A 72089-nucleotide genomic window follows, 5' to 3' on the forward strand; every position below is an offset into this window, starting at 1 on the left:
ACAAAAATCAGGTAGACTTGAAGCTTAAGTGGGCCCCACTACTTGATTTGGGTTCTAGTTGTGGGCTCCTATCAATCCAATGGTCAGATCATCTTTAGATCTGACCCTTATTGTTCCTAAGGGTTCCTAGCCTAGTCTAGGTGAAAATTATCGGTATAATTAGTGATTCGATGGTTTAATCATGATGTTTAAGTGTTGTATCGTCTGATGGAGTTTCAATAGGTAGATGAATGATGGATCTGTTGATCTGGGCCCTTAGAACGTAGGGTAGATGGTTCGATTGGCTTACCCTAAGGACGGAGGCAACTCCTTATGTGTGGATTAGTTGGTTGAACGGTTGGTTATGATGGACAAGTGAGAATACTTGGGTATATAGTGATTGTATCTCAAAATCAGCGGTCAAGTGGTTTGATCTATGGATGGAGACTTTTCTCAACAGTCACATTCGCGTTGGGGAATATATGTAAGGTTAGGATAGCTAGGTTGGTATCATACACATATACATAATATGTTAAATTTTATGCTAACAATCGAGAACCTTCAATACTCGGGTATTGAAAAGTTCGGGGGTGTTAGAATCTACCACCGTTACACAAAGGTCTAAGTTTTTCATCCGTCGATGGCCTACGCAAGGTCTTACGAAGTCTATACAAGGACGACGACGTACTCTCTCGTCAAAGGCCTACACAAGGTCTTGTCAAGTTTGGTATTTTAAACTCTGAAACCCAATCCTACACAAGAAATGGTTTACAGACACAATGGACTAAAAAATACTTTCTTATCCAAAAGTGGATGAGCTCTATTAAAGCACTTGTGATGAAAATATTCTCAAATCATGAAGCATCTTTAACTTCCTTGTATTGCAACTGTATTGATGATGTGCCATTAAAGATACTGAGGTTTTGGATCAAGGGTTTGGTAAATCCTAAATTGAAACAGATAAGTCTTTATGTGCTAGTTAAGGATTTCCATGACTGAGCATTCAATGCAATTTAACATACAGGATTTACTAATAAGTGTGGTTGTTAAAGCATTAATGAATGCTGAAGTTTATTCTTCAATCTAGGCTTTAAATGCTCAATGAATGTCTTTAAGACATGGATTGAATGATGAACTCTATGAGGAAAGAGAGCTTAGGAAGTAGAGTATCTTGTAGTCTTCATATAAGGCTCACTTGACACTAGGACTCAATATTCACGTACATTGACAAATAAGAGCACTTTCAACATGTATATGAGCTCATAAGATTTGTGGTAAAGAAATCTCAAAACCCTAATTTTACAAGTGTGGCTCAACACTTACCTCCAATCGTTGTTGAGAAAACTCCGATGAAGGATTTAGTTGCAATTAGATCGCTGATCGAAGAGGTGAAGAACAAGTTCTTCCGATCAATCCCTCTCTCTCTTTCCCTTCTCCTTTCGCCTCTTTCTCTCTTTTTCTTCCAAAGCTAGGGCATGAATTCGTATGGGGAGAAGGGGTGTGAAATAAGATGGCTTTTATAGTGCCAAAATGTGAATAAATGGCCCTAATGGCCCTTTATTCACTATACTGACACTAGTGAGGTTATTTCCAACCAATGGGACCCACCGAGAGGTGTACGTGCCAATCTAAGCTATGTGATAAGTGTCCCACTAAGAGATTTATGTTCAGATATAACCCTTTGATGATTAGACGTGTCGATCAACCAGGAACGCCCTAATTCAGATCAACGATCATTGAGCGTCAATCGGTGTCCTAAATTTGGTCATCATCCAATAGTCCGAAAGCTACAACTTCGACAAAGAGAAGAAGGTGCTAATTTAACTTAAGTTCAGGTTATCACCTAAGGCACTCACACAATTATTGCACTTGGTTTACGACCCAGAGTTGAATGATCCTAGGCACTATATCGACTCAATATCCATGATGGATGTCAAGCCCGGCAAGCCACATGTTATTCTATAGTTTCGAGTCTAGTGGATCACCAACATGCCTAAAACCTAATTCAGGTAACTGGGGCATTTCCGAAATAAGTTAACCCTCAAAATTTCTCGGGAGCCCCAATTAGTGTCAGGACTACCTAATTTCGCGACGCTGATCATTAACTATTAGCGAAAACGTCGTTCGACTCTAATTATCCTAAATTCATCAATTTCAACCTAATTAGGGCATTTAATTAGACTAATACAAATTCTTAATGATCTTGCCATGGACGTCACATTATTTCAATATAGAATTTTATAGGATGCTACAACCTAATTGGACAAGCAGAACTTCATTAGGGCACTTTAGATAACTAGGTTCGATTTCACGAAGTTGTTCATAGGTGACTGCTGGATGGAAAGCATGATACAACGTCAAAACTGCAATGTCTGGTTTAGTTGGAATATTGAAGTGGAGATCATCAATCACTTTAAATGATAAGACATTTAAGTCTTTAATGAAGCATTCTAAGTGGAAAACTGGAGCAAAAGAAAAGGAAAATGCAACCATAGTCAGGATTGAGGAGAGGAAATTGGAAAGTGTTTGTGTAAAAGAGAGAAAGAATGAGAAGAGAGCAGCATCGACTTAAGAATTGCTTATGTATCGGCCACGACATGTGTGCATTAACGAAGGAGAAATCATGACTTGTACGATACGCTATTATATGACATGTCGCATGGACAACCTAGAAGCGTGAGACAAACATTATCTCTTGACCTGGCATCGGTCGAGTATAATCAATGAGGGAAACAATGCGTGGATTAACAGACTATATTACATTTATGATATCGAGCAACAGAACAGCATTGCTGTCACCTTTTTACTAAAGGTGAAGTGATGTGGGGGCAATGTTGTACCCTATTTCTAACAATTCTAGGAAAGCCAATAGGAGAGTGACATGTGGCATTGTATGAGGAATAAGAAGTGGATAAAAAGATCTTTAAAGATTTTGAATGCTTTTTGTGAGCTTACAACTGACTTAAGTTTATTTTTGCATGTTAGTGGATGGTCAACGAAGTGTTGTAGTTGATATATAAGAAGTGTGGTTGAGCTATTTAAGATATAAAAGGTGACTGAAGGCAACCAAGACAAAGCCTTGGCCAACATAAGTAAAGCGGGCGAGAGACATTCAGAAGTGAAAAACCGTCGTAAAGAGAAACATACTAAAAGAAGGATATAGAAAAGAGAAGAATTTAGAAAAGGCTTTTAGACTCCGATAACCGTTACATTAATGGAAGAATGATATTGAGAAATAAGCTACAACATGAATATATAAATAGTAAATGAATGTGCTAGAGAAAACATATAAAAAAAAAAAAACCAAAACAACATAACAATCAATCAAATCGAATCCAGCAATTTATCTTTTTCTTAGCTTATCTTAGAAGTAGTGATAATCCAATAACAGTAATTTTTAGCTATAATTTTTAGTTGTAATCTAAGTTTACACTCATATGTTTGTTTCATTCTGTATCTAATATTAAACTATTCTTTCAAGTATTCTTGCCGTTGTTGCTAGTAATTGATTGTTAGTTTTTATTTTTTATTTTTTATTTGCATTGTATTTTGAAAGCACAGAGTAACTGATGTAGAGCAGGTCGTGGACACTTTCATGTGCAAGATGGACTAGAGAAGGCCTGATTGGAGGCGGAGGTGATTTGGACCGTCAGAACCTTACAATAGGCGTATCTCACAAATTGGAATGAGTTCCTTGACGTACCATATATGATTTCGGGGTAGGAGAAGCTACTTTAGCCAACTAACCGGATTATGCCGGTTGCCCACCCCGAATTTGCGAGATTCTATCAGATCGACGGTTGAAAATTCATTTTATTTTTGTTTTTACTATTTATAATCAGTTTTAGTTCGATTATAACTTTTCATCTTTTGAGCCTTAGGAGTTGTGTCCAACATGAAAAGTGTTTAGAAAAATTAGGAGAATAACGTGGTTAAGCCAAATAGGACACTTTATTATTTATAGTAAGTTACAAATTTTAGGGAGTTTGAGTTGGAGTCTGATTCTGAAACTTCTTCCAAGGTTTGATATCACTATTTAAAAGATTGTAATTTCATTTTTATCATCTACCAATGAAATTTTGAATTTTTTAGAATTTATTGTTATCTTCGTATTTTCCCTTGTGGATTCGAGGTTTCTCTATGAGGAGTCTAGAGAAGCTCCATGGATTCGGAATCCCCCTGAGGAAGACGGTGATCGACCTCATCACGCCTATCCTTGTGCCAATTGGTATCAGTGCGAGGACTCGCCTCATACCGATGTCAAATAACGAAGGTATGGACCAAAATCCTATGGATGATGATTCATGGAAGCGTTATCTTTGGGAAAGAATGAAAGCTTTCCATCGGGAGAGTCAATTGACCATGCAAGGGCTGTACGCAACCCTTGACTGTATTGCAGATGTGTTAATTCCACCCTAAGCCTAAGGCGATGCTCAATCGCTCATGGTTGCTGTACGACACAGTCTCGATTTTCGCAGAGCACTACCCGATGATGGTGAATCACAAGCCACCACTTTGATCGCAAAGAAGCCGTTGTACATGCCAAATGTAGAGGTAGATTTATAGCGGCACAATATCTTTTGAACAAGGTGCACTGTAAACCAAAAAGTCTGTAATATGATCATCGATGTTAGGAGCAGTGAGAAACTCATGTCGAAAACAATGGTGGAAAAACCACAACTGAAAAGAGAAAGACACCAATCTTCTATACACAATTTGATGGATCAAGGAGGTCAACAAACCAGAGGTAACCGAACAATGCACTGTCTCGTTTTCAATTAGTAAAATCTATAAAGATCAAGTACTTTGTGATGTAGTCGACATGGAAGCTTGTCACATGTTATTTGGTCGACCTTGGCAAAATAATATTGATGCTATGCATAGAGGTTAGAAAGATTATCCTCATCTATATGGGAACGGAGAACCAACCAAAGACTTTTAAAGTGGAGGGACATTCTCTCATAAGTAAATATGATTTTGTTAAACAATTAAGGAGACATGAGATGTAAATGCATTAGTTGAAAATGAAAAAAATATGGAGCCTGTGAACATCTCAAAGGATTTAAAACTAGAGTTGTAGGAGTTCAAGGTGATTTTGTGCTCGATGAACTCCCTAAGGAATTGTCTCCCATACGAGATATACAAAACCATATTGATCTTGTCTCATAGGAGAGATTGCCATATTCCTCACATTATTAGAAAGAATGTGAGATCTTGCAAGCAAAGGTGATGTAACTGATCCATACTAGTTAGGTCAATGAGAGCATGAGTACATGAATTGTGTTAGCTCAAGAGCCTAATGCAAAGCACAAGGAAAAGACTAATAAACATTGGCGCCAGAAATTATTTGAAAATCATGAGCGAAGTCTCTTGAGTAACTCGAGGACGAGTTTTTTCGAAGTGGAGGGGTTTGATGTAGGACGTGGCATCGATACATTCCTAATATGGTTAGACCAAAAGAAGGCGAACCGTAAATTGGCCATATCGTTACAAGGCGCATAACCTATCAAGGACAAAAAGTGTTCGAGATAGGCGACCAAGTTATGGTCCATTATACAATGAGAGATTTCTGAGCAGGACTTACAACAAGTTGAAGAACAAAAAGATTGGATTGGTAACAATCCTCCGAAAGATCAATGACAACGCTTACATTGTTGATCTTTTGGATGATATGAAGATCACGCGTACTTTCAACGTCGTGTACTCGACTAAGTATCATGAACTAAATAAGACGAGAACTTGAGGATGAGTTCTTTTGAAGTGGAGAGGACTGATGTAGAGCGGGTCGCGGACACTTTCATGTCCAAGATGGACTAGAGAACACTCGACGGAGGCGGAGGTGATCCGGACCATTAGAACCTTACAACAGCCTTATCTCGCAAATCGAAATGAGTTACTCGACATATCATATATAATTTTAGGGTAGGAGAAGCTACTTGCCCACGCCGAATTTGCGAGATTCTATTAGATCGACGGTCGAAAATCCATTTTATTTCCATTTTTACTATTTATAGTAAGTTTTAGTTTGATAATAACTATTCATCCTTTGAGCTTTAGGAGTTGTGTCCAACATGAAAAGTGCTTAGAAAAATTAGGAGAATAATGTAGTTAAGCTAGATATGACACTTACAATAAATAGTAAATTTACTATTCATAGGAAGTTACGAATTTTAGGGAGTTTGAGTTGGAGTTTGATTATGAAACTTGTTCTAAGGTTTGGTGTCATTATTTAAAGGATTGTAAATTCATTTTTCTAATCTATCAATGAAATTTCAAATTTTATAGAATTTATTTATATATTCTTATTTTTCTTCGTGAATTCAAAGTATTTTTCTGAAGAGTTTAGGGTCTATTTGATTTTCCGGCTTAAGTGTAATTACCATGTAAATGAGTAATAATTATTTACCAAGGTAATTACCACATCTTTTCCAATGCAGATGTGACAACTTACCTTTTCAACACTTAAACCGAGATATTTACAACATTAATGTGGGGCTTATCGTGATGTATGCTACTTATCCACACCGCTCATTTGTTATGCCAACCAAATTTATGGAATGAGCAAAAAAATGATGCAGATCCAAAGGTCAAGTGGACCACACCACAGGAACACAACGGGAATCGAACGCATATCATTAAAAACTTCTTAGGGCCCTTAAAAGTTTTGGATCAAACTGATATTTGTGTATTCCTCTTATCCATGCTTGTGTGATCCTATAAACGGGTTAGATGATGAAAAAAATGTCAATTTGGGCCTAGTGAAGAAAATAACTTTCAATGGTGGACGAATTAAGGCCATTGTTTCCTTTCGTGTGGGCCCTTTGAGTGTTGGATCTGCCTCATTTTTTGGTTAATGCTCCAAAATGTTCTAATAAAATAGATGGACGGTGTGGATATATCATGTACATTATGGTGGGGTCCACATATTTAAGTTAATACTTTTTTTTTCAAATTTTGAGGTGAACTTACTCTTGTATTTTAAAACAATATGAAAAAGTAATAATTATGTGTTTACCTTGATTTACATATATCATGGAAAGTCAAACAGGCCCTAAGAGTAGTTATCCCCTTGAGGAAGACAATATTCAACCTCATCTGGCCCATCCCTACCTTAGTAATCTAATTTTAAAGGAATAACTCCACCATTTGATTATCTCCATACCATTATCAAAATTTGTAAATGATCATAAATGATCAAGGGATTGATCTTTTTAGAATATGTTTATATATATATATATATATATATATATATATATATATATATATCTATATATATATATATATATATATATATATATATATATATATATATATATATATAGAGGCATGCTCACCTACGCACCTATGCACGTGCACACCTTTGCACATGTGTCATTGATGTCGAATCCGAACGGTTCATAAGATGCGGAATCCCATGAAACCTTAATGGGGTGAATTTTCACCCTGATCTAAGATTCTGGTAGGCCATAGCAAAGAGAAATTCAAATCAAGGGAAGAAATTGTTTTCATTTTTCATGGACCACTAAAGTTTCGTATCAAAGTAAAAATCCATACCAAGGGGTTTCATGAGGTTTTGCTTCATGTGGACCGTTCAGATTTGCGAGATTCATCAGATATGATGAGTTCTCAGAAAAACACTACGTACGAACTGGTTCGCAGGTAAGCGTTCCCGCGCTCGCGTGTGTGTATATATTGACATTGAATGTATCTTGTTATTTCAACACTGCCTCAAAGTTTATCGGTATGGATTAGGACTAGTTGCATCGATTTTGGCACACGGGTATAATTAAAAACAAACCAAGCAGCCACTAGTGGTCACTAGTCATGGCTGGTTTGTTTTCTTCAGCGTGTATAATCGAGGCTGGAGGCTGATGTACGGAGTGGATTTGACATATACAGCACGTGGGCTCCACAAATCTTGGGTGTTTTACGCGCTGTGTAAAATACGTGTTGCCGAAGATTCCGGTCCTATGCCGGATCCCACAGCTTCGATTACTAACCACAGCTTCGGGTTCCGAAGATAAGCCTCGGTTCCGAACCATGCTTGCCCTTTCTTTCTCAGCTCTCGTTGAAATGAAATTCCCTACTAAATCTCTCTCTCTCTCTCTCTCTCTCTCTCTCTCTCTCTGTTAGCTGCTGCTGCTGCTCTCTCAGAACTCCCTCCCTCCCTCCCTACCTTGCCGTCTGTTAGCTGCTGCTCTCAGGACTCTGAAAAAGATGAAAGAAGCGTTTCCCTCTTCTCTTTCCAAGACGTTGTCTCTACCCTAGCTAGAGGGGCAAAACCGTAAATCTGACACAATCACCATTCTCGATTCAAGGAAAGGACCTCACTCCGTCCCAAGTATCTCTCTCTCTCTCTCTCTCTCTAGAAGGATCTTCCCTGTTTTTTTTTTTTCGTCCGTCTTTGAGAATCAAACACGTTCCAAATCAGCGTTGTTTTCTTGCCCTAATCTTGAATTTCCATTTGACGGCCGGAATTCATCGCCTTTACGGTCGATCTCGTAGGAATTGAGTCAGAACAGAAGTGTTGGTTTCTGCTCTCAGTGGTTCTTTTGTTTTTCCCTTTTTAGGTCGGAGTGTTTGGAATTTCATGATATCTATGGCATCTGTACTTGATTGCATTCTTTTTGTAGAAATCATCAATTTCGAGAGCCAAGATTTGAAATTCATGGTTTCATTAGTACAAGTTACAATCACAAGTTCATGTTTTTTAATTCTCCATTTATGAAATTCCATTTTCCTGCAAAAAAGAAGAAAAGAAAAGAAAATCTAGGTGTGTGTTTGGATATGTCTCCAATTGAAATCGATGATGAGTCTGATATGGTGGGACTAGTCAGATTGGGGTTTTCCTTAGCGGTCTTGTTGAGGTTATGAGCTCTGAATTGCAATAGAATTTTCCAAGTTGGACTTGACAAGGACTCAACTGCAGTATCAGCACTAACTCCACCGATATGATTGCTAGGAAACAAAACATCATTGCTTTCTGTGGTTTCTTTTTGGTTAAGGTGATTGTTCTCAGTTCAATTCAACTTGTGCATCCAAATGTGGCCTATGGGTGCGTTTGGATGCACTGTCAAATTGAATAGCAACTATCGGTCAGAAAGTGCCCGTGAAAAAAAAAGTTTTCTTCCTTGAGCTTTTCCTAGCACACACACTTGTGCAATAAAGGTCATGTATGTGCCAGCATGGCACGTAGTTGCGAGATCCAATCCATCCATCAGGTTGGTCTGACATTTTACATGTTTTCCCAAAATTAAATCTGGTCCTCTCAGCACATGGGACCTAATATTAGAAACAAATGGATTAGAAAACTTCAGCCAAGTTTTTGAGAGCCATACATTTGTTTTGCAAACTGTGGCCCACCTGACCAGTGGATCAACTTGATTCTTTGAAAGTTTATCTGAATTGGCTACTTCCTCACTATGAATACAAGTAGCATCATTAATTTTCATTTCTTCTTGATTAAACTGATTGTTTGTAATTCAGTTGACTTCTGCTACCAAACACAGCGTAAAGGTTAAAGATTGTTTCGAATGAGCACCACTCTCAAGACAAGAATGGGTTTTCGAAAGGGATGAATGCTAATCCTACTTCCTGATTTCTTTTTACCATGTTGATCCTAACCTGCCAAGTATTGAATGTGAACCTTCAGTCAGCTGTTTTTAGCCATTCATATTTCTTGTCAAATCAAGCAGTTAGGATCGTCTGTGTTGTCTCTCCTTGGGCTGCTCCATGGTGGAACTTCCTGGTCCCATGCTGTGATTTCTTTTGTTTGAACTGTCCAAAATCCAAGTAATCCTCTTATGTTCAAGCATTTTCTTCCGTTCATAACCCCATAGAAAAATATATTATGGTTTTAGTTCTTTTCTCTATCTTTATATTGCTTAGGCAACCATATCTATTATCCACAAGGTATTCAAAATCGGTTACGTAACGGTAACGGTCATAATCGTTATTGATGCAGGACATGAAATTCAAATATGATGTGCAAGATTTTCAAGCTTTAGATTACACTGGTTCAGAGACAATCACAGAAAATTCCACATCCCACATAACGTCAAGCACTCAACAATGAGAATCTATGAGGGTCCAGGCCTACACATGCTAGGGTTGGATGAAGTAAAATTATAGACCAAACAATGCTCAAAGGAGAGTAAATTCATCCACACGCACAAAAATATTTCCCCAATCCAACTGATTCACAGGTTCAATTCGGGGAACCCTAGGGTTGAAGAAAAGGGCATAAAAATTGAGATTTAAGACAATCTAGAGTTAGGGTTAGGGAAATCAGGTGAGAGAAGAGTGAAAGAGAGGAGAGAGAGAACCTGTAAACAGCCCGCGTGTGTGGACAACAGGTTGGGTCTGACGCACATGCGCCGATGGCTGGCCGCACGTGCGTGGGGCCCATGAACCCAAAAAATGCTTTCTTGGGTCTGGTCGGTCAGGGTTGAGCCACACTCTCCAAGTTTCAGCCTGATCCAAGGTCCGGTCTGCATGTGGTGCTCTGCTGAAGTTTCAGCCCTCCTACAGGGCCAGATTCTGGAATCCTGTTGAAGAGAGGAAAATTGATGCAATAAAGGACAGATTTGTAGCGCAGATGATTGTGGGAGATGAGAAGGGTGGATGATAGAAGATGGGAGTGAATCGGGATAGATATGGCTTTGCACCATGGTAGTTAGCTCTTCAAAGAAGGGAGGGCTTCGCATTCAATTAGGTTTTCATAACTCGGAAAGGAGCAGGAAAACACAACAATTTTTATTCATCTTCATTAAGAAAAAAAGCCTACAAGGGGTGCTTATTTATAAGAAAACCCTATATTCCAAAAACTCGCGCCATGTGCGCAACCTATTGCTTGCCGATGAAGTAAACACAAATAATAACTAATCAAAGTAATCTAAACCATCTATGATACTCTAAATAACATTAATAAGCAAAACCTAAAATATGAGATTAATTAGACTAGTGGGCCACGATCATGAGATCCCATGATGGACTTTATTTGACTATCGGGCTCATTCCAATGAACCAAAACTCCGTCTTCTAGCTAGGAGGCCCTCCCTGGACGTCGTCATCAATCCAGATCGACTGTGGGGCCTTCATACTCCTTGCGTACGTGTGTAAGGGGGGGCGGCGTGCGTGAGTGTGCACGCGTGATGTCCCCATCGGTTACGCATTATGCGGTCGAAACGGCCATTGTAGAAAAAACAGGCTGTAGAGGCCCTGTAACGGTCTCGTAACGGCCCTGTAATGGTCCCGTAATGTTCTTGTAACAGTTTTTTCAAAAAATATAAAAAGGGCCGTAATGGCCCATATCATAACAGTAACAGTGGTGGCCGTTACGGCCACTATTATCGTTTTGGAACACCTTGATTATCCATCCACAATTGTTAGTCACTATTTTCACAAATGTTTGTGACCAATTCTTGATAACTTCACCTTCTCTAACTTGGTTATGATCTGAGTGCTAGCTTTTGCAATTAGAAGATGGAATGGTGTAAAGAATTTTAAAAACCAACACTTGTGCCATTTGCTGATTTTTCGTTTCCCCTGAAAACCATTCATATTTGGATTTTAAAGCATTTAAGAAATTTCAACCAATCACTGTTGATTTGAAAGGCCTGACGCTGCAGCTTGTTAATTTACTCTGTTACGAGTTAAGATTTCTTGGTTTCTGGTTTTTCCTTACTTTCGCTAACAAACTGATCTTCCATGCAGGCGAAGTGTGGCATTTAGAGGAAACATGCACACACCATCCTCAAAGTTGATTTTCCCCTTTTATCCCTTTCAGAGCTGTACATTTTCTGGGATAGGTTAGTAATATACATACATACATAGACATATCTTTACACCTTTCATTTTTCGTTTTTCAAATAACAACAGTGACTATAATTCTTAATTTTCTTTTTGATCCTTTTTATTCTTTATTGGTTAATGGTTCATGTAAATCTTTTTTGGTACTCAGTAAGCAAGTGCTTCTTAACAACATGAAATAATTTATAAAACATAAATATAAGGGCTGTCAATGGGTAGACCTGCCTCTGGATGTGACCTGATTTTAACGGGTCTGGATCCACATTTGATTTTTGGACCTGTTAAGAAACTGGTCAGGTTGGGATGGCATCTTTTTGAACCCATTTAAAAATTGGGTCTTATTGGGCTTGTGGGTCAGGTTGGACCTGGTTAACGACAGGTCAGGACAGGGCCAGACATCCAGTTAAATTTTTTTTTTGAAGACACAGGGTGTCCCCACCTCTTTTTTAGTGTACCTAATATTATTTTACTAGAAGCCTTGAAAAGATGAACTAATTTTTTTATTGCAAATAGAAACATGCAACAAATCATTGAAAACATTAGACATCCCGTTAATTTTAGTAGTACTATAATATGTATGTATGTGTGTTTGTATGTATCAGTGTTTTAAATAACGAATAGTGTATAGCGTAAGCTACATAGTGTGAGGCATAAGCTACATAGTGTGTAGTGTAAGCTACACGCAATTTGTAGGTTTTTAATCAAAGGCTGCGCTTGGTTACACCAATTCATGATATCCTACACGAAATTAGACTGATTAATAATGAAATTTAACAGAATTTTATGTTATTTGGTGCAATCAAATGCAACCTCAAGTAATAAGAAATGGCAATGATTAAGTATAAAGGTGGAGAAAGAACTACGAAACTGATTTAATATTGTTAGTGTTACTTATATTATTTTACTAGAAGCCTTGAAAAGATGAACTAATTTTTTATTGCAAATAGAAACATGCAACAAATCATTGAAAACATTAATTGATTAATGTTGTAGTGAAATAACTTGCAATGTTAGGTACGTACAATGTTGTCAAATAGCATATGTGATCCTGTGCGATTGCATATGCGTGTGCGCATATGTGATCGCACAATCGCATATGCGGTCGCATATACTTTTTTTTTTTTCGCATTTTTTCAAAAAATTAAAAAAAAATCAGAAAAATCAGAAAAAATTCACAAAAAATCAGAAAAATCAAAATAAATTATTATATGTCATTGGGACATGAAATACATTTAATTTAAGTAAAAAAAAAAATAAAACCAACCAATTACATACATATGATAATGATACATCATACATTTACAATTTACAAATTACAATATAGTTAACTTCTTAAATCTTAACAATTAACATTTTAGACTTTTAGTTACATTTAACAATAACAAATATGAAATATGATATATCAAGTATCCATATTCAACATTCAACACTACATGTACATGATAGTTGATACAATACATAATATATCAAGTTATCAATATCAAGTTATCAACAATCAACAACATCAACACACTTAGACTTATGAGACAAGCATTAAACAAAATTAAGAAGTTATGTAATTATTATTTATTTAATCAATAATCATTAATCATATACATTGATCTAGCATCCATTGTGTCACATCACCACCAGGTCCACCACCACCACCACCACCATCATCATCATCATTCGAGTCATCTCCTTCTTCCACATACACTTCTTTCGTTTCTTCATCATCTGTATGTACTAATACTTCATCAACATCCAATGGTGGATGATCTTCAATTTGATCATCATTATCACCTTCTCTTTCTTTAATCTCTTCAATTTCATCAACGGGTTGATGGCTACTACTCGCCCCCCGGCTCCCCCCGTCCTTCGCCTTCGAGTGGTACTACTACCTTCACCACGTGTTGATCCATATGCGGCATCTTCAACTTGTGCCCATGTCAGATCCTCTCCAGCAAATACTGGGTCCTCCGTCTCTACGAGCCACTCATTATCTTCATCCAACTCATCTAAGCAGATAGGGTCAAAGAAGCCAGGCTTTTCTTTCTTTGGAATCGTTCTCGCAATTTTTAATTGTATTGAACGAAAACTAAGTTGTTGAGCTTTTTTTACTCAAGGTGATTCCTTTTCTTGGTATGAATCTGCAAGAAAGAAAGCGTATTTGGCATTAGCTATTTAGGTAATTAATTTAGCTTAGGCCACTAAAAAAATTAAAGTTTACAAAAAAACAAAACAATTACTAAACAATCTAAACTTACCCCCTCGAATGTGCTCCAATTGCGCTCGCAACCACTGACCGAACACGTGAGTCCAAGAATCTTCATAGCCAGCTTCTTTAGAGCTGGATCCTTCCTGTTCGGGTCTACTCCATAGGCCCTCCACCAGTCAGCTGAGAAAAACAGTTTAAGTATAGGTTAGTGACTTAGTCTCTTAGAGACACTTTGTAGAAAAACTTTTTGTAAGAGTTCATTACATAGTTGACAATACACTAACATTCATTCATAGAAGTACTTGCTGGGTAATTTCATTGTCCGATGTCTTATTACGATATCCCTTGAGAATGTCCCTTCACTTTTTTTGTAGAAGTCCAGCAAAGTTGAGATCTTGTCCTGTTCTCCTCTATCTGGAATCATTTTTTCCAAGACATCAATAAATCCAACCATATGCATAGTCAGTGCTTCTGTTAGATCAGCAGAAACAAATAAACAGGCTAGGTTAAGGATGTAAGCAGCCGAATACAATGGGGATGACATTTGACTGCCTCATCTTTTATCTATAATATCTAAAATTGGCCTGTAATCATGGTCTCTATAGTTAAAATGGTCCATGATCTCATTTTTCGCCATCTCCATCGCATCATATATGTAGCCCATTGCGAGCTTCTCATCCTCGTCCACCAATCGCAACACAGTGACTAAGGGCTCAGATGATTTTAGCGCCTTTACCACTTGAGTCCAAAAACTTTGAGAAAGAATTGTTTGTTGAACCCGTTTCCCTTCAACCTTCTTTAACCAAAGCCCACTTGTAAAATCGGCTAACACTACAAAGCTTCTAAGTTCTGATTTCTTTGCATGTAGCCTTTGTAGTGTTAAAAAGGCTGTAGCGAAACAGGTGACTGCTGGACGTAGCAAGTTACCCCCAATTTGTTTTCTCATTTGACTGAGAAGAAAGGCGTGTTTGTACATAAAGACCGTAATTCTTCTAGCCTTTGCAATCACATTTATAAATAATCTACATATATCTTTTAACATAAGATCAATACAATGGGTTGCACAGGGGGTCCAAAATAAACGTCGCCTCTTCTCCATAAGAAGACGACCGACCATTACATACGAGGCTGCGTTATCTGTAATTACTTGTACAACGTAGTCCTTACTTATTTCTTCAACTACACTATCTAGTAAGTTAAAAAAATATTCTCATGTGTGTGAATGGCCTGACGCATCCACTGACTTCAAGAACATTGTCCCAGCTGGACAATTTACTAAAAAGTACCGACCGGATCTATCAGTCCATCCATCGGCTATTAGTGAACAAATATATATTTTCCATGATTCCCTATATTCAGCTATGAAGAATTGTGTATATTCAACTTCAGTTTTTAGGCATGTCTCCCTCATTTCATGATATGAAGGAGGTTTAAGCCTAGGTCCAAATCGACCTATAACCTAAATCATTACTTTGAAGCTTTTCGATTTAACGGCGTTGAGAGCAACGTCGGTTTGGTAAAACCACTTAGCAATATATTGAATTGTGGTTTTCCTATCTTTTTGTTTATACCGGTTCTCTAAAGTTGATTTAGCCGTCCCTGGTTGACCACATCCTCGGGATGTGGTCTACACCATCTATCTATGGGCCCATGCCCTCGAGCTCTTTTCGATGGTTGTACTTGTGGTCTAGACCAGCCTGTCGAAGTAGGGGGAGTGAGACTAGTTTCATCTATATTAACTACATTTATATCTTCATCTGCATCTTGTTCCATATATTCCTTCTGACGTAGGGCACCATCGCATTTCTTTCTTGATTGTTTTTCCATATACTCCACGATCTCCCTTCAGATTTCTAGAGTAATTTTGTCGCATGCTTTTGCATTTGACCCCGGTAAATGTGCAAGGTGTTGCTTGTGCCTTGCAATGCCACCGGAACTCATAAATCTACATAACTCACATATTATGTGTCTTTTCGGTAGCACTATGGTAGTGCCCATACTTCCAACTCGGGTCATTCGACTTGGGCTTCAAAGAGGAAGATTGGGAAGAAGACATTATGATGGTGGATGGTGGTGTGTATTAGCACTAAAAAGTAACTAGCTAGCTACTAACTAGAAACTAGAAAGTAAACTACAAATAAAAAGAAAACTAAAGTAAAGTAAGAGACTAAGAAGAAGAACTAAGAAGTAAGAAAGAAGTAGATCTAAGAGAGTAAGTAAGAGTAAGAGTAAAGAGTAAAGAGCCTAGAGAGAGAGAGAGAGAGAGAGAGAGAGAGAGAGAGAGAGAGAGAGAGAGATTTACACTTACACATACACGAGAGAGAGAGAGATTTACACTTACACATACACGCACTTACACACTTACACTTGTAGAAAGGGAGAAGAAGAGGGAAAAGAAAATGAGAAAAAGAGAGAGAGTTGAGTTACACTTGTAGAGAGAGAGAGAGAGAGATTTACACATAAATAAAAGTAAAATTACAAATGTAACAAATCTAAAAGAGGTTCCTAACTTCCAACTTTCAACTTCCAAATTCGACTCTAAGTTGTCTACTCGTCTTCTCTTCACCTTTGCCCCTTCACTTGAGTATTGATCTTGAAATCTTGTTGTAACTTGTACTTCTAACTTGTAAGATGTAACTTGTAACTTCAAACTTGTAAGTTGTAAGTTGTAACAACTAACAACTAACAATTAACAAAGTAACAAATCAATTAACAAACAAAATATTTTAAAAAAAAAATGATAGAAAGAAGTTGTTAGAAACTTAGAAGTTAGAAGTTAGAACTTAGAAAACTTAGTGGATGGAGATTGGAGAGGACTAGAGGAGTGAGGAGTCTCTTGACTCTTGAATCTTGATTCTTGAATATGGATGGTAATGGTATGATGTATGATGCATCATGTATCTTGGATTCTTGATTCTTGATTCTTGTACCCTTCCTTGATTCTTGATTCTTGAAAGTTGAAAGAAAAGAAAAGAAATATGGAAATGGAATATGGATGGAGAAGAGTGGATGTAGAATGTTGATTGTAAAGTGCTTAGAAGTTAGAATTAGAAATATGTAAGAGAGCATGTAGTAAGAGAAATAGAGAATAGAGAGAGTTTGAGCTTTTTTTACATGTAGGAATGCTTAGAATGCATATTTATAGAGTAAAAATTCGGATTAAAAAAAAAAGGGTAAAAAAACGGTCAGAAATCTGACTGTTGGCCATTATGCGATCGCATATGTGCAGGGATCGCATATGCCACTGCCGCATATGCGATTGGCCCACATATATGCGATCGCATATTCGCATATGCGACCGCACATGACATAATGTGTAGCATATTTCATCTAGCGTGTAGCATATGCCAATTATCATGTAGCGTAGGCTACACGCAACTTAAGCTATTTTCATGAGCTGAGAGAGAGAGCCCTTACGTGTACGCAATCTGATCCGTCCACTGGTTGAGTAACCTCAACCTCTAGGGCCCAGAAATTAGCCTGATCCAAAAATCAGGTGGGCCCCCAACAAAGTTTGAGGGGATGCCCACCCTTGATTTTCATTGGGCCCACTTGAGTTGCATAATATTGTGATTTTTACTCGACTCTTCATCCAAGCCAGGTGAAGGGTCCGTATGGCCCAGGTTGCATATACACATCATGTGAGATGAGTTCTCAAAGGGTTCTCATGGGACAGGTTCCTAGGAGAAATTTTCTGTGTATATAGACATAGATATATAGATCCGTAAATGCACTTTGGTGGCCAGCTTGTGCTGATACAATGTTGTACTTATAAGATGTAGCTGATATTCATGCTTTCTTTGTTAAGTATTGTTCCTACATTTTTATCTTGGATTATTGGCCTGATGGTCTTCAGGATGGAATTCAAGCTGGGGAGCAGAGGGGAGCATTGCCTTTATAGGAGTTCTGATACTTATAGAAAAAGTGTAAGCTGCAGCATTTTGGAGTGGGAGAGTTGTAAGTTGGAGCATCACTTTTTGGCTCTTCAGATGTAGCAAGTGCCATCCAGGTGAATTTGTTGTCCATAAAAAGGATCTGTTCTATGTTATCAGGAACGTAATAGAGGATCTTCTGTAGACATTTTGCACACAGGCTTATCTATGCCTGGCAATGAAGTTCCCAACAACCTCCACATTTTCTTCCTGCAAGAAAACCTGTCACAGAACCAGCAGCAATCTCAGGCTCAGGCTCAGGGTGAAAACTGGCCAATCTTGAATAGCAATCCATGGTTTTGCAATCGGAGACAGAATGAAGCAATCCCAAATTCCAACCTGAAGGAACACAGCATAGAGTCAGGTATATATGAGTTGGCTGCTTTATTAGGCTTCTCTTTTACTTCATCTGACATATTTGCCATGTTATTCAGCTTTCTATCCATGTAATGGGTGGGTTTGCTAGTCACGGTGCATATAGTGGGTTTAAGGATTATGCAATTTTCCCAAAACCTTACAGTGTTGTTTTTATTTTTTTATTTTTTAGGTTTTATCATTTCTGTGAGTTTTCTGGTAGACGAAAGTTAAATGTTAGTTTCAAACTATTTAATTAGCTAATTGAATTTCAAGTCTCCTGCATGTTAGATGAGCTGGTAGAGAGAGTGTAGTGTGTGTGAGTGATCCGGGGTTCAATCCCTGGTTTAATTAGCTAGTTGAATTTCAAGTCTCCCGCATGTTAGATGAGCTGGTAGAGAGTGTAGTCTGTGTGAGTGATCCAGGGTTCAATCCCTTGTAGTGTTACATGATGCAGGACACATGATTTAATGCTAGCATGCAACGTGGAGATTATGAAAGAGTCCATTAAGTAATTTAATTAACAAAAGATGCTAATCCACCAAGTAATTAAGAGTAAATAATAGGAAATAAAATCTGATTTAACCTGAATCACATGCCTGTATGTTAAGAAATCACATAAATCAATTAAGACTAGGCTCGATGGAAGGATAAAACTTCCAATTTAGCATAGGCACGTTCCACACTCAAAGGAATGACTAGTGAGTTTTATGATTAGGGTTAGGAAGGGGAAAATCTGAAATTTGAAAAATTAGGATTCATGGGAATTGAGGATTTTGAAATCAGGGTTTTTAGAAATTGGGGAAAATAGGAAATTGAAGATCTAGGATTTAAAAGATTGTAATGGGAAGGAAAAGAGGAAGACATGAGAATAAAAAGAATACATTTCGAAGATGAGGAACATGAATGATGTACCTTGGGGAATCCACCACGAAACAAGTTTGTACCCTTCCACAATTTAATTGGAAGGGAGGTTTTTTTTTATTATTTTTTTTTATTTTTATTTTTAATTTTTAAAATTTTAAACCTTAGAAAATAATGAGAAAAATTCATTTACACAAGAGAGCTTCTCTCTTCTTTTTTTCTTCTCAAATCTCCACTAGGGTTAAAACTCTACTCACCCTGTGCTTTTATAATTAAAAAAATTCAGAATTAAAATTCAGCATAATTACAACTATGCCACTCACTTAAGTAAAGTGGCCCATCATCCAAAATAAGAAAACTAAAACATTTATTATTAATCCCAACCATTAAATAAATCCTAAAAATAAGAAAAAATATAAAGAAAGCAAGATCAGAGTCTAAGGGGCTCAGATTAGAAAGATTTGGTGGCCCGATGGCCTGATCGACAAGATCCAACGGTCGGATCGACACGAAATAGAAATCTTATGACTAAAATAGTCTCCTAAACAACCCACATGCATCATCTCAAAATGGGGTCTTCCTGATGCACGTCCAATGCATGTGGGGTCTTCAAAATGGCTCGGCAGGCCTCATCTGGAACTCGTCTCCCATACATAAAGAAAGCTGTGCTGAAATGGGTGATTGTCTCCGTCTTTGGTACATCTGAGTAGGGGTGTACACGAACTGAGTTAGCTCGGTTAGCTCGCTCGACTCGACTCGACTCGAAAAACTCGAATCGACTCGGTTCGGAGCTGAGTTTGAGCCGAGTCGAGCTGATTTTTTTGAGCTCGAAAAGATTTTGAACCGAGTTCGAGCTTGCCTGAGCTCGACTCGACTCAGATCGAACCCCAACTCGAATCGAACTCAGATCGAACTAGTTCGGTGACTCGGTTACTTTGATATTGATGTTGCTCACCAAGTGTTTGATGAAATGACTCAACGAAGTGTCGGCTAGTGGCAAGGAAGGTATGTACATGAAGCAAATATCATTTTTTTCTTGATTTTGATGTTGCCTAGAAGGTGTTTGATGAAAATACTTGCAAACAGCTGTTGCTGTTTTACACACAGTGAGAAATTGAAAGTGCACAACATGTGTTTGTGAAAATGCTGCAGAGGCTTGATTTTGGCTCAAACTCGGCTCGAACTGGCTCGAGCTGCTGACCGAACCAAACCGAGCTGGCTAGACAGTCTCGAAGACCGAGCTGAGCCGAGTTCGAGCTGGGATCAGCTAGTGGCCGAGCCGAGTCAAGCTGAGGCCAGCTTGACTCGGTGTACACCCCTACACCTGAGTAGGTCCTCTAATGTCCCCATCATTAGCCCACCCCCCCTCACACACACAAAATCAATTATTGATAAACAATTTCAAGCTCATTTGTACCTTGTGTTCACAGATTTTATTTATCGAGTTGTTTATTTATTTTGTGCATTTTGCTTTGGTGTCGACAGATTATGTGAGAGGAAATGTCTGGCAGTCTTCTAGAATAACAATTGGCACAGATATTGCGCAACTAAATTTGAGACCAGAGTTCGTGAAAACCCAACCTAGAAACCAGCAGCTGAGTTCAAATGCATTTATGTACAGTCAAGGTGTCCAGACGAGGCCCAATCAGGTAGAGTTTCTTGGGGAAGATTCAGTATCCGTCAGGCAGAAATTAATGTCTAGAAGCTTACCTATCCTTGAAACACAGCTAGGGAATGCCCTGAGCACAGTCCAGGCCTCGTAAGAAATTCAGAAAGATTGGATACGATTTTCTTGGGGTCCAACAGCAGCTTATGAGGAACCAAGAACCAGGTGCACCTCAACCTTGGCTGAGGCAGCAGATGGGTTTAAACGATATGCAACTGTGGCAACAGCAAGTCATGCACAAGCAACTACAGGAGCTCCAGAGACAGCAGCAACTTCAGCAACTTGATCAGCAGGCAAGGCAGCAACATTCTTTGAGTCAACTCTCTGGAGTTGCAAAGCAGTCTAGTGATCAATTACCTGCCTTGGGCAATGGTGCACCTATGCATGATGCAACTAACTACATGTGGTCACGGGAACATGATGGAGGCGACTCTAAGATACCGAGCACCTCTCAAATGTATATGGTTGGCAACATGAACTGGATACAGCGTAGTGGGCCAACTTCTGCTCAAGCATTTCCTAATGGGCTTATGCTTCCACATGACCAGGGTCAGGCATTATGTTCAATGGGGTTTGCTCCTCAACAGTTCGATCAGTCCTTATATGGCGCTCCTGTTGGTGGCGCAAGGGGCAACTTGAGTCGTTATTCTCATGTCCAAGGAATATCTCATGACAGTGCTGATATCTCAACTAAGTTTGGTGGGAATCAAGTAGAGAAGCAAGTAATTCAGCCAATTGCCATTAATTCTTTTCAGGTTGCTCAGTCTCCTGTATTTCCTGATCAGCTCTGCACTCAGGATGGTTCTCCTGTTTCCAAGCAAGGTTTTCAAGAGAAAAATTTGTTTGGGCATGATCCCATACAAACTCTACCCAATGGCTCTGTATTGGGAAATTTTCAGCAAGTGAATCAATTCCCAAGGAATGTTCAGGTGCAGGAATTTCTTGGGAGGCAGGAGGGTGATGGTTGGGTGGGGAACTTACAGGAAAAAGCAGTGTCAGAGGTTGTCCCTTCTCAGGGATCGGTTAGCCTAGATCCCACTGAAGAGAAAATCTTGTTCAATTCAGATGATGGTATCTGGGGTGCTTCTTTTGGCAGGACTTGTGGCATGAGTGAAGGAGGCGATCAGTTGGAAGGTACCGATCATTTGAATGCACTTGCATCTGTTCAGAGTGGGAGCTGGAGTGCTCTTATGCAGTCAGCTGTAGCAGAAGCTTCTGGTGATACAGGGCTACGAGATGAGTGGAGTGGCTTGAGCCTTCAGAAATCAGAGCTGTCAACTGGGAATCATCCTACGTCGTTGGGTGGCAGTGGGAAGCAACCAACGGCATGGGTTGATAACAACTTGCAGACTGCTTCTTCTTTAGCTTCAAGACCCTTTCCTCTGTTTGACGACGCAAATATGAGTCCAGGTCGTCATAGAGTGTCTGATTTTCAGCAATCTAATGTAAAATATACATTTGGAGAGATTCAGAGAGTAATGACAAATGCGTCCCATGAATCCTTTCAGAGATTGCCTAAGGAAGTAAGTAAGCCACTCATCGAGGGTAGTCATCAAGTTCAGATGCCTATTCCTTTTGAAAAAACTTCTGAAGGTGCTTGGGGAAGACAGATTCACGAGCAGTCACACAGGTCAGCAGATTCTGCGGATATGGAGTTAAATGTTTTGAACATCCAGGGTTCTTTGGTTCACCCGCAGAGCATGTCATCCTACAATACTAGTAGCCAGTCGTTTCATAAAACAAATAGTTGGAACATTAACGAGTCACTCTCACCAAATGGGGATGGTACAGTGGGAACCAGTGATATTGAAAACCGTGCTCAGAGCAGCGACAATAAGAGAGCCATGCCCATGGAAAGGGATCATGATGGGGGTATGTGGAAGGTTGATTTTAATCTTTCCTTCCCAAATTCATCTGGTAGGTTGGAGCAAGTAAAATCTGGAACAGGTAGTCCACAGGTTCATAATGAAACTGCTCTGCGAGATTCAAGCACTTCGAAGATCAATCAAGAAATGAACCATCATGTCCTACATAGTGATCACATTAATTATGGGAAGCATACAATTGTTGGTTCTTCTGAAAAATATGATGGAAATGAGAATGTGGGAATATATCAATATCCACCGAGCAAGGGCCCACAGGCTCAGGAATCATCCCTGAATAACTCTTATAGGGGATCAAGTGAAACTGAGATGCATGATAAAAAACAGGAGAGTTGCAACCAGAAGGAGATATCTGACAGCTATAGCTCTGGTCATTCTCATCCCGGTCAGCATACTGTTACTGGAGGTGGCACGAAAGAGAATGCCTGGTTAAGTGGAAGTGATTCTCGTCATGTGGTCAGCAGCGACCAGAAGTCTCCTGGTCAGGTTGGTCGAAAATCTTCTGGGTCCCACAAATTTCAGCATCACCCAGTGGGAAATTTGGGAGTTGATATGGAACCTGCTGACTCGCCAAAACATGCTACACATTCTCAGGGCGTACCTCAGCCAATTGCCCAAGGATTGAAAGGTAAAGAGCAAGGATATTATGGGCAATCAAGGTTTGTGGGTCATGTTGTCCCAAACTGGGCCACAGATATTGCAAAGGTGAATGATGCACTTCTTTCTGCTAGTAGAGATTAGGACTGATGATTTTTGATGTTTCTCGAAGCCTATCTAGTACCTGAAGATATTTATTTTTGTTTTCCCTTCTACAGGATCACTTACCTGATTTGCTTAGAAATGCAAAAGGAGCAGAGGAAGTGCCTTCTAGAATCACAAATTTTGGTGGCCATGACTCTACTATGTCTGCTTCCTTTCATGGATCGGGCTCCTTTTATGGTTCAAACAGGACTGTTCATCCAAGGTAGCTGATAATTGTACCTTCAAACTTGCTATTGATGTCTGTGCATATTGATTCAGACCTAATTATTGGCTATGAATAAACCATCATTTGTTTCATTATTTTGGATTAAAAGTGAAAAATTGACCTTTGCAGTCAAAACATGCTTGAGCTTCTTCACAAGGTGGACCAATCTAGGGAGGGCAACACTGCAATCCACTTGGGCTCTCCCGACCATAAATCATCAGATATGCCTGAACCAGTGATACGTTCGGCTTCTTTTGCTCAACAGCAGGGTCAATCTTCTGCATTGCAAGGCTTTGGATTGCAATTGGCCCCTCCATCTCAATGTCTGTCAAATACGAACCATGCTTTGTCCTTGCAGATTTCTCCACAAATAGTTGATGATGTCAATTCTGGGCATCTCGGTTCAGAGGTCAGAGAAGAGGGTCAAACGAGGTTGTTGACTGCATCTTCTGTGCAGTCGCTGGCACCATCTGAAAGAGAACATAATCAATCCAGTATTTCTGGACAAGCAAGCATTCAAACTTCACATTCTACTGCGCACAGAAACTCCTTGCAAACTGTTACTCCTGGCACACCTCATCCAAGTAACCACCTTGAAGATAAATGCATCTCGAGTGCAAGTGGAGATCACAGTAACCTTGCTTCCCATTTTAGGCAGGCACCTGACCCTAATAATGGAGTTGCAGATCGATCTACTCCGGCATTTCTACCTGGTTCGTATGACATGATTCCACCTTTCAATCTTACTTCACAAGCAGATACTTGCGTTGCTGTTGCTTCTGCACAATCTTACTCCAGCAATACTGGTCATGCCCAGCCGATGAATCCAAATCCTTCCTTTCCAAGGGGTTTAGGACAACATTTTTCTGTCTCACAGCCTCCTGTTACGTCAGGCATGTCCCAACAAGGTTCCTTCTCATCAATGTCTCATAACGTATGGACCAATGTACCAGCTAAACAACATTTACCTGGTGGCCCATCACATAATGTTCCATCCAACTTCTTTCAGTCTATTCGCCCATCAACCAGTAATTTGGAAGCAACTTCATGGGCTCCACAGAAGGCAGACGATCAAACTGTGAAAGGAGGAAATGGTCCATCTGAACTTGTTACATGTTCTGTTAGTTCACAGCAAATTGCCTATGGGGAATGGCAGCCAGGCAAAGAAAGCTCCATGCAACACATGCCGCTTGAGAGGGCTGATCTGGCTCCAGGTACAGCTGGTGCATCCCAAGTGCAAGAACTTAAGGCAAAGAATCTTTCAGATGCAATCTATATTGCTTCTACTTCTTTTGCAGTTCGTCCAGATCAACATGACATTGGTAGAGGGAAGGATGGGCAGGAAAGATTCCTTGTTTCCCAATCAGAGCATGTTTCCCTTAGCAACACTGACACTTCTGATCATGATGCTGAAGCATTTGGCCATTCTCTGAAACCGTCAGATGCTCTGCACCAAAACTACACCCAGCTTGATCAAATTCAAGCCATGAAAGGTGCAGAAACTGATCCAACTATGAGGAGTGGGAAGAGGCTTAAAGTATCAGATTTCAGTTCTTCTTCTCAACAGGCAGTTTCTAGGACTGTTCAGCATTTTGCATATGGATATGGTAGAACAGTCAGTGATCATGTAGATAATGAACTGAGTGCAGCAGCCCAACATTCGCCACATGCACTGTCAGACTCTAAAATGCTGTGCTTTTCTTCGGAGAGGAATGAAGACGTAAATGCAAATGCATCATTTCAGCTTCATGTTCAAGATCAACATTCTAAAGATATGGCCATTTTTGGACGAAATGATCCCCAAAGTAGTTCTAGTCATCCTAGTACAACGTCTACTCCATCACTCAGAACAAATGAACATCCTCGGGTTAACCCACAGGTGGCACCATCCTGGTTTGAGCGATATGGTACCCATAAAAATGGGCAGATTCGGGCAATGCATGATGAATTGGACAGTTCAAGGAGCACTGTGAAAGTGGCTGCTCAAGAGTCTTTTTTTGGAAAAGCATCTGAGAGCGCGTTGCATGCACATGCTGCAATAGTGCGAGCAAATACTGGTAATGCCAGTCAAGTTGGTAGTGTCTGGCAAAGTTCAGCGAGCACACTAGCATCCAAGGAGCAGTTATCTACCCCCCATCCTTTGCCGCCAGATGATATTGAGGAAAATCTGATTGTCATTAGATCGAAGAAGCGTAAAAGCCTGGCCTTGGAGCTTTTGCCATGGCACAAGGAACGTTCACAGAGGCTTCAAAGTATCAGGTGGTGATGTTCACAATAATTGCATTGCTTGGAAGTACTGGTTTGCTAACACTTCATTATGCACTATCTCTAATTTTATCACACACACACACACACACACACACACACACACACAGAGAGAGAGAGAGAGAGAGAGAGAGAGTACATGCGTATGTCTCTCTCTCTCTATTTTTTTGTTTATATAAATATCTCTCTTTCTCTCTTTACACACGCAAGTTCACAATGACGGGAAGGTTTGACACCTCGATGTCGATTCTTCGCCACTTGGGGTTGTATGTTCCAAGGTTTGGGCTGTTCGCCCATTAAGTGGTATGTGAGCTAGGTTCAGAACGTCATGAGATAGTTTGGGTCCATATCCGGTGTGGGCATTAGAGCTTTGAGAGGACCTTTCCCCGCTAATATGCCCAATGTCCCTGCAGCAATATGATGAGAGGCTATTCCTCCCGGAACGAAAGGACTTGCAATTGTGTGTCTATATGGGAATTTCCCATGAGGTCAAGTTTTTTGGTCAGTGATGTGTGTTGGACATCAACACCACCAATCAGATGCACCCTTCCATGGTGGACCATGGGCCTAAAAATCAGGCCAATCCATGACTTAGGTGGGCAACACCATAGACAATAGTTGCGAGTGGATGCCCACCCATTGAAACCTTCCTGATTATTTGTAGGGCCCATGGAGATATGGTTCAAACATCTAACCCATCCATTGTGTGCCCCACTTGGATGAGGGGTCACCAAATTTCAGAGCATTCCAAAACTTAGATAGGCCCCACCAAGTGCTTTTAAATGTTTTAGGCATGATTTTATATGGTTTCAAATTGTGTGGCCCACCTGAGTTTGAGATATCTAGCCTATTCATTGTGTGTCCCACATGGATGAGGGGTCAACTCAGGTGGGCCCCACCGAGTGGTTTTAGATGTTTGGCATAGATCACGGTGGGGCCACAGAGCTCAACCTCATGGGAAGCTCCCATGTGGTCGATCTCATAGTACCATTTTCCTATATATATATATATTGTTAACTTCCCCACCATTGGGAGCAAGGTGTATCGTTGTGGTAACTGTGGACGTAATGGTCCCCACTGTTACCGATACAGTTAGGGGCCGATACGGGGCCGTAATGGCCGATACACCCCTTGTAATGGTCTCTCTCTCTCTCTCTCTCTCTCTCTCTCTCTCTCTCTCTCTTCTTTTTTTTTTTTTAAATTTTTTTTATTTATAGTCAAAAAAATATAAAAAAATATCCATTAAATTCAAAAAATTCTAAATATTCGAAATATGCATTCATTTATAATTTTTAACATGTTTATGGTGGTGTAACGGTCTACTTTTTGGTGAGAAAGTTGTATCGGGCTGTCTGATGAATTTATGAACCTGACAACTTGGAATTGACTGTAAAACTCATAGATTTAATTTTATAACTATCTAATATCAATGATAGATATATTAGAATGAATGTAATATCAAAATATCTCACATGTGTAGGTGTTTGCTATTGTTTTTCATAATTTATTCTATATTACATACCCAAGGACTTGCGTAAATTACAATGTTCATTCTATTTAATGTCTTCAACATGTTAGAGACTTCTCTTATCCCGTGATTCTTGTCCTGTCATCCTCAAGTCAAGATATAAAAAAAATAGTAGTGTCTGATATACTTCCCTGCAACTTGATTAAGGATTACCTGATTGGTTGTCAGGAGAGTTATTTTAAGTACAAGTTTGGTAGTGTCAAGTGTGTGCTTACTTGGTAAATGTGTGGGTAATGAGTATAGCAATACTTACCTTAAATGTAAGTAATGTTTATAAAAGTATATACTTACCATAATAAAATTCCCTAGTCACCACTAAAATGAAAATCTGCTTTGTTGTGGTTGCTCGACCTCCATGTCATTATCATCATCAGGCTGCGGCTATGGAATATGTGTTACATATCCATAATATCAAGTGTCAGAGGGAAATACTAGGTTAACGAAACTAGAGGATGACTGATCTTGACTAGGCAATGACTCCGAATCCGAGTAAGGATATCTGCCAATGTTCGTCGAATAGCCGTATTGGTGCCTGTACTCGGGCGGTTGAGATTGAGAATGTGTTTGTGATGAGTAACTTGGATTTGGATATGGATATTTATGATCATACGGACATGGATCAGGAGGACTACTCCAACATGAATGTGACGGAATAGGTTCTGTATAACTATAATTCCTTTGGCCATAATGCCCAGGACCATGGGCCTGTTGATGTTCTAGACCTCCCTGTGCACCACTAGACCTAGCCTCCTCCTGTTGGCTGTATCGTGACTCAGTACACTCATAAGTCCGACCATGTGTACCCTATCGATGTTCATTGGCCTCGTGATCTGTAGATGACTGTATGGTGTGTTGAGTAACACCAGAAGTGGGACCAACATTAGGTGTGTTATCACCAACACCATCATGATCATCCGGCTCGGTTTCGCTGCTACTGCTCGTACTCCTCCTTTGAGCTGGACTTTGCATGAACTTTGCCCCTCTTTTTAAGTCCAACACAACTGCATGACTCTTTTGTTGTGCCGTGTGTATTATTGGGTCATTAACTTCCAATTATTCACTATCTTCTTTAATATATTTTTCCCTTGCCTCCAACTAAGGTAGAAGCGGGTCGTCTTCATCATAAATATTGTCTAAGTTTATTGAACATTAGTTTGTGTCTTCGGCGCTTGTAACGTTTTTATGATGTCGTCGCATTCTTAGCTTCATGTTATAGTGCATGAAGACAACTCTATCTAACGTCCTATTCTACGATCTATTCCTATTCTTTAAATGAATAAGTGCAAAACAACTCCAGTTCCTTTCGCAATTAGAAGATGTTGTTTGTCTCAAAACTTTTACTATAATTTTTTTGAGAGCCTTCGTAATCTCTCCGAAATTCATCCACCATTCGGTTGGTTGCAACATAGATACTGCATGTTGTGCAAGAACATCTCCAAAGCTACCCTGACGATTTACAGATGTATCTAATTCATTCAATGCTTTTATTTGTATATCTATGGTGTGGTCTAATCTCTTTATCACATTCTTTAGCCTGACATGAACTTTATTATCTACAACAAATAATTGGGCATATCTGTACGTAGGATTTAGGTAATAACCTGCTGCATGAAGATCGTGATGGAGTTGTGTTGTCCATCTTTTGTCGATCATTTTCTAATAAGACTTCCAGCTTGTACAATTATGTTGAATTGCTAATTTCGCCTTATCCTTGGCATTGTAGAGGAAGCCGTGATAGGTGATTTGTCGGTTTCAACAAGACGGAGTACGCTCATTAGTAGCACTATCACCTTTATGATCCTCTGGACCTTCTTCTAATATTTGTTGTCCCCTTATCATGTTCACAACATCAACCGGTGTCCCTGATGTCTTCTTCTCATGTTTTGTGTTGAGCTAATCTTGGCAAGCGAACATCTCACTCATGACTCAACTATCCCTTATGCTGCCATAAACTCTCCAAGGCTATAAAGTTCATTGCAAATATAGTCGCCGCAGGCCTCAACAGCTCTTGTCTCTTCGCGAACTTCTTCATTATTGCGACTACTTGATTATGGTTGTGAATAAATGTCGTCACTTATCGTGCCCTTTCGACCAATTCCTTAACACTCTCTTCTTCCCAATATCTTCTAATATAAAATCAATTCAATGGGCAACTCATGGTGACCAAAATATATGTGGTCTCTTTATCATTAACTTTTGGCCTGCAACCTTATATGTTGCTTCATTACCTGTCACAATATCACTTAACTCTCCCCTATGTTGGTATAAACTCCTCAAGGCTATAAAGTTTGTTGCAAATCTAGTTGCAGCAGGCCTCAACAACTCTCGTCCCTTCGCGAACTTCTTCATTATTGCGACCACATAATTATGGTTGTGAATAAATGTCATCACTTATGTTGCCATTTCGACCATTTCCTTAACACTCTTCTTCCCAATATCTTCTAATATAAGATCAATATAATGAGTAACATATAGTGACCAAAATATACGTGGTCTCTTTATCATCAACTTTTGTCCTGCAACCTTGTATGTTGCTTCGTTACCTGTCACAATCTGCACCACATTCTCCTCTCCAATCTCATCCACGACTTTATCCATTAGGAAAAAATATAATTAGCATTTTTTATTTCTCCCAAGGCATCAATTGACTTATGGTACACCGTTTGTCACGCCCCAAACCCGGAAATCGGATTCATAGGAATCCCGATCACTGAATCTGGTGCCGACAGGCTCCGTAGTACCCCATTCTCGGCTCCCAGCGCTCCTATGCCAGGTTCCGATCCTGGGATCCTACAAGGAGGATTTTTCCAGTGTACATTTATCTCGTAAGAAGCATAACCACAAGTTTACCCAAATCACAAAAGCAACATCATCATCACATATCCACTAATATAAACTTTGAATACAATGCTGAAAGGGTAATACATATGTCAAAAATCAAAGCTCCAGAAGACCGCTGCACGCCCCAAGCTCAACGCTGCTGCAACCTAACGCCACCTGCACGCATCTATCGTGCATAAGCTTATAGAAAGCTTAGAAGGTGGTGTAAGTGTGTGCGATGCACGTGCCAAGTATCCAATACAATGCCATAATCATACAATATCGGAAATACAGGCAAGATCATGAATCATACGATATCAGAGTATGCAATGCGGATCGGCTATACAAATGCGAAATCATAGAGAATTAAATATCAGATGCCTGATGATGCAATGCAATATGTAAATCCTGCAAAGTCCGCTTAGGCATATAAGTGCAGAAACATAGTAACCCAAATTGCCATATGCCTGCGGATGTAATGCAATATGCGATGTGAATGAAATGATCAAGCTGGAGTGTGAAGTCGGGATGATAGTACGTAGTATCGCAGGCTACGGGGTCTACAAGGGACTTCTATCCAAACCAATCCCATACTTAAATTTGGATAGTCAGACTCAATGTGGTAAACTCTGATCTCAGGTTAGTCACGCGCCTAATCAAAATCCTGGCCATGCGAAGGTAGATGTAACAAATAGTTGCATACCACAAGCTCGAGTGGATAGGTGAATGAATGAATAAATGAGTATGCAATTCCTGCTCAATAAGTCCATATATCAGTACGGTTCTTCTCTGGGATCATCACCGGGGTCTAGTATACTCCACACTGACTGCCGCCTCCCTAGCCGCACAGCCCAGTGAGTGGAAGAGACCACACTATTCGCCTGACCAGTAGTCTGCCAATACCTACCTGGCTCGTCGATAGCGGACTCATTTGCGAGTTGGTCAAACTCAGCTTAGCTTACAACCCCCTCACTTGGGCGGATAAGGCCATACCCCCTCTCAACTGACCACGACATAGTGGGAGACGCGGCCTACTGGTATTCGGCACTCGGGCGCTCATGTATCCACTTGGTCTAGACATTGGGGTGTCTCCTGGCCTCGGAGGTTTAGGGATTTTCACCCAGGGACATCTAAAGTGCTCAGATGTTCGAACTAAATATTTTTGGTGCCCAATCCGGCCATCCACGATTTGCCAGTGGAGGCCATGACTCTGATGTCGCTAGGGCGTACAATGATCATGTCACACATATGCGAGATGCATGAGTCACACCCTCCAGTCATGCAGCAATCTTGCGCGTACCGCGCGCTCATGTGGGAAACTCCTATCAGTAAGTCCCATAAATAATCTGCCCAATGGTATATGCTATGATCAGTCACTACTCATATCAAGCATACATATGATGCATATGGGCATGAGTCATGAAATTATACTAAGCATGTTATATGGTGATGAACTATCCTCACAACGAAGATGGGCCTAGATGGCCTACGCACAACAAGTTTGAGCCTATTAATGGGCCCTAGGGAGAGTTACAATGCGGACATTTAACCAACATTATCCTTACAATGTGGACGTCAAACCATCATTGCTCCCAAGGCACGGCCCGTCATAAACATCATTATACAAACCACGGTGGAATCACACATTGCAATGGACCTTATATACATCTCATTGGGCCTCAACCCATGGGCCTCAAATACATCAAATGGGTCACATCACATGGGCCTCATATATATCAAGGTGGGCCTCAACAATGGGCCTCATACATCACATCAAGGTGGGCCTCAACAACGGGCCTCATATATCACATCGGGCTTAATCAAATGGGCCGAATCAATGGGCTGAATCAAATGGGCCAAGTGGAATGGGCCGAGCCCAACTCATCTATTTTTAGAGATCAATATAGAGTATTATATAAAAATGAATCATATCAAAAGATCAACTGGACCATACCATATTTAAGGTGGGCCTCACCATAAGGTTTATTTCCCATCCAGCCTATTCATAAGGTCACAAAGACCTGGATTTAGAGGAGGAACAAATATCATATTGGTCCAAACTTTGAAGCCCAAGGGTTTAATGGTGGACGTTCAAACCCACTGTTTTCTATAATGTGGTCCACCTGATCCTGGATCTGTCTTATTTTTAGTCTCAAGCTGTAAGACGAGCTTGCCAAAGGGTTGGACAGTTTGGATGCAACACACCCATTAGCGGACCCCATATAGATGGATGGCATAGATAAAGCACACACCTCATGGTGGGGTCCACATGTGTGGCCCACCAAGCCAAATGGACGAATGGTTGGATAAAACATATACATCACATCATGGCCCACCGTCCAGCTATCTGGACGGTAGAATAAAACACATACATCATGGTACGGCCCACCGTCCAACCATCTGGACGGTATGGACCAAACACATACATCAAGGTGCGGTCCCACCTTTCCTCCAGATGGACCGTGGGATGGATGGACGGATGCATATACATCACAGTGGGGGCCTGCAGCTGGGACCCACGGTCCCTACCTCTCTCGCCTACGCAGCAACAGGACGCTGCTGCAGCGTCCTCTGGACGTGCAGCAGTAGCAGCGCCTGCTGCCTGTTTATATATATATATATATATATATATATATATATTTGTTTTCTAGTGGTATTTCCTAGGTGGGGCCTGCATCAGGTGGATCCACTCCACCCATTGGGTTCTAGGACTCAAGACGGACCAAACAAGCCCAATATTCGGCACGTTTTGGCGTGTAAAAACATCAAGGTGGGTCCTAATAGATGTAAAGGGTAGAAATCACTGTTTTCTATGCTATGGCCCGCCAGAAAATCGGATTGGCTTCATTTTTCGGCTTAACGCCTAAAATGAGTTGGGAAATAGGATGGACAGTGTGGATTAAATTCATACATCAAGGTGGGGCCTGCATGAGCGGTCCACCCCAAAACTTTGAACTAAGCTAATATTTTTGTTTTCATTCCAACCTCCAGCGTGCGTCCAGGGAGGTTGGGCGTTAGTACACCACACTGTCAGTTCACACTTCACCGTGTGGACATGTCTAGCGTCCCTAGACGTTGGACAGTTTGCATACAACACATATAAAGGTGGGCCCCACCTATGGACCTGCTGCCTGGGTGGGCCACCAAAAGGTTGGATGGTGTGGATAAGACATAAATCAAGGTGGGGTACATCCGGGTGGGGCACACAGCCACATTATGACACAAAAAAAAATGAAAAAGAGAGAGAGAGAGAGAGAGAGAGAGAGAGAGAGAGAGGGACACGTGCGATGGAGGGACCCTGACACTATGGGCCCTCCCTTCCATGCATACAACATTCATCATGTGGGCCCCTTTACATGTGGGCCCACAAAATCAAAATCAATGGTGGAGATTCCTTCTCCACCAAAATGGAAGGTCTAGATGACCCCTTTCAAACTACAAAGTAAACATCATGATGGGGTCCATGGAGAATGGCCTCATCGTGGAATGATCATGAGAATCATAGTGGGCCATCGGCCACATCTAGGGTCCAAAGTGAGATCTATACCATCAATCGGTAGGCCCCACTTGGCCCATCATCAAAACATAAAAATCTAGGCCTATAAAACACCCACCGTTCGATCTTCTTGGTCCCATGGAACGCCGAACTCCTTGTGTCTCACTTTGATGGAAGATGATGAGAAATGAAAGGCTAGGATGATGGTTCTTGGGATGGGAAGTGGGCCACACACAACACACTTTTCTCTCTTGGAAGTGCTTGGACGTCTACTTCTTGGTTGCTTGGAGAATGTGAAGAGAGAGAGAGAGAGAGAGAGAGAGAGAGAGAGAGAGAGAGTGGTTGTAAGAGAGAGGTGATGGTTGTGAGTGATGCATTGATGGGGAGTGAGTGATAGGTGATAGGTATGTACTTGACATGTATGGGGGTGTAAGAAAGAGCTGAGTTTGGGACTGATCTTGTACATGACATGAGGTGATTGATTGATGAGACATGTTGTAGAGATTCTCTTGGGTTTTGCAACATGCGGTGTTTTCTCGAACTGAACGTGGGCCCACATCTCCTGGCCTGGGTATTGTCTCGGCGTGTAATACGCGGCGTCGAAACTGCGACGACGGCGCGGTCGCTAGGGTACAAGTCTCGGATTGAGCTGACTTAGATTTACGGGATACGACTTAGGGTCGTGCGTAAATGTCGATTATAGGTCGCGGGTTGCTGGAATTCGACGGGAAGGATCGCGGAAGTCTACGGAACAGTACGATCTAGGATACGGGTCTTACACCGTTCCCAAGTGGTAATACACCATGAAGTTGATTATGCTGTCTGGTTTGGATAGTCCAACCATCGCACATGATCGTGCATCCTCTAGCCTGACATATGGGTTTAAAGGTAGCCACTTATGCTTTCACATCCGTATACTCTGCATCTATCAATTTCCCCCTAATCTCCCTAGCCGTGAGAGTTTTAATTCCTTCGCTTACTTCTATTGCTACATCAATTACCACTTGCCAATACGGAGAATTGGCTGCGTTAGGGGGTATGTTGGCATGTTTAAGTTAACTTTGCTGTTGCCCTACCTAGCTTCTCAATAGAATTTTTATTCCACATTTGTTTTATTTTCTTTTGTTTAGTTGATTCTTTCCTAAACAAGATTGAATCAACAGAGGGTCTCCTATGCTTATTTACTTCTTCTTCGACATATACATGGGCATCATGTGAAGATGTCTTCCGTCGGCTGCCAAACATACGTTGTAATCTACCCAACCTACCCCCAACCCCACTTGTAGATGCAGTTGCACTCCTAGCTGCACTCCCACTCCCACCTCCACTCCCCCCCCCCCCATATCATGTATAGACCTCCTCGCGTCAAACATGCACCGACGTTCTTCCTTTTCATGAGCAAAGTGCAAGCTCTCTCTCCTAAGTATAGTTACTTCTCGATTTGAGTCTTCGTCAGAATCAATAATATCTTCACCACGAATGCTCATATATTCAAGACCAAACACCTCATGTCAGGCCGCCTCCAGAATCTCATCTTTCTTCTTCTGCACAACGATACGTTTTCCCTTCGATTCATCGAAACTGGCTTGCATTAAGGTCATTATCTCTTTTGATACTCTAGTATATCCCGCAACTTGACCATTTCAATGTGCCAAATGTTGTTTGAGTTGCGTAATTCCATTAGTTATTAGTCTATCACAATAGCCGCACTTCATTTGGTGCTTATTACTACTTACCCTCTGACAATGTTACCATCCAATATCTCCACTTGTTTGCCAAACTCGGACATTTTCTTAGGTAGATATGGCCTATGTGAGAGTCTACTCAATTCTCTAAGTTTAAATATAGTTTTTATAGGAGAATGGATTAATTAAACTTTGAAAGTTAATATAACTATATTAATGAAATAAAGTTCGAACTTCTGGATCTAATCAATAAAGAAGAAATTAAGTTCTAAATCCTACGAAACTCCAAAACTTGTCCAAAACAAGAAAATATAAACATAGAGTTGCTAATCCAAAAAAGAAAAAAGAAAAAGAAAATCAGTTGCATACTATGTTAAATGCACTTTGATATGTTATACAATGATTAACACATCATATTTAACCAGTAAAATAGAAAAAGATTGAAAAAAATGATTTTCTTTAATTTTTTAAAATCGTTCAAAAATTGTTCGAAGATTAAAAAAACTCAAAAAGAAAAGAAAAGAAAATCAATTGCATAATATGTTAAATGCACATTGATATGTTATAATATGATTAACACATCATTTTCAACCATTAAAACAGAAAAAGATTGAAATTTTTTTTTTTTTTTTCCAAAATTTTTAAAATCAGCCGAAAATAGTTCGAAAATAAAAAAATATAAAATTGGTTGCATAATCTGTTAAATGCATATTGATATGTTCTACTATGATTAACACATCATATTCAATCATTAAAACAGAAAAGGATTGAAAAAATAATTTTTCCTAAATTTTTAAAATCGGCTGAAAATAGTCTGAAAAAAATTCAAAAAAGAAAAAAGAGAAAGAAAATCAGTTGCATAATATGTTAAATGCACATTGATATGTTTTACCATAATTAACACATCATATTCAACCGTTAAAACATAAAAAGATTGAAAAGAAAGATTTTTTTTCTAATTCTTAAAAATTAGCTGAAAATAGTTGGAAACTAAAAAAAAAAATAAAAAAGAAAAGAAAAGAAAATCAGTTGCATAATATGTTAAATGTACATTGATATGTTGTACTATAATTAACACATCATATTCAATCATTAAAACAGAAACAGATTGAAAAAAATATATATATATTTTTTCTAATTTTTAAAAATTGGCCGAAAATAGTACGAAAATAAAAAAATTCAAAAAAATATAAATCAGTTGCATAATATGTTAAATGCACATTGATATGTTCTACTATGATTAACATATCATATTTAATCATTAAAACAGAAAAAAATATTGAAACAAATATTTTTCTTAATTTTAAAAAACCGGCCGAAAATAGTCCGAAAAAAATTCAAAAAAAAAGAAAGAAACGAAAGTCAGTTGCATAATCTGTAAAATTCTCATTCCTATGTTCTAATTTGAATAACGCATCATATTCAGCCATAACAACAAAGATTTTAAAAAAAAGGTATAAATACCTATTTTTGAAGAATTTTCAGAAAATAGCCCATGGAGCTTTGATTCAATAAAATCATTGAAATTGCTTATTTTGATCCTTAAATTCAAGCAAATAGTGGTTGGAATTTGCAGTAGAATAGTTTAAGAAAGAATTTGAAAGAGACAAGTGCCAAAAAATGAGAAAAATCACAACTTAAAAAGACAAAATAAGCCGTTTTTTGACCGTTATGGGCTGTAACTGCCGTAATGGCCGTTTGGAGTTCAAAATTTAGGGGGTTACCATTTCGACCTCGTATAGCGTAACGATGTCGACTGTTACTGTTACGTATTAGCCGTTAGGGCCGATATGTAACTGATTTTGAATACCTTAATTGGGAGGTTAGCAACGTCCCCAAATCTTTTGAATGACACATGGGATGACCTATCTTTGATTTGAACTGTTCATTCTTCATCCAACAAGGGAGGTGCAAAAATCACACTAATCAGATGATCCTAAGCATTAGATCAATACCATGGAAAATGGACTGTCAAGATTGAGCAGAGAAACAAAATAGGTCCAAGCATCATCTTGAACCATCTATTGTATAGGTCTCACTTTATATTGTTTATGATTCCAATGTAGCACTTTGGTTTGATTGTTCTAACCATGCGATCCATTGCTTGTAAAAAACAGACAGTTTTAACAAATAGGCCTAATTCATAGGTTAGGATCATGTGATCGGCATGGTTCTTGCACCATGGCTTGCTCCCAGTGGTACTTTTGAATGAACTGTCCCAATTGATGTTTAGGCATCCCTCATGTCATTCAAAAGCTCCGGGGACATAAGAAAAACCCACCCACCCACCCACCCACCCATAAAATCTTCCAAAATAATTGAGATGCACAGTAAAATAGTTTGATTCTTGCACCATGGCTTGCTCCCAGTGGTACTTTTGAATGAACTGTCCCAATTGATGTTTAGGCATCCCTCATGTCATTCAAAAGCTCCGGGGACATAAGAAAAACCCACCCACCCACCCACCCATAAAATCTTCCAAAATAATTGAGATGCCCAGTAAAATAGTTTGATTCTTTCATGTTGATTTTGTCAAAATGTAATTTCGCTGTTCCTTGCAGCATGGCGGAACTGGATTGGGCACGAGCTTCAAATAGGTGGATTGAGAAGGTTTGCTTATTGTTGAATGGATGATATTTTGGCTTATATTTTCCTCCATGTTTTTTCACCTAGATCTGTCCTGTCAGCCAATAATTTAGTGGTGGAATTTATGACCGAAGGTGGAGGATGCTGAACTGTTCGAAGATGGATATTCAATGCCTCAACCACAGAGGAGGCTTATTTTGACGATACAGCTAATGCAGCAACTACTTCGGTCCATACCAGCAGCAATTCTCTCCGGGAAGGCTACTTCAGAATATGAGAGTGTGACATACTTTTCTGCTAAATTAGCATTAGAAGATGCATGCAGCGTGATGTCTTGCTCAGTGACCGATTCTCATGAGCATCATAGTACGGGAAACATGTAAGGACTTCCCTTGAAGACATACTTTTGAAGAAGTACAATATTGGGCAATTAGTGATTGGAATTCCTGTCTTTTATATGCATGAAGGTCCACTGATGCAGGATTTGTGCCCTCTAAAGATCAACTTCTTAAATTGATGCAGGATGTCTGAAAGGCTCAAGGCTTTTGGAAGCGTAGGAGATCAGTTTTTATCAAAAGTTGTGGAAGACTTTATTGGCCGAGTAAGGAAGCTGGAAAATGATTTGTCAAGGTACGACCAATTTTTTCTAGTTGTTGGTTGCAAGCCATCATGGATGACTTTCATGACAAATCCAACCTTTTGTTCTCACAAACTTCTATAGAATATTTCAGTGATGCACTTGCTAATAATAACATGGCCATTTGTAAGCTATACAAACTTTGGTTTTATGCTGTGCTTCACTAGCTCTGTCTTTCCAGTTTTTTCTACTTGTGATTTTGTTTTTGTTCTTTTCAACAACCAATTCTTTATCCATACCTTTCATATATTAAAATCCACCCTGCACAGTCATATGCTTATGATGATATATCAACAAATAAGTATAATATGTTTCAAACACAAAATTTTGATGCTGAACCTTTTCGCAGCCGTCGAAGGATCACAGCTTTGAAAATGTCTTACACTGTAATTTGTGGAGGCATTTCACACCGAATTATATCTTATCAATGAAATCTGCCAGGGGTAAATAATTGGATTAGTTGGTCAAGGCATAAGGCTAAATAACAGTTTTCTTTCTCTCTATCTTTTTAAGAGGAAAACAGAAATCTGTTAAAACCAAAAGGAAAATGTTACAGGAGGACAAGGATTTTTTTACTTTTTACCCTTTTTTTTTTTTTTTTTTTCCCCTTTTTGAAAGGTAAATTAGAATTTATTAAAAGAAACTACACAAAAGCTCAAGTAGAAGCAAGAGAAGAAAGCATAACACCCAACAAATCAAGAAGCCCACTCCAATGCATCAGATTTCGCCCTTCTAAGGATTTCCATAGAAGATCTTCCCTATTCTGAAAGCAACTATTATTCCTTTCTCCCAAATGGCCCAAAGACCAGCTAACATGGCTAACCTCCACATCGCTCTTCCTTTTTTCCTGGATCTGCCTCCATGTCACACAAGAAAAAAGACTGCAATAGTCCTTGGCATCACCTAAGCAATTTTGAAGAAGTCAAAAAAGCTTTCCCCACATGGCTTCTTGAAAGGGCAATGAATGAAGAAATGGTCTATCGTTTCTACGTCGGGCATACACAAAATGCAAATGTTGGGGAGTATCATCGACCTCTTCTTAAGATCATCTATAGTTATTACCCGTTTCCTTCCCACCAACCAAGCAAAGGCTGCAACCTTTGGAGGGGTGCCGTAATGCCATTGTTCATCTGTGGAATCTTGGGAAATCATGCCATGGAAGGAACAGACAAAAAACCTTTCCAACCTATGTTTGCTCCCAACGCATTCCTCTCCCAGTGAAGGGTGGAAATGTTGGAGCCGGGACGAGGATGTTTTGAAATTATCCTGCCAAACAAAAAGAAGCAGATGATCTCCCTAATAAGAAACACAAATCTAGTAAGCCACCCTTTAGGAACAGATCCGGGGCCCCTAAGACAATAGAAGCTCAGTCCCTGAGGAGAACAAGGACCAAAATCCCTTTGAATTTGGGCTTGGACAGCGCCCGGGAAATATCAAAGAGATCTTCCTTGAAATTATCTTCACTGAAGAAACTCCATAAAAGATTCTCCAATTCTCACTTTCCAAATAAACCACAGAATAACATATGATACCGTGGACCAAATTTGGTTCCCTCGAGATTTGAATAGATGATGCAGGACAATTAACCACTTGCTCTAAAAGCTCGAACTGATAGCGCATGGCGTATTAATCCCTTTATCTCATAGCCCAAGCCCACATGTCATGGGTTAAGAACTTGGTCGAACCTCCCTCGTGGGCCCCAAATCACATGTGTACCGCCTCACACCAGCCACTTGCTGCACACGGGCCGCCTACCCCAAGTGTGCCCCTACATCCCACAAGCAACCCCACTCGAGCCCGGTGTGAAAATTCCCCTGCGTTAATCAACTTCAGTGAGGAGTATCGAACACGAGACACCCGCTCTGATACCAATTTGATGCGGGACAATTAACCACTTGCTCTAAAAGCTCGAACTGATAGAGCATGGTGAATTAATCCATTTATCTCATAGCTCAGGCCCACATCTCATGGGTTAGGAATTCGGTCGAACCCCCCTCGTGGGCCCCAAATCACAATGGTACCACCTCAAACGAGCCACCCGCCTCGCACGGGCCGCCCACCCCTAGTGTGCCCCTGCATCCCACAGACAACCCCACTCGAGCCCGGTGTAAAAATGCCCCTGAATTAATAGACCTATCACCCAACCAATAAGGTGATCTGGGAGATATTCACCAATAACCCAAGGGACCACAAAAGACCCAAAATATGGCTCCAAACCACTCTTGCAGTATTGCAATGGACAAAAATATGGTTCACTAACTTATCGTTCTGGAATTGCTACATATATCTGATTTTAAAAAAGCTTGAATCAATATATTTAATACAAAGAGGTATCACACAATGCTTGGCCTAGTCAGGGGTTTTCATTTTGTATGTGTGCCTAATGTTCAGCAACCCAAGCTGATGTGATGAACTTCACCTTGTATGGTCCTTGTACGAAAAGTTCCCCAGGTGGGAATATCTTAGCCATTCAATCTATGGCCTTATTTTGTTGAATGTCGGCTGTTTCTTTATTTCTTTTTGACTGTCTATTTTCTAGACATATCAAAGGGTTACAATTTTCCAACGTGGCAGATATTTGTTATAGATGAGCCATCCAAGTTTGATCCAGTCACATCAACAGTTTGGATCACCGAACACCATGGGACTCCACTTGTACAACTGAAATCGAGCTTAGCATAGGAACTGTCAAGCCAAGCATTATATAATATCTCCAATATAAATGAAACAATTACATCACAAATAGTAACGATTTTTTATTGCAAGCTCAGTTATACACTATATTCTTATCACTGTGGAAAACATTGCCGAGTTGGTTAAACTCTTGCTATATTCTCCTGGAAAATTCATCAAAAGATATTTTCTGAGAATATAACTAAAATTTCCAAAATCTTGCTAGCTTTTAATTTTTCATGATTTTATCGCAAAATTATTGTGAATTTACGAAATAATAGTTAGAAGTTTAAAGTAATTCATTTTTACCTGTATTTTAAAATTATTTAATTAATTTATAATCAATTATTTTATTTTCAACGAGATGATAATATAGTGGAAGAAAAAAATCAAAATCTGAAAATCTCCCAATCCCAAGAAATTCCCATGCTGAGAAATTGCTAGGGAACGAGATTTGTCACTAAGGTTCTTATATTGTAGCCAATGTTTTAAATGATGAAGTGTAGCATGGTGTTCACCCCTTTGAAGCATGAGGAGTAAGTTATGTAGCATGTTGCGTAAGCTAGATTTTTTTAATGAAGGTTGTGCTTGGTTGCACCAATTTCATGATATTCTGCACCAAATTAGACTGATTAGTAATAAACAAAATTTCATGATATTTTGTGCAACCAAATGCAGCGTAAAGTAATAGTAAAGGCAATGATTAAGTATAAAGGTAAAGAAAGAGCAATGAAACTGATTTAATATTGTTACTTATATTATTCTACTAAAAGTATTGAAAAGATTAACTCATTTTTATTGAAAATAGAAATTTTTTAATAAATCACTGAAAACATTAATTGATTTTAACATCGTAGGGAAAGTGTATGCAAATTGTCAATGTAGCATAGGCTACATGTGACTTAAGCTACTTTTATGAGCTACATAGCTTTAAGGCTAAGCTATGGTATGTAGCATAATCTACATGCTACATACCATAGCTATTTAAAACATTTGTGGTAGTTATAGTGAAATTACTTGACTTCAACTTTTCTGTTGTTTTCTTTCTTTTGTTTTATTCTTTGCAGAGCTGTCTGGTTGGGTCAGGGTGTCAACACTCATGGGTTGGGTTTGGGTTGGAAAGTGCCAACCCAATTTGAATTTGGGGTGAAGAAATTCGGGTCGGGTTAGGTGGAGTTGTGAATAGTCTCATGTATTTGGGTCTGGTTGGGTTGAGCATAGAGGAATTTTGGTTGGAAATTGGGTTAGATCGGGTTGTGGTTGGGGTCCTCTTGAGGTCGGGTTGACCGTTAACCCAACCCAACCTGCATCAAGTTTGACCCCTAGTTCTTTGTAGTGCACAACAAAGATGGAATTTATAGGGAAAGTAGTGAGGTCTCTAATCGGTACAGATGGAGGAAACTTTACGGTGACTTATTTGGATGAAAATTCAAATAAAAGATTGATGTAGAACGAGACTGTAAATTGCAGATTTTCTGATTTCACTAGGGCCGGTTTGGATTCATGAAAAGATAAGAGGAAACAATATTTCTTGGGAAACAACATTTTTAGGAAATTGTGAGAAAGGAAAAGTCATTTTCCTCTATTTTTTTCCAACAAGATTTTAGTTGAAATTTTTCCTCCATTTCAAAATTGTTGTATGGGAAAAAAGAAAAAAAGAAAAAAATTCATGAAATTGAAGACTGAAGGTGGCATGCGGCATTGAAGATGAAATGTTTCACATGTCGCATTGTCACATGTGACACATTGGAAGATGTGTCAGGTTGTCACATGTGACACATTGCCACTTGTGGGCTGCTCGAAGATGGACAGTGGGACATGTTGCACTTGTCACCTTAGCATGTGTGATACGTGTGAGGTGCTTAAAGATGGATGTTGGCATGTGGGGTGTTTGAAGATAGATGGTTGCACATGTATGACATCGGCACATGGTGTGTGAGGATGGTTGGTGGCACATGTTGACATGGGGCACATGCAGAATGTTGGAAGCTAGAGTGCGGCAAGTGTGGCCCATTGGCACAAACGTGGGTCGCTTGAAGATGATGGTAGCAGATGTTGCACGTGGCACATTGTGGTGTGACATATGGACATGTGTGGTGCACTTAGATAGGTGGTGGCACATACTGCACATGGGAAAAATTTGAAGATGATGGTGGCATGTGGCACATTGGCACATGTGGTGCTTTGAGTGGATGGTGGCACATGCTGCACACGTACAATGCTTTAAGATAGATGGTGGCACATGTTGCACATGTGTTGGCACGTGTACAGTGCTTTAAGATGGGTGGTTGCACATGTGGCACATTGGTACATGAACAGTGCTTTAAGATGGATGGTGGCACACGTTTGCACATGTGAGGTGGATGGTTGCACTAGGCACTTGAAGATGATCGGTGGCACATATGGCTACTATGTGTGGCACTTCATAGAGAGAGGGATCATTTCTTCTCCTTTTCCTCAATTTCATGGAAATTACGTTACTAAGGGCCTGTTTGTTAACGCTGAATTTTTGTACTTAACGTGGAATTTGGAAAATGTTCCATGTTTAGCAGTGTTTGTTAACGCGGAAGAAGGAAAGTGCTCCACCATTTTATGTTGAAATTTTTCCGTGATGGGAGTCTAGCTTAATGGGGAATCAAGAATGCGCTCTGTGATTTATTTATTTTTTTAAAACTCAAAATTGTCCTTTGCGAGAGAGATTTTCTTTCTTGCGTTATACACATCCCAACTTTTAACATGGGGCACTTCTCTGAGCCCACCATGATTTGTGTTAGATCCACACCGTCCATCGTCTTTTTCAGATCATTCTAGATCACGAGCCCAAAAATGAGGCACATGTAAAACTCAAGTGGACCACACCAAGAAACCAACAAAAATTGAATAACTATTGTTGAAACTTTCGTAGAATCCAATGTGACTTTTATTTCCCATGTAACCTCTTCATAAGGTCACATGTACCTCGATGAAAAAGGAAAAAAGATCAATACTTTATAATTTAAAACATTCCCAAACGAGATATAGGGGCAAATGTGTCAAATTAACAGATTTCAGACATTTCAGATGTTTGTTAACAAACAGGTTGTTTCAAATTCAGTACTTAATTTTCAGACTTCAGCCATAATTATCAAACAAGTTTTTTGACTTCAGATTTCAGATTCAGGCTTCAGATTTCAGATTCAGTCTTTAGACTTCAGATTTAACAAACAGGGCCTAAGTCATCAAGGAAATGAAAATGGTGCACTTTTCAGGAAATTGGATGGAAAATGGAAACGGCATTTCCAGGCAAAAATGAATGATTGAAATGCTATCTGCATGGAAACGGTGTTTCCCCAATTTATATTTCAGCAAATCCAAACAGGCCATAGGTGGATTTACAGAATAGCATTTCCCAATTTATATTTTGGCGAATCTTAACAGGCCCTAAATAGATTTAGCAACAAAGAGATCCCCAAAGAAGAATCGATTTACATAATTCACACAGATATAATAGGTCTTGCTTGGGCTGCTTTAATTGTAGTCTTTACATCTTCCCTTTCACTCATATTATGGGGAAGAAGGGGACTCTAGGGGTACTACTAATTGATAATTGAGTTGAGTAATCAAATTGTATCAATTGTTTAACATATAATTCTGTGAAGCTTAAAAAAAAAGAAAAACCTCCATTTCAAAAATTCTACCAGAATCAAGTAATGTATGAATGAGTACCTAGAAACATAGAAAGTAGCATCAATTCTAAACTTCCATTGGAGATGCATCACTAATTGGGGGGGTGGGGTGGGGGGGTTTGGTTGGGGGAATGTGCTCATGTACGCTACATGTATGAAGTCCTACTTGCGAAATGCTGATAGGTTAAACTTTGAGGAAGTGTTCAATGCCTTATGAAATCCGACATTCCAGTGTAGATGAATTACAAATAAGCAACTGTATAGTTTGGTTGATATGCAGGAACAATGTCCATATGGGAGCCATGGTTCTGTGATTTGAACAACTGATCTAGCAGGTGCCAATTTTCATCCTGTAAGATCACTAATCTGCAAGCTGCATGTTTGGATCACCAAAATATGGGCCCCATGTATGGAATACTGCCAATCAGCAAGATACATGTTTGTATTGAGGACCTTTTGATTCCTCACGTGTAAAATTGCATTTTTATACCTGAAAGATTGGAGATTGACTTGGATCTCTTTCAGAGGTATAAATAATTTTGAAGCAATCCACCTTTTAGCTTGAAAGCTTTTGCATGAACGATGTGCATCTTCCAGTGAACGACTGATCGGCTAATCTTGGCTTACTGTTTTTCATTTCTTTTCATTCACTGCTTGCTCATGGTCGATTGACTTGGATCATGCAGATTGGAAAAGATAGCTTCGGTTTTGGATATAAAGGTTGAATGCCAGGATTTGGAAAGGTTCTCGATCATCAACCGTTTCGCTAAATTCCATGGCCGGAGCAATGCATCGGATGGGATCGAAAACTCATCGTCCTCCGGAGCAACTGTCCAGAGAGCATACCCCCAGAGATATGTGACTGCGCTTGCTATGCCTAGAAATCTTCCTGAGGGGGTGCTCTGTCTCTCACTTTAATCATTTAATTGCATTGATTTTTTTACTCGTAGCTGCCCAGTAATTTAGTCCTCTCTCTCTCTCTCTCTCTCTCTCTCTCTCTGTTTATATATACATACACACCGGCCACATGAACAAGTACAAGGCAATATAGAGGGGAAAAAAAATCTAAGTAGATTGGGTTTTAGATGGGGCGATTAGTTTGGAGGGGAATCAAAGGTTGTAGATGTTTGGGACAAAGTGCAGGTTCTTGTATATTGCAATTTGGTAGATTTTTTTTTTCTTCGTTTTCATCTCTCCAAGAGAACACAGTGAAGTGTTAGCAACTTCATTGTATGGTAGTCTTCTTGACTGTGCAGGGCAGCTGGAGTTTAATACGAATTCTATTTTGGAGCGAATTGTATTTTTGTAGCTGCTCCATTTTTGTGGGGCATTTTATGGGTGTGATTAAAAAATCCCTTCAAAAATCGTCTTTGGGGCGCATCAGTCTAGTGATCTGGACTGTTCATGTAGTGGGGCCCATGGTGTTGGATGGGGATTGTATATCACTAACCTTTCAACTGTGTGCAGGTTATTGATCAGATAGTTCTGAATCTGATTGTGAAGTTTTTTTTTTCCTTGGCAGTGGTCCATTTTTTATTTCAATTTGTGGTAATACACAGTTTGCAAATATGGCCAGGATTTTGAAAATCTTGCGATAATTTTGGGTGCATTTGATTCCATCAAATATCATGGAATTTCCTGATGTTTCATGATTACTAGTCTAATTTGGGGCAAAATATCATAGAATTTCATGATATTTGTTGCAACCAAACACACCCGAAGTGAAAATACATCAACAGATGCCATAACCAAGAGAAATGCTCCAGTGCGCTATCAGAGCACTATAACTTAATAGTGCTCCTAATGGCATTGGTTCACTTGCATGGTCCAAGCTGAACTGTCCAGTTAGTTGGGAACACATTACATGGGCTGCCGTTCAAAATAACACTGATCAAATGATCTAATTCATCCTGAATTTAGCCTTATTTTATGTAGCCAGCCATCCCTTTTCCAAGCAACGTATGGGACGCTCTGCCCTATAAAAGTGGTTCTTTAGAATCATAAGCAATCTATGATGTTCCCTAACAAATTGTTGACTAGACCTATTTTTGTGTAAATGATCCTGACGGTCAATTTTTGAAGGCATTGAACAAATGGTTAGTATTTGTCAGATCAGTATGATGCTTTTATGGTAGCCCATTAGATACGCTCCAGACGCAGTGAACAGTCTAGATCAATGGATTAGACTTAAGTGTCCAATGCAACTAGGAGCATTATAGCTTAATAGTGGTGGAGCATTTCCCTATATCAATATTCTGAAAGATACTTACTGTAGAATAGTTAAAAAACTTTTGAGAGTCTATTTGTGCAGGGAATCCCTCATGTTTTTGTGGGCCTCATGCACTCCAACCATTCAATACAACCTCATAGAGCAGCTGATCCCTCAGTTTTTGTGGGTCTCATGCACTCCAAGCATTTAAGGAGGTCATACGAGAGGGAAAACGGGGAAAAAAAATAAATTGCATACGGATGAAACCTTCATGGGCTCCACATTGGTGTTTATGTTATCCAAACCCTTCGTAACGTCATTCCCACTGGGATGAAGTGAAAACACAAAAAAGTATCCTGGTACAAAACTTTTGTGGCCACATGAATGTTTCAATGGTGGTAATTGAATCCCCACTGTTTCCTCTGGCGTGGCCCACTTGAGGGTTGGATCTGCCTCATTTTTTGTTGCACGCATATCTTAAAACAAGCTCACAAAATGGATGGATGGGTGGATTTCTCACAAACATCACGTGCATATCTTAAAAGAAGCTCGCAAAATGGATGGATGGGTGGATTTCTCACAAACATCGCGGGGCCCCACCAAGCATCCCAGTGCATGAACTTCTTGCAAAAGCCAAATCTGTGTCCAGCGAATCCTACCTGGCGCAGGGCCCACCAAAGTGGGATTAGATTCAGTAATCCCCTACCTAGAAGTACACTAGCAAACTAGCAAACACAATTTTAATGAGGTGCTATATTGTAAAATTTCCTCTTATAAATGTGTATTTCAAAATTTTAATTTTTTTTATTAGTCTATAATAAAATATTTTTATTCTTGTGGAAAATATCCTGATAATATTCCAAAATAATCCTCAAAAGCTGAAAATTTCCCTAGAAATTTTGGGAACGAGGAATTGCAATGAGTAAGATTTGTCACTAAGCTAAGAAAAGTGTTAGTGCACTTATTTGTACAATTTATTTGTTAATCATATGAGTTTGTATGTCAGGGAGTCGGTTAAGCCCTTAAAAATTGAAGACGTTAGACACAAGCACACATAGAGCAGTAAGGAGTAAAGAACATGTATATGAGGTGCCTTGGTGACCTTAACCCTTAGACTCAAAATAATATTAACCTTTAGATGATCATGCCTTAATAGGTAAAACCTTGATTGATCATCCCTTAGTCTTATGAGCCCTATTTGAACATGCTTAGATTGGTTATATAGATAGGTTATAGAGGTCCCGAGCTGTTGTAAATCAAACTGCCAAAAAACAAAAGACTCATAGGACCGTCGATTGAACCTTCGATCGATCGAGATGGACCTACTCGATCGATTGACCAGAGCCAAAATTTTTCAGCAAACTTCCGTCTGGAAATCACTTCGTAAATCGATCAATATACTAGTCAGATCGATTGAAGGTGTCCCAAATTGTCCAGCAAGCTTTTAATATATACTGGAATTACGACGATCGATCGATGCATGCTCAATTGATAAAAGGGGAGTTTGATTGATCGATCGAAGGCTTGAATTGATCAATTGAACCAACCATTTTCTGCCCGTTGGAACTTGGTTCATTTATAAAGGACATACAGACCTTGTGCATTGGAATTAGTTTTTAGTGCAATAAAAGGCTAGGAGATTTCATATTTATATCCCACATCATAGACATCTAAATCTATGAGATTCAAGTCTCCTTCTTGAGCTTCATCACTTTAATAAGGATTCCAACCTCAATGAAGAAGAAGAGCTTGATCACTACCATTGTTCTAGAGATTAGACTTGAACTAATAATTAAATCCTTGTTTAAACCTAGAATGCCCATCTAGGTGAATCTCATAGGAATTACAACATTCTCATGTATTTTAGGAGATTCACCTATCCTCCATTGCCTTAGTCACCTTTTTGGCACATCATATGCAAAGCATACGACTGTAAGAGCTGAAGCATCGGCATCAACGTTTGGGAGAGTAATTGAGGAGCAGATTCAAGTACGGGAGAGCTTTTAAGAAGCAACTTAAGGAACGCACTACAAAATGGGCTCAATCTGGCAAGTTGTCAATTGTAAGAGTTCACATACTATTTCCTTGTGTAGGATTGAGTATAGAGTTTGTAACCCAAACTCGTGTAGGTTCTTGTGTAGGATCGTATCCCCATTAACATGGGTGAGTACATGTATAAATATGTGTGCAGGCTACCAACACAGGTGTGTATGTGGTAAGTCCTTTAGTAGGCCACCGATACGGGTGTGTACATGGTAAGTCTTTGTGTAGGCCATCGACATGGGTGTGTATGTGGTAAGTCCTTGTGTAGGCTACCGATATGGGTGTGTACGTGGTAGGTCTTTGTGAAGGCTACCGACATGGGCGTGTACATGGTAAGTCCTTATGTAAGCCATCAACACAAGTGAGTACGTGAGTAAGTCCTTGTGTAGGCATCCGACATGAGTATATATTAAGTCCTTGTGTAGGGCTGTAAAGATTAGAGGTGAACCCATTGAAAACTTTCGATAGTGAAATCCGGTACACTCGAGGAGAGTGCGTCAGTCAAGAGCAGAGTAGGGAAATCAAACTACTATGCATGCTTGTGTTTTGAATTGTCATTTGAGCACATTTCTATTTATTCTTATGTACTTAATTTGATGAATTATATATGCATGATTAGATTTATGTTAGGTATTGATAAGCAGCACATCCCACACACAAATCACTATTTATTATAAACTAGTTGCTTAATTGGCATATCTTTTCTAGTATATGTGATTGGACCCACTTATTAATTGGAAGCTTTAGTGTTAAATTGCCTTAGTTTAATTTGTTATATTTGTTTAAGTAGGCAATTGTGTTTTGAATTGACATAATTTTTAAGTGGTCTTATTCACCTCCTCTTCTGGGCATATCCATTCATTCCTTAGCTTTACCAAATTTCTGTATGCATATGCCATTATAGACTATTCGACGCAATTTTAAAAAGTAATTTCCATGGTGAGTAATGTTATCGAGAATGGCCTAAGCGGTTCACTTCTAGGAAAAGTTATACAAGACCCACATTATGACTGCAACATCCACACCGTCCACAGTTCAAGTGGGCCACTCAGCAGGAAAGAGTGGGAATGACACTTACTATTGAAAGCTTTTTGGGGCCCACCATCATGTTTATTTGCCATCCAACCCGTTCATGCAGTGACTACAATCATGATCAATGTGAAATCTTTAATGGGCTTTGGGGAGGTTTTTAACGGCGTATCTCCATCCATACTGTTTCTTATTATTTGTCCTGCCTGAGTTTTTGGTCAGCCTGTCACATTTTAACATGATTCCTTGCCCATTCAGTAAGCAAATGGACTGCCGCTGCCCTACAACTTTTTGGGCACTTAACTTTGGAACTGCATGTGTACTAAACACAAGCTTGGTACCTGCTTAATGTGTTAGGTGTCTTTTAATCGTGGGCATTCAATCACAACTATTTCTTATAGTATAGTCCACCTAGAACATATGGACATACAATACATACATCAAAGTGGACCCCATAACCATGGCCATACCCTATTGGGTGAGGCCGGTTTTGTGAGACCCGTATTCTAGCCCATACCGTTCCATAGGCTTCCACGGTCCTCTCGGTCAAATTCCGGCGACTCACGATCTATTATTGGCATTTGCGCGCAACCTTGAGTCGTGTCTCGTATTCTAAAGTCGGCTTGACCCGAGACTTGTATCCTTGTGACCACACCGTCGCTGCTGTTCCGATGCTGCATCTCGCGCGCTGAGGCGATACCCGGGCCAGGAGATGTGGGTCCACGTTTAGTTGGAAAACACCGTGCGTTGCTAATTCTAAGAGAATCCATCACATCAATCCCATCAATCATATCATCAAGTACACATCACTCCCATACTCACACCCATCCTCAAGTACAACTACTCATCTCCAAAGTCAACTGTCTCTCTTACACAAGTACTCCCATCACTCACTCACCCATCACTCACATCTCTCATCTCTTTCATCTCTCTTCTCTCTCTCATTTCTCCCAAGCAACTCACGTCCAAGCTACCTCCATGAGAGAGCTTGGTGTGGCTCACCTTTCTACCTCATATCTCTACCCTCCAAGCCTCATCTCAACCATTGGATCACATTCTTTGGAGCTATAAAATGCATTGATAGAAGAAGGAAGAAGAAATCTTGAGGTGGGTGATCTTATTATTTGATTTTTATAATTTGAGGGACCATTTGTTGTGGGACCCATCATGGTGTATGCATTGTATAGGGAGGGCCCATAGTGGCGGGGTCTCTCCCATCTCTCTCTCTCTCTCTCTCTCTCTCTCTCTCTCTCTCTCCTCCTCCCCCTCTCTTGTGATGGGCATGGCTCACTAGATCCACACCATTCCTGGTTGGGACAGTAGGTCTCTACCATGATATATGTGATATTCCACACCATCCAGACAGTTTGGACGGTGGTAGGTGCAGCACACCGTGATGTGTGTGTAATCCACACCATTCGTTCGGTGGACGGTGGGCCTGTAGCCGCTGCCAGTAGCTGCTGCACGTGCAGCAGCAGCAGGGGATCACCGTGATGTATGGTTTGATCCACACCGTCCCTAGTTGGGACGATGGATCTCCACCATGATGTATGCGTATATCCACACCTTCCGTCCATTTCTTTGGGATTGCAGCCACCTCACACGTGTGACTCGTGTGAGGGTGGGGCCCACCTATATGTATGAATTTTATCCTGCACCGTCCATCTGGACGTGCAGGGCTTGCTTTGGTGGGCTGCACGTTGCAGCGAGCATCACTGTCCGTGCTGCTGTGGTACCCAGCGTGATGTATGTTTTGGATCCACACTGCACACGTGTGGTCCACTGTAATATATGGGTTTCATCATACCGTCCATTTGCTGGACGTGGACCCCACCATGGCAGCGTTTGGGGCCCACCTTGTTTTGATGTGCAAATCCACACCGTCCATTCTGGACAGTGCAGGGCTGCCCATGATGTATGTATTCTATCTATACTGTCCATCCGTTTGGTGATAAGGGCCCACCCCACACGTGTGGCACGTGTGGGAGTGGGACCCACCTCGATGTAAGCATTTTAGCCACGTAGGCCAACGCCTGAACATGGGTCCCACATTGCTGTATGTGTTGTATCCCCACCACCGTCCAGCAGGTGGGACGGTGGGGCACACCTTGATATATGTTTTGGACCCACACTGTCTGTGCATTTTTTTGAGGTGTGGTCCACCTTGATTTTTGTATTCTATTGCTGCACCGTCCGTCATCTGGATGTTGGGCTAGCAGGTCACATCAGTAGCAGCAGTTGCTACATTGACGTCAGCAGGATCTGTGAGTCCCACCTTGATTGTATGGATTTCATCCACACCGTCCATCCAATTGGCAAGCTCGTTTTAAGGCTTGGGGAGAAAAATGAGACAGATCTAGTATCAAGTGGACCACACAGCAGAAAATAGTAGGATGAACGTCTACCATTGAAACCCCTTTTGGGATTACAGAAGTTTTGGACCAACATGATATTTGTTTAAACTTTTAGTTCAGGCCTTTGAGACCTTATGAACAGACTGGATGGGAAATAAACCTTATGGTGGGCCCACCGGAATTCAACATAGGAAATCATTATCACCACTGCCATTTGTGGTATGGTCTAGATGATTCTTGGGATATGATTCATTTTGTGTTAATGCTCTAAAATGATCTTTAGCTATAAATGAATGGTGTGGTTGGTTTGGGCCCATTTGACTTGTCCCATTTGATTTGGCCCATATGATTCGACCCATTTGATACAACCCATTTGACTTGGCCCATTTGATTCTGCCCATTTGATATGACCTACTTGATTCGGCCCATTTGATGTATTTGGGGCCCATGGGTCGTGGCCCATTGTGATGTATTTTTGTCCCATTTGATGAGGCTCGATGTGATGTATTTATGACCCAATGTGATATATATTAGGCCCTTATGTGAGGTCATGGCCCATGATACGTTTGGATCTATGTGGGCCACTCCCTGGGAGTAATGTTGGTTAAATGGCCATATTGATGGGCAATGATGGTTTAATGTCCACATTGTGACATTCCCTTAGGCCTTGTTCAGCCGATCATCGAGGCCAATTCTGATTGTCGAAGCAGATTCCGATTGTTGAGGCCGATTCCAATTCTAATTATTAAGGCCGATCCCGATTGTCGATACCAATTTCGATTATCGAGGTCGATTTAGATTGTCGAGGCCGATTATCGAGGCTGATTCTGATTGTTAAGGCCGATTATCGATGCTGATTCCGATTGTCGAGGTCGATTCCGATTGTTGAGGCCGATTTCGATTCTTATTATCGAGGCCGATTCTGATTGTCGATACCGATTTCGAATGTCGAGGCCGATTTTGATTGTCGATGCCGATTCTGATTATCAAGACTGGATATCGAGGTCGTTTGTCGAGGCCCAATGTGATGCATATGCAGCCTGTATTTGAGGCCCATTGTGATGTGTATTCAGCCCGTGTTTGAGGTCCAATATGATGTATATGCGGCCCGTATTTGAGGCCCTTTGTGATGTGTATTTAACCCGTGTTTAAGGCCCAATGTGATGTATATGAGGCCTATGTGATGAGAACCATTGTGATGCATTTGAGGGCCAGGCGATGGAGCCCATTGTGATGTATGTTAGGCCCCATGTGATCGTGATGTGTATTAAGCTCTTGAGTGAGGCCTATGGTGTTGTATATTTGGCCCTTGTGTGAGGCCATGGGTCCACTATATGTTAGGCTCTATGTAGGCCATTCCTTAGGAGCAATGTTGGTTAAATGTGCACATTGTCGAGGCCGATTGTCGAAGCCGACTATCGATGTTGATTATCGGTGCCGGTTATTGATACCGATTATGAGTATGTGACAGCATAGCATTACGATACATGCCCATACGCATCATCTGCATGTTTGTTGTGAGATGTAATTGACCATTGCATATGCCATAGTATAGATGGTTTATGAGACTCCCTGATAGGTAGAGTTATTTCATATGAGCGCACGGTATGCGCAGGATTGATGCATGATTGAACTATGTCACTCATGCATCTCGTATTGTGTGATTATGATTACCATATGCCCTAGCGACATCAGGGCCGTAGCCATCATATGGATATTGTGGATGGCCAGATGGGATACCGAAAATCTGTTACTAGCATCAGGCCGCCATAGATAGCCCTAGGTGAAAATTTTTAAATCCTCTTGGTACTAGAGGACATCCCAACGTCGAGACGGAGTGGATATATATGAGCGCATGATGGCTATATACCAGTAGGCCGCGTTTCCTATTGTGTCATAGTCAGTTGGGAGGGGGTGTGACCTTACCTGTTTGAGTAAGGGGGCATTATCTAGGTTGAGTTTGACCAGCTTGAGGAATGAGTTCGCTATCTACAAGTCGGGCCCGATATTGGCAGGTGGATAGTGAGGTCTCTTCACTTACCCAGTTGTACGCTCGGATAGGGGCGGCAAGCCGGCGCAGAGTATACTAGACCCTAGTGATTTCTCTAGAGAGGAACTGTACTGATATGTGGACTTATTGAGCAAGAGTTGCATACTCATTTATTCATTATCCACTCAGGCTGGTGGTGCGCAACTATTTGTTACATGTACCTTCGCAATGGCCAGGATTTTAGTTGGGGCACGCGACTAGTCTGAGATCAGGAGTTTACGACATTGAGTCTGACTATCCAAATTTAGGTATGAGACTGGTTTGGTAGAAGTTCTTTGTGGTGGACCTCGTAACCTGTCATACTACGTACTATCATCCCGACTTCACGCTCTAGCTTGGTCATTTCATTCGCACCGCATATTGCACATTCCAGTATGCGTAGACTCATCAAGATTTGTATATTGTATTGTATCATTGGCATTTGATATTTGACTTCTTACGTTCTTGCATCATGTAGCCTTGGTACGGCTGATTGTATTCGTGGACTTGTCAGTGTTTTCGCTTACTCTGATATCGTATGATTTATGAATTTGCCTATGAATTATGGCATTGAATTGTATACTTGGCACTTATCTTGCGCACATAATTTCACCACTCTCTAAGCTTTATATAAGCTTATGCACAATAGATGCATGCAGGTGGCGTTAGGTTGTAGTAGCGTTGAGCTTGAATCATGCAGCTGTCTTCTGCAGTTTTGATTTTGATATATGTATTTTCCTTTCAGCATTGTATTCAAATGTTTATATTAGTGGATATGTGGTGATGATGTTGTTCTTGTGATTTGGGTATACTTGTGGTTATGCTTCTAATGAGACAAATGTATGTTAGAAAATCTTCCTTGTAGGATTTCAGGATTGAAATCTGGCGTATAGGCGCTGAGAGCCGAGAATGGAGTATTATAGAGGCTATCGGTATCGGATTCAGCAATCGAGAATTTTGTGAACCCGATTTTCAAGTTTGGGGTGTGACAGGTTTGCACCTAATTCATGTGCTCTAACCAGGTTAGGGCAATTGTTCAGAAAGAACTATTATAGTATAAATGACAAAATGGGATGATTGGATTGCAAAGGATAGCCTGGGTGTCCTCGGTCAAGAATACCTTTTGAGCCTAACAATCACAATACAATAGTTTGAGATTACCGTAAGGTCATTTTGACACTGACAATCTCAGGGCGACCTAGTGGCAAGGGAAATCACTTTTCCCTATCTAAAGTGCAGTAGTGGATTCACGTAAAGCCACGAGGGTAAGGGGGCTACCTCACCGAAAGTTCAGGTTTACAGACAATCCTAAAGAAAATACCAGTCACGATTGAAAGGTTGTAACTGGATCCAACTATTACGTTTTCAGAGTGGTGGATGTCTACCACTTTGGCATTCAGTTGTACTTAACCTCAGCTCAATAGGAGCATCTGTAGGCACCCTATTTATGACAGAAGCTCACTTCGCCTTATCTATATTAGGATTAAAACCGACTCTGAGAGCATTCAAATCTCATTTCTAAGCCAGCTCAAATACTTCCTACAACTCATATGTTATTGAAGGAGAAAAAAGAAAAAGAAAAATCATGGCTACCACAGAAATTCGATTTTTGTTGACCCCGATAGGCCAATGAGAGGTTACCACATGGCTACTCACCGGGGTTGTTTTACATTTGTGCAGCTTAAGAAAGCTTCTTTTGCAAGAAAACTTATATATATATATATATATATATATATATATGGATGGTACTATGAGGTCAACCTCATGGGAAGTTCCCATGAGGTCCAGCTGTGTGAGCCCCACCGTAATGTGTGTCTAACATCTACCCCATCAGTCATATGCACCATTCCATGGTGGGCCACGGGTTTAAACCTCAAGTCAATTTATGACTTGGGTGGGCCACAACACATATAACAGTTGATAGGGGTTATTCTCCCATTAAAACATTCATAATCATTTATTAGGCCCGCCAAGAAGCGGTTCATAAATCTAGACCATCCATTGTGTGTGTCCCACTTGGATGGGAGATAAGACCAAGTTTCAGCCACATCCAAAACTCAGGTGGGCCCCACCAGTGATTTTTCTATGTTTTAGGCATATCTTCACATGGTTTTGGATGGTATGGCCCACCTGAGGTCCGTATAGGGCTGATTTTTAGGATATCCCATAAACTAAAGGGAACCCACTTTGTTGAATAAAAGTACCAGCTTGATTCAACAACTCTAAGGTTTTCATAATGATTTTGGGATATCCCATAAACTAAAGGGAACCTTACATTATGAAAACCTTACACAAGCTCACTGGACCTGCTCAGTACCTGACTAAACCCAATCCAACTTGACTTTATAAACCGGATCTAGAACCTATCTTTAACGGGGTCTAAATATGACCCTGACCCATTAAAAATAAATCGGATCCATCAGGTACCCATTGATGGCCCTATCCGTAGGGATGCATGAATGCCCAATCTGAACCACTCCAAGCCTGGTGCCACTTTATGCAGAGTACCACAATAAATTCATGCCGATGATATTAACAGTTGTTATATATATATATATATATATATATATATATATATATATATATATATATATATATATATATATGGGAAAAGGTACTATGCGCTCGACCTCACGATTAGCTCCTGTGAGGTCGAACTGTGTGGGCCCCATCGTGATGTGTGTCGACCATCAACACTGTGCATTTGATGGGTACCCTCTAAATTATGGGATATGCCAAATATCAGCCGTATACGGAACTCAGGTGGGCCATACCATCTAAAATCATGTGAAACACCGTTAAAACATATAAAAGCACTTTGTGGGGCCCACCTGAGTTTTGAATGCTGCTGAAACTTGGTCTGAACCCTCATACAAGTGGGACACGCATAATGGATGGGCTGGATTTGCAAACCACATCTCTGTGGGCCCAAAAAACTGATTATGAATGTTTTAATGGTGCACGGCCCCTCCCCACTTCTGTACGTGGTGTGGCCCACACCCCCACACACACGCACACATATATATTATTAAAATTATATATATTGTGGTTAGCTTGTTAGTACACCCACTGGCAGTTCACAATTCACTTTTAGCCACCCCCACTGGGGAATCAATACCTAAACCTAAGTGTTGAAACGAGGTATCTTAGTTGTTATACGTGGATGGTTGAAAATGATAGCTCATCCTCTTCCTTTATGCCAATCATCTACTATTTTACTGGAGGGGTAGTCGAAAATGATAGCTCATCCTCTTCCTTTATGCCAATCATCTACTATTTTACTGGCGGAGATTAGGTGTTACCAGGGTAACAAGTAACACCTTAGTGGGTGTCACCCTCACCGTGGGGCCCACCTGATATTTTTTTTTCTTTCTTTATTTTTTTATTTTTATTTTTATCCATGCTGTTCATCCGTTTCTCTAGCCCATTTTAGGACGTGGTACCAAAAAATAAGCAGATAAAAATCTCAGGTGGACCACACCACAGGAAACAGTGATGTTTGAATGCGTCACCATTAAAAATTCCAAAGAGCCCAGTGTAAGGTTTTCATAATGTTTATTTATCATTCAAGCTGTTGAATCAAGCTGGTACTTTTATTTTACATTTGTCCAGGCATGCGTGACCCCATGAACAGGTTTGATGACAAATAAACATCATTGTAGGCCATAAGAAAGTTTGGATGATGGAAGTCATTAACTCCACTGTTTTTCTGTAGTGTGCTTGGCATGAGCTTTTAATAAGCTTCAATTTTGGGCTAATACCATAAAATGAGCTGAAAATAAAATGAATGGATGGCATAGATAAAACACATACATCATGGTGGGCCCTATAATCTTCATACCACTATAAGAGAGACATGGATTGACTAGTGACCCCACCACTAGCCAATGGCTAGTAGTCGGTGCTTTGTGGGTCCTATCATAATGCATGTGTTTCATTCATGTTGTCCATCTGTTTTTTCAAATCATTTTATGGCATGATCGAGTCCATTGAATGCCTACCATTGAAAACCTCCTAGGGACCATGGAAGTTTTGTATCAAGTTGGTACTTTTCTTTTCCATTTGTCCATGCTTGCATGACCCATTATTAGGTTTGATGACAAATAAACATCATTGTGGGCCTTAGGAAAGTTTCAACAATGGAAGTCATTATCCCTGCTGTTTTCTGTAGTGTGCTTGGCTTGGGCTTTTAATAAGCTTCAATTTTGGGCCAATACCCTAAAATGAGCTGAAAAAAAAAAATGAATGGACTGCGTAGATAAAACACATACATTATGGTGGGCCCTACAATCTTCGCACCACAATAAGAGAGCCATGGGTTGGCTAGTGACCCCACCACTAGCCAATGGCTAGTTGTCGGTGCTTTGTGGGCCTTACCATGACGTATGTGTTTCATCCAAGTTGTCCATCTGTTTTTTCATACCATTTTATGGTATGAGCCCAAAATGAATCGAACGCCTACCATTTAAAACCTCTCGGGGACTATGTAAGTTTTGGATAAAGTTGGTATTATTGTTTTCAATTTGTCCGGGCTAGTGTGACCCCATGAACACGTTTGATGACAAATAAACATCATTGTGGGCCTTAGGAAAGTTTCAATGATGGAAGTCATTATCCCCACTGTTGTCTTTAAAATTGTAATTTTATCGCTACAACCAAAACTTGAATATATGATTAATGTCCAAGAGGGGGATGAATATGACTTTTTAAATTTTAACTAAATAAGTTATATGCACTTACTTCTAAATGCTTATATGAAGTAATACAAACAAGAAGAAGTGCATTTATTAAGTCTACTCTAGCGAAAACATCATTCAGGCATTTTGCCAAACATGTTTTCTGCAGTAAAATAAATAATGTATATTGTTCAGCAAAATATAATAAATAAGAGATAAAACATTCAACCCATTGCACATGATGTATAGTGGTTCAGCTATGTGCCTACTCCACTTCTAGCTGACTTATTCTCTCCTAAAGTGTATCAGATTTCACTATCCAAATGGTTTTAAATCAGGTTCACGATAAACCTTTACAACCTGAACAAGGTCTATATGTTTTGCATTCGTTGATGGCCTATATAAAGTCTTAGTGAGTTTGGATCTCAAACTCAAATACGAAGTCCTATAAAAGGACGACGAACGTACTTTTCCGTTGGAGGCCTACACAAGGACTTATAAAGTTTGATATTTCAAACTCTGAAACCCAATCTTACACAAGGAATGATTTCCAGACACAATGGACTCAAATAAACTTTCTTACCTAAAGTGGATGAGCCCCATTGAAGCACCTTGTTGAAGATCTTCCTAAATCATGAGGCATCTTCAGCTCTCTTAAACCGCAACTGTAATGATGATATGCCTTTGGAGATGCTGAGTTTTGGGCTAAGGGTTGGTGGATCTTAACTTAAGAATGATGGGCCTTTATAATTAGGGTTAGGATTCCTAAGGTTTGACATTCAATGCTATCTAGCATAAAAGATTTGCAAATAAATATGGTTGCTAAAGCATTAATGAATACCGGAGTTTATTCTTCAATCCGAGTCTATGAGGAAAGAGATCTTAGGAAAATGGGTTTTAGCTAGGGTTACACACACAAGTCTCTCTCCATTTCTCAACCCTTTGCAAAGAAACCCATATTTGGTTTAAGTAGATGGTTTTGTAACGGTAAAAAAAAAGGGTAGAAATCTACCCGCTTTGATGGCATCGAATCTCAAATGGTTGCTGGACAGATTAACCTCTCTACTCGATACCATTGATAGGTCTTCGATGCCATCGAAGTGTTCCTTTGATGCTATCAAAGGACCTTTGACGTCGTTGAGAAAATCAAGAATTCGAACTTGAGGTTGCTGGACATTTTTGAACTATTTTCTCGATGTCATCGAATAGTCTTTGATGCCATTGCCATAAAAAAAAATTCGAAAATATATCTTGAGGTTGCTAGACAGTTTACTATCTGTTTGATGCCATCGAAAACCCTTCGATGGTTGGTCGATGGGATTGAAAATGCACTATTTTTGTGAAGTTCTTTTTAAATAGTTTTCTTCCTATGACCACTTATTAGCACATATTGAATAAGTTTTTCCTATGAGTTTTTGGCTAGATGGAAGATTAAGTGTTATAGGATGGGTATAGGTTTTTGAAGATGTCTCGAATCTTTACCACTTCAGTGCTTTAGACGCCTTCGATTTTCGAGTCATCAGTCTTGAATCTTCCTTGGGGATCTCCAGACTCTATGACTCGTAGTTCACGCTAATTGACAAAGTAGAGCACTTACAATCCACCCCTTTGTCAAGTACATGATAAAACCTAACAAACCTACACAACCCAATAACTTGTAACTTTACATGACTTTTCATAAGATTTACAAATTTACAACTCAAGACATTTACAACACATACTTCTTTATATGTACTCTTCATTGATCTTTCTAAATCTCTAAACCACAAGTGTTATTAAAAAATACAACATAAAACATTGGTGGAAGTATGTTTCTCTCTCTTTTTTTTTTTTCTGTGATTGGCAAATCATTCATATATAAACATGTAATATTAGTTTAAGCTTGAAAATATGTGAAATCATAAAGTAGAAAATGGAGAGAGACAATGACCAATTAAATACTCAAGGATAGTTAGCATGAATGTGATGTATAGTATAATCAAATAACCATCCATACAATAAGATAAAAAAAATGTACATGTAATATAAAATTTGTTCAATCATCTTTTGTCAATAAAAAAGAAGTACATGACCGAGATGGTCAGACATCAAAAGATTCCTCTAAACCCCTCTGACAATAGTCCCCCTAACTAAAGGTTCCGGGTCCTGAACTGGAGGCGTCATCGCGGGTACAAGTTAGCACGACCAAGATCTCCTGAGTAGTCTGCTATAAGTTGTGCATCATCTGCTCTAGAGAGTCAGACGCTCTCCATGTCAAGACTACTCTGCCCTAAGATCTGCCTGGGCCATAAGTATCTCCTCGATGCAATCCTGCTGCTGGGTGGAGTGCATGGATATAGCATCATTGAGAGTGGTCTACGGTGAGGGCTCCTGAGTTGGTGTAGCTTCAACGCTCGTCTGCTCCTGTCCTCCTATTGTGGGTATGTCCATGTCAGCGTTACGATTTACTGCTACTGGGGAAGGGAGTTACATCTTCTTAATATTGTCGCTCGTGATCTTTGATGGCGAAATGGGGACATCGACAGTCAGTGAGAATCCAACCTCTTGAGCTAGAAGACAAATGAGATGGCCAAAGGGGAGATGTGTAGGACAACTCCCTCTTAAGAGGTGTGCAAGCTGATGCAATATGATCGTAAGGAGACACAAACATACTCCCATCCCTACATTATAAATAATGTATACCATAAATGGTATAAGATACACTCTCTGTGTTCCACTTGGATAGACATTTGTGGAGAAAATGGAATGAAAGATGCGAAACTGGCTAGGCATGGTGGATGACCTGAGAGCTTTTATTTGGATCCATTGGTCATCCCTCCCATTACATAAAAACTTGGTCATCATGACCCGTACTTATGAGGAGGCGAGGTCATAATCAGGTTGTGGCTCTATGGACAAAGGAACACTAATTAGGGTAGTAATGCGTGTCAATGTAATCTTAATTAGACGGCCACTAACCTCGACTTCAAAAGATGGGGGTCGAAGAGTTGGGTTTCTACATTTGGACAAGAACCTATAGGCTTGTTTCTTTTGAGTCATTTTGCCAAATTTCAGGACATTCTCTCATCCTATGGCCCATAGGATGCCATTTACACCATAGGGCTGGATGTACGAGATATCAACACTTCTTTCAAAGATAATCTTACGGCCTTTGTATTTGACCAATGGAGTATCGGTCAAAGGTGTCTTCGGCATTAAAGGCTCCTCTAATGGATCCGAGTTTCTTAGGGAGGGCTGAGGAGATGGTGATTGGCTTGTAGGATGATTTTCCCTTCGAGGTCCAATTTCTTGACCCGATTAAGCCAAGAAGATTCGTCAATTGCCGGTGCTTTCCCTTCGTTGTGTTTAGGCATATATATAATATACATACATACATACATACATACATACATACATACATACATACATATATATATATATTATTTTTGAGCTTTACAAAGGAAACTAAGATTTTCTACCAACTTACCGATGAGAAACCCTAGAAATAGCATAAAATGAAGATAAGGTAAATGCAATGCTAGGAATCTAGGTTTTCTAGTTTGGAAGGAAGATTTGTAGATGAGTCACACTTTGAATTGATGAGAATGAGTATTCAAAGTGACGAAATCAAGACTACATAGGAAGGGAAGCAGGACAGTCAACCTACCAACCAATGCAGGACGCACTTTGAGCTTAGGAGCGGGAGAGCAAGGAGTTGATGTAAAAGGAGAATCGGAACAAGAAGAACCTAAGAATCCTTACTTTGATAGCGGCTATGGAGAGTCGAGGTACAAAAAATCCCAAATTATAGATTTCAAATTGAAAAACTACTCAGGGTTTATAACCCAGTCCTGACACTTCGATATCATCAAAGTATTCTTCGATGGCATCAAAGACTTACTTCGATGTCATCGAAGTAACATCGAAGAATCCATCGAACATCAGAGTTGCAAAAATTATTTTCCAACTCTAATCAGGACATATTTTTGTTGGGAGGGTTAAGTAAAATTTGAAAACCATGATACACAAATATACACTCAAGCAAGGAATAAACAAGACAGATAAAAAATAAAATAAAATAAAATACAAAATAAGGCTATACATCCTTAGATTTACCAATAAGTCATAAAAAGCCAATAATGACCTATGAAGCGCATACACTAATGGATTTTTGGAGATTTCAAAATTGATTTGCGTCCATAGGTTTAGTTAATATATCAACTAATTGCCTTTTAGTAGGGCACATAATTTAGCGAGATGGTATGCTCCTCAATAAGCTCTCGAATGAAATGATGTCGAATATTTATGTGTTTCGTCCTAGAATGTTGAACCGGAATTTTGGATATATTGATGGCACTAGTATTATCACAAAATAGTGTCATTCTAGTTTGTTTAATTCAGTAATCCGTCAATATTTGTTTCATCCATAGAAGATAGGCGCAACAACTACCTATTACAATATATTCAGCTTCGGCGATGCATAAGGAGATGAAATTATGCTTTTTTTACTATGTTATGATACTAAGCAGTTTTCAATGTAAAAACACTCATTGTAGTCGATTTTTTATCATCCATATTTCTAGCCCAGTTGGCATCTAAGCACCCAACAATTGTGATTAAGGTGTCGAACGGGTACCAGAGGCTAAAATCAGTAGTCCCAGTCACATATCGAATGATTTTCTTAACAACGCTTATATGCGACTCTTTAGGGTCGGCCTGAAACCGAGCACATGCTCCTACACCAAAATCTATATTAGGCCGACTCACTATGAGATAGAGTAGGCTCCCTATCATGCTTTGATATAAGTGTTGATCCACACTTTTTTCAGATATCTCCTTGGATAACTTCAGTGTGGTGCTCATAGGCATGTGATGTGTACGACCAAACTTAAGTCCAAAACATTTTACTAATTCTTTTGCATACTTGGTCTGACTTACAAAAATGTCATTCTTGAGCTACTTGACTTGTAAGCCACAGAAGAAATTCAGTTCTCTCACCATGCTTATTTCAAATTCATATTGCATCAAGTGGGTAAACTGATGAGCCATTTCTTTACATGTGGAACCAAATACTATATCATCCACATAAATCTGCGCAATAAGTATGGAATCCCCAGTCCTTTGAACAAAGAGTATTTTATCTACACTCCCCCCTAAAAAACTTATGGTCGATTAAAAATTGAATCAACCTTTCATACCATGCACGAGGGGCTTGTTTAAGATCGTGAAGTGTTTTCTTTAATCTGTTAACTTGATGAGGATATTTACGATCAACAAATCCCTTTGGTTCTTCAACATATACTTCTTACTTAAGTACACCATTTAAAAAAGTACTTTTTACATGCATCTGAAATAGTTTAAATTGTAAAGCACAAGCTATGGACATAAGGATTTGAATAGACTCAACTCATGTTATAGGGATAAATATATCATCAAAATCAATTCCATCAATTTGAGAATTTCCCTGCGCAACTAGCCTAGTTTTGTTTCTCAGTACATTGTCAGATTCATCAGATTTGTTCTTGTATATCCATTTCATCTCGATGATATTTTAATTTTTTGGCTTAGGAACTAGCTGCCACACCTCATTGTTCTCAAATTGTTGTAGCTCTTCTTGCATAGCTAATATCCAATATTCATCTTGTAGAGTTTCTACAATACTTTTTGGTTCAATCTTAGAGGTGAATTAGAGATGATTATTTATGGTTTCAAGTTACCTTTTGGTTTTCACACTAGCACTAGGATCTCCAATGATTTGATTGAGAGGATGATTCTTGATAACCAAAAGGTCAACCAAAGGTTAAGACACTCGTGGATAATTGTGTTTTTCATTATATTTACCTATTTCACTTGGACCCATATCTTCATCCACATCCATCTCAGGACTAGATTTGTCATTGGGTTGGTCATCAACAACCACATTGACTGATTCTTGTATTGCTAGGGTCCTAAGATTGTACACCCTATAAGCTCAACTATTTAAGAAATATCCTAAAAAGATCCCGTTGTCGCTCTTGGGGTTAACCTTGCCAAGTTTTCATGGTCTCTTAGCTACCAAAGACTTTGAAATACTTGACACTAGGTGGCTTTCCATGCAACAAATCATATGTTATTTTATCTAGCCTTGCTCTTAAGTAAACTCTATTGATAGTGTAGTAGGTTGTATTAACAACTTCGGCCCAGAAACTCTTGGATAAGTCTTTACTACTTAGCATAACTTATGCCATTTCTTGAATCACTCTATTTTTTCTTTCACTAACTCCATTTTGCTGAGGGGTTTTGGGTGCTGAGAATTCATACGAATTCCAAATTCATCACAAAACGTCCAGAATCATTCATTCTCAAATTCTCCACTATGATCACTCCTGATGTTTTTATCATGTATCCTTTTTCATTATGGAGTCGCTTCATAAGTTTCTTAAATTCATAAAAAGTATCTGATTTTTCTTTTCCTTAAGAAGGTGACACAAGTGAACCTAGAGTAATCATTCACTACATTCAAGAAATGTCTTTTCCTACCTTGAATCTGTACAGTGGTAGGACCAATAAGGGCCATGTGTAAGAGGTTGAGAGGCTTAGTACTAGCCACAAAAGTTGTTTTTTTATGAGTGACTTTGATTTGTTTTCCATTTTTACAGTCACCACAGACAATCCTAGCTTAATCTTGGGAAACCCTCTCACCAAATTCTTAGAGCTTAGGCGAGACAGATTTTTGTGGCAGACATGGCCGAGTTTTTGGTGCAAACGTTCAATCTCATTATCTCAGGCCATGTGGCATACAGCTGGAGATACAGATCCCCCACTGCTTTCGATGACATAATAATTATCGCTAGTGCGAAGACCTCTCATAACTAGTTTATCTATTTAATCAGAGATCTTACACATTTTTTTTTTGAGAACCTAATTGAATGTTCTTTGTCATGGATTTATAATATGCTTAAGAGGTTGTGTTTTAATCCCTCAATGTAGAGAGCATTTTCAATTTTGGGCAATCTTGGGCAAACAGTTCTTCCTTGCCCAATTATCGTAGCAGTTCTCCCATATCTAAAAGTGACTGACTCACCAATGCAATTGGTTTGATGGCAGAAGTGGGTCTGGTCACCCATCATGTGTCTCGAGCACCCGCTATCTAGATACCATCTAGCATTACTACCAACTTTAAGAGCGGTATGTCTTACTAGGCAGTTTGCTTTATTCTTGATGACCCATTTGGAGACAACTTTTTTTTGGGCTGGTATTGGATTTTAGAGAGAGAGTATCTTTCTTGGACTCATCTCTCAAGGGCGAGTTTTTCCTAAGAGAATGAATTTTTACAGCCAACTATTCATTGCCCTGATTAACTCGAAGAATCATTTCCTTTGTTTTTTGATTTAACTAGGCAACTTGCTTGAATAATTCTTGTATTCTCTTATCCATTTTAAGAGGAGTGGAATACTTCTTCCTCCCATTTTCCTTTTGTAGTGGCTTTCTAGGTGCACTTCTCACAGCCTACAACATTTTTTCAGTTGGTATATATTTACTTATGATGCTCATACTTGGGGTGGTTTGGGAGTGTTGAAATGCTAAACATTCAAATTTCAGATGTCCCATGTCACCACATGTATGATAGACTAGAGATATTTGTGGTTTATTACTTGAAGCCACTTATTCTTTTCTAATCATAGGGGGAACATAAGTCGGACTTGTTTGATTGCTTTCATATCCTAATCCTGTCTTATCCCTTGATGTCTTATCCATTCCTAGAAGTCTTTCTAGTTTTTACTCACTTTGGGTAAACTTGTGATTTATGTTGGCATGAGATTTAGATTTTTCTAATTTTAATTTAAGACCTTGGTTGATTGTTTTCATCTTGCTAAGTTCAGTTTCTAGGTCTTCATTCTTCTTTGTTAAGTCAGTCAAGTCGCTCTCGTATGAGGCATTTTTCATGGCATAGTTGGCATTATCTCTGATGAGTTCTTCAATGTCATTAGCCAACCATTCTTTGTCGGCCTTGGCTTCCTTAAATTTCATGCTTAACAACTTACTTTCTGTCTTTGCCTGACCAATCTTTTTAAGTACTTTAAAGTTTTTGGTATAAAGTTGGTCATAGGCTTCTTGCAGACCAATATTGTCAACTTCCTCCTCTTCTTCTTCAGAGGAAGACCTTTTTTCCATATATTCATCCTTGTTTCCCATTTCCCTTAATTCATGGGTGTTTGTGTTGGTAGAGGCCATGAGTATTCTTAATGAGCCTTGGTCTCCATCACTTTGGGATTCATCTGAGCCTGAGTTTAAATCCCGAGAGTCATCCCATGTGGTAGCCATTGCCTTCCCTTTTGATTTGTGTTTGGTGGGACAATCAGAAGCAAGGTGACCATACCCTCTATAATTGTAACATTGGGGATCTTTTAACCATTTAGGAGATTTACCTATTTGGCATTTCGGGTCATACTTTTTCCCCATTTTGTAAAAGCTGTTTCCTTGGTTCTTATTAAAAACTTTTTGAAGCTTTTGGCCAACAAGGCCATTTCTTCACCATCTTCATCGTCATCATTGTTATCCTCAGATTCATGTCTTTTCTGTGAGGCTTTTAGAACAATGTTTTTAGATTTGGTGGGAGTTTTGAAATGTAGTTCATACATTTGTAGGGAAACAAACAGTTCTTCTACTTTTATGTCATCGATATTACTACATTCCTCGATTGTTATGACCCTGGAAGAGAATCATTTCGGTAGCGATCTCAAGATTTTTCTACAAATATGTTGAACCATAACTCTTTCTCCTAACCCCCACATGGAGTTACATATCACTTAGCTTGGTGTAGAACTCCATAATATTTCATGCTCCTCCATTTTTATGTTTTGAAATTGGGTTGTTAGGAGTTGGAGTTTAGAACTTTTTACTGTGCTTGTCCCTTCATGGGTGGTTTCCTATAAATCGTATGCTTGTTTGGCTATTTTGCATATGCATATTCTTTCAAATTCTTCTTGAGAAACAACATAGTAAATAATGTTCAATTCTTTTGCATCGCAACTGGACCTAGTTTTGTCGTAGTCGGTCTGAAGCACTTTAAGTTTGGGTCTTAAAGTGGTGGCACCATCATTCAATACAATTTGATCCATTGGTGCTTGTCACCTATTTTCTACTATGTCCTAAACTCCATAGTCTAAGGATATAAGGAAGATACGCATCCTAGCTTTCCAGTAAGCATAGTTAGATCTGTAAAAAAAAGGTAATCTTGATATCAACATCCCCTCAGTTTTAGACATATTTTTAGTTTCAACAATGATCTCCCTTTAGGCTGTGAAGCCCTTCAAGAGGAACCCGCTTTGATACTAATTGAAATTACGGTTTTACTGTTACAAGCAAAACATGAATATATGACTAATGTCCTATAAGAGGGGGGTGTGAATAGGACTTTTTAATTTTTAACTAGATAATTTACATGCACTTCTTGATAAGTTACATGCACTTTCGGATAAGTTACATCTACTTACTTCTAAACACTTATGTGAAATAATGCAAACAAGAAGTGAATCTATTAAGTCTACTCTAATGAAAACATCATTCAAGCATTCTGTCAAACATGTTTGCTACAGTAAAGTAAATCATATATATTGTTCAGCAAAATATAATAGATAAGAGATAAAACATTTAACCCATTGGACATGATGTATAGTGGTTCAACTACGTGCCTACTTCCTTCTCGACTGACTCACTCTTTCCAAAAGTGTAATGAATTCACTATCCAAATGGTTTTAAATCAGGTTCACCACAAACCTTTACAACTTATACAAAGTCTACACGTTTTGCATTCGTTAATGGCCTACATAAGGTCTTAGTGAGTTTGGATCTCAAACTTAAACACGAAGACTAACATAAGGACGATGAATGTACTCGCCTGTTAAAAGCCTACACAAGGACTTGTCAAGTTTGATATTTCAATCTCTAAAACCCAATCCTACACAAGGAATGGTTTTCAAACACAATGAACTCAAATAAACTTTCTTATAAAGTTGATGAGCCCCATTGAAGCACCTTGTTGAAGATATTTCTAAATTATGAAGCATCTTTAGCTCCCTTGAATCGCAGCCGTAATGATGATATGCCTTTGGAGATGATGAGTTTTGGGTCAAGGGTTGGTGGATCCTAACTGAAGAATGATGGGCCTTTATGGTTAGGGTTAGGATTCCCAAGGTTAGGCAGTTAATGCTATCTAGCATAAAAGATTTGCCAATAAACATGGTTGTTAGAGCATTACTGAATGTTTTAGTTCATTCTTCAATCCGAGCTTTTAATGCTCAATGAATGTCTTTAGCACAAGGATTGAAAAGGGCGAGCTTAATAGTCCTGGCGAGGGGGGGATGGTGAGTAGGACTATGCCAAATAAAAATTAAATTACAAAAATAATAAATAAATCAGGAAACTCAATCGCACTAGTATTGAAAAATTGATTTAAACTAGTTCGTAGGACAACCTACACCTAAAATAAAGTTTAGGCAGGACAACCTTATTTCACGAACAATCGTAAGGATCAAGATTTCAAACTAAGTGAGTGACAATAAAGTTATCTACTACAAACATTCACCACTTTTGTATAAATAAAATTACAACCATTCTACATATATGCAAAAAGTAAACATTCACCACAACATCAAGAGTTATAGTGGTTCGGTGTATACAACAACTGTTCTCAAACACCTATACCTACTCCACTCCCAATAATCACTATCCATGTGATATTGGCTTTCACTAAAAATAAGGTTTTCACAGGGTCACCTTAAAACCTAATACAGTTGTGATTTTAAAGGACTATCACAAACAAAAACCCCACACTAAGATTTTCTGGCTATCTTAGAAAAACCAACAAATGAGATTTTTTGGCTACCTTAATGAAACTAAAATACAAAAGATAGAAATATACTTATCTTCACCTTGAAGACGTATCTTTTGATGTAGCATGTAAAACCGCTTCTCTTGAAGTAGAATGTTCAATGTCCAGTCACATAAATAAGGGTTATAGGTTCTAAATTGATTTTAAATCGATTCAAACCAAAGACTACTTGTTTGAATTCCTCAAGATCTCAAAGAAGAGTATCTACTCTCTTTTAAAGAATAAGATTCATAAAAAAAGATCAAGAAATTAAAACAAAAAGCTATTAAAGAAATATTAAAAATACTATGCAATAGCTTGAAGATAATGGGGACTTCTCTCTATTTTGATGAAGGCTTTTACTGGCTTGGATTGATAATTTCAGATTGAGAGAAGACCTCTATTTATAGGCTGAAAAGTTGTTGTTTCGACTCGTCTAAGATATCATTCGACTTGTCTAAGGTTTAACAAATTTTTAATTTTTGAGCGCGATTGGATAAAACGGTTCTTCGACTGGTCGAGGGCCCTGTTCGACTGGTCGACCATGGGCTTCGACTAGTCAATGGTGCCAAAATATAGTTGTTGGATTTCGAATCAAGTAACCTCTAATGGTCAAGCAGTCTACTCTACTGGTTGAGGAAGTAAGAAAAAAAAATCCATTTTTTGAAATTTAAATTTGGACTGATCGAAGATTTTCTTAGATTGGTCGAGCCACAGCTTAGACTAGTCGAACCTAAGCTTAAACCAGTCGAACTTAAGCCTGACAAAAGTATAAAAACTTATATAAGTTTGTCATTTGAAAGCACCTAAGTCTAAGGTCTTTCTAAGGTCTGTTATACCTGTAAAGACTGAACATTGAAGTTTGAATTTCACGAAACTTGTTCTTTTACTTGATTCTTCAATAGAACATGTAGTTAAAGATGAAGCTTGATCTTCTACTAGAAGTGTAGTAGGACTTGAACTTATTAAAGCTTGAACTTTCCATCTTGATCTACTTCATAACTTGAACTTCAGTAAGGTCTTGAATCATAGTAGATGTTGAACTTGCTTGACTTGAAGTGAGGACTTGAACTTTTCATCTTGATCCACATTAGACGGACCACTTCATAGGCTGTTTTGTCTAAACGAAATTTGATAAACAAAGGTGTGCTTTACACAATATAGCACTTACAATCTCCTCCTTTATCAAATTCGTGACAAAACACTTAATACAACAACTACAATAGTATCTTGAATTCCATGTTGTAGTAGAAGGTACAACTTTAATGAATGTGCAAAAGATTTTACTGCCGGTACTCCCCCTCAATGTGAACTTCTCCCTGCTTTATACTTCCCTCGTATTATAACATACAATTCCAATGCAAAACTCCAACAACCATATAGCCATATAGCAACATTTTCCATTCTAACCAGATATCATCATTCACATTCATATTCTACTTGTAAAATTAGCAAATTCTCTCCCCTTTTTTGTCACAAATGGACAAAGGAAAGAGCATGCATGTGAACATAATTAAACCATAATTGAATCAGTAGAATAATAACCAGAAAATGCATAGAAATATGTCAATGAAAGGAGTTATCACAAAAGTCATCAATGAGTATAAAAAGAGTATAGTTTGAGAGTTAACAACTAAGCACACACATAATTAAAGTTTTTACAACCCAAAATGAAAGAAAATCAAGCTAATCGGATCTAGAGGAAGATAGAGGAGGTATGGAAGGATCAATCTGGTGAAGTCCTTTTGTAATGCGACAAAAATATTTTCACATATATTTCATAGATGCTTTGTGACTTTCAGCCAAAGTATCCTGTGATACTTTCAACTCAACAACTTTCTCTTCCAATGGCTTAAGCCGATCATCAACCTTGGAAGGCTAATAGTCAAGATCAGTTACATCATCCGATT

General features: G+C 39.4%; 1 protein-coding gene and 1 long non-coding RNA gene across 2 annotated transcripts; one reads left to right on the plus strand and one right to left on the minus strand.

Annotated features, from left to right (window-relative positions):
- Positions 1–8119: 8119 nt before the first annotated feature.
- LOC131229192 (uncharacterized) lies at positions 8120–46316 on the plus strand. The gene is given in 11 exon segments (XM_058225081.1): positions 8120–8320; positions 11695–11789; positions 17844–18283; positions 20623–20892; positions 20894–23391; positions 23502–23650; positions 23783–25912; positions 38009–38057; positions 38168–38412; positions 38556–38663; positions 45695–46316. Coding segments are annotated over 9 exon segments (5877 nt in total). The 5' UTR covers positions 8120–8320; positions 11695–11789; positions 17844–18087; the 3' UTR covers positions 45927–46316.
- On the minus strand, positions 26919–28495 carry LOC131229193 (uncharacterized). The gene is made up of 2 exons (XR_009163207.1): positions 28382–28495; positions 26919–27071 (listed from the first exon to the last, which is right to left on the minus strand). It is a non-coding gene; the product is annotated as an uncharacterized LOC131229193 (long non-coding RNA).
- Positions 46317–72089: the final 25773 nt, after the last annotated feature.

This window comes from Magnolia sinica, chromosome 16, assembly GCF_029962835.1.
Source record: "Magnolia sinica isolate HGM2019 chromosome 16, MsV1, whole genome shotgun sequence".
NCBI classification, from domain to species: domain Eukaryota; kingdom Viridiplantae; phylum Streptophyta; class Magnoliopsida; order Magnoliales; family Magnoliaceae; genus Magnolia; species Magnolia sinica.